The sequence below is a fragment of the Coturnix japonica genome, unplaced genomic scaffold (assembly GCF_054131305.1).
Source record: "Coturnix japonica strain WE unplaced genomic scaffold, WE-NBRP24 Scf042, whole genome shotgun sequence".
In the NCBI taxonomy this organism is placed as follows: Eukaryota; Metazoa; Chordata; class Aves; order Galliformes; family Phasianidae; genus Coturnix; species Coturnix japonica.
The window spans coordinates 3,096,224-3,165,538 of NW_028188945.1; the positions used below are offsets into that span (position 1 = coordinate 3,096,224).

Genomic DNA, 69,315 nt, shown 5'->3' on the forward strand with positions numbered 1-69,315 from the left:
TGGATTGCCATGAAGATTCTGTACAATAGTGTTACATTGAACTTGGAGAAGTTGTAACTCCATTGTGTACTGTGCTGTTATCTTGAACTTGAATGCACCGTTCTCTACAAGTTGACTAAGTGTTGCCATACAGCATTTCACAATTTTTAGGCAGATTGCTGTTGTGTGCTTTCAGGTTTGTAGTCACTGCAGCTGCATCTCTTTGGTATGTTATTATGACAGTTTCATTGTTTTTCGCATATGTTTAATGATTGATTCATTTGCGGAATAGCCTTAAATGTGCAAATCACCTTTGGGGTAACAGGGAGTATGCAGGGGAACCTTTACAGGGGCTGCAGATAATAAAGAGGGGGGAGATGTTGGGTATTGGGCAGGTGGTGCCTGCATGCACCAGCAGTGGAGTCATGGAGGTCATGGGTATCTGATAGGGGTGGTCACCTGTACCACTATATAGGGATTGCGGCGCGGCATTAAACTGGTACTTTCAGCGTTACACACTGTGTGTTCTGGTTAGCATTTGGGCTGCTGTGCTAACAGATGTGTCTGGGCTTATCTTGTTTTAAAATGGATGGGCTCGTAAGGAGCAGAGGGATGTGAGGTATTTCTAGTCCGCTTCATGCTCCCGATTCCAGAACCCTTCCAATTGTGAGGAAACAGAAGTGCTGAGCTGTGTGCGTGTTCCACGGTGCAGAGTCCAGTGACGGTGCCCGGCGTCTGTGCAGGGCAGCACCGAGGTTGTTAGAAGCATAGGAATCTGCCAGAGAGGAATCTGATGTTAAGGTACTAAAGGTAAAAGGCAGCATTTCTATCAGTACTGGAGGAGGGTAGGAAACTTTGTCCTTAAGTGCTGTTTTTGTTCCCTTTGTCATGCAGTCAATCCAGCAACTAACTTGAGAACCCGACTTCTCCTCTCTTTAGTTTAGATTTGGGGAAATTCCCTGGGAAAAAAAAAAAAAAAAAAAAAAATTCCTCGAAAATTCACTAGTGTCTGTGTGAGTAAAAGGTTCCAACCTTTATTGACTATCGGAAATGCTTAGCTCAGAAATGTGCAGCACTTTAATGAAAGAGTTCTGAATCACTTGAATTTGATCTTCTGTCTGGCCTGGTTGCAGGTTTTACTGCATTTGGTACCTTAAAAAATACAACAACAAAACAAATCTAAAATATCAAAATATTTGATTTTTACATCAGAAAAGAAAAAAAAAAATGAACCAACCCAAGCCCTTGTTGTGGCTGAGCAGAACGTGCTGCAGCTCCATGCAGTGCTGAGTTACAATATACAGGCACATGTGTGTGGATTTGTGTATTGATACGCACTGTCATGATTTGCTGTACAGGTAATAAAGACGGAGGATGGTTTTTGTGGATTCTACAAAGGTGAAGAATCCTTGAAGACCAGAAATTCCAACTTACAGAATTTGACATAGGCAAAGTGAGGAGGAAAATTCTTCCTAACCTGTTATAATTAATTAATTCACGGATTCAGTGTTGGTTCGGCCTACAGGAGAAGTGAACTGCAAAGCTTTGAAGATCACTGTATTTGCTGAGGTTGTCCAGGTGGTTGAGCTTGAAGACCTGCAGCGGTCAGACAAATGTGTTGGGGTTACTCACTGCTGTCACTCGTGGTGTTGAAGGAGGGGCTCCATTGGAGGGCTTGCAGCCGTGCAGCCCAGGGACTCCGTGCTGAGTCAGGGTGATGTTACTAGAGTTTGACCAGTGTTGAGGAGGGCAATGTTTTGAAACAACTGCTCCTGAGAGACTGATTGAATGAAGAGAACAAAGCTGGGAAGACGGGTGGGCATACCTCATCCTTTTCTGCTTTTTGGTGTTTTGCTTAGGGTTCCTTTTCAAAAGAAGATTTCACTGATCAAGACTGTAGAAGACTTTCAGTCCAAGGAAGCACGAGCCAGCTCTTTGAGAAGCACAGGAAGAGCTGCACAGAGATCCCCGAGACCAGAACTGCTTCTGTGCGCTGGTCCAGCATGTCGATTAAAGGAAATGATTGCTATTTCTACTTCTATTCCACTTGTAAAAAGGTCTGCTTGGGTTTTTTCCTTCATTTTTTCTTTCTTTCAGTTCTGAAGTTAAGAGGAATGGGTAGAATAAGTAGAAGTATTACTGGTCTTCAGCAAACTTCATAACTAATTGCATTGTACAATAGAGCAACTCGCTAAAAATGAGCTCAAAGCATGGCCAGTTCTCAGGCTGTACTATTTCATTTTCCTCTCTTGGTTTCCATTGGGTTACAGGGAGACAACTGTCCCTTCAGGCACTGTGAAGCCGCTTTGGGCAATGAAACCATCTGCACGCTGTGGAAGGAGGGCCGCTGCTTCAGGAATGTCTGCAGGTTCAGGCACATGGAGATCAGTGTGAGTGTTGGCTCCTCAGAGTTTATCACCAAACCCACTTCTCATTTCTTTAGGTGGGCTGATGTGCTTTTGCAGATTAGGTTCATTTGCTTTGAAATGATGATGGTTCCTACGGTTAAGAATAGGGGAGGAAGCAGAGGGAAGAGAGCTCAATGGCATTGGTATATCATAGCAGAATATTCTTGTAGTTGATACCAAAAGTGTTCTATCAACAGATACTAAAGAACCACATCATTCAGACAAGCATTCTGCAAGGTGTGTTAGTTTAACCCCTTCTAAACTGGTGTCCTCACCCACAGAATGCTAGGAAAGCTCAGTGAGCCTGGTGCTCCCAGCCTGCGCACTCTTCAGAGTGGTGTTTGAGTGCTGCTTTGTGGCAGTCTGCTCACTGGCACCATCTGGAGCTCAGTCTCCCTTTGCAGATCTTAGGTCCATGTTACCATCAGCTCTTCTTCCTTTCTGTCTTCAGAAAAAACGCAGCATGATTTCCTGCTACTGGGAGAACCAGCCAGGAGGCTGCCAGAAATCCAACTGTGCCTTCCATCACACCAAGGGACGTTATCTCAATGGGGTTTTCTTTCCACCAAGCCAAAGTGAGTTTGTCTTTTTTAGGGACGAAAGATTAACTCTATTACTCACAGGTGGGTATAGTGTCATAAAGAACGCCAGGTAACGTTCACTTGTGAGCTGATAGATAGGTGCACAGCTGAACTTTGTGCGCTTCTGATAGCTCAGTTTTATCTTGCATGCTCAGCTTCTCTCTGCTCCTGTGGCCTTTGCCTTGCAGGTTGTTCTCCTGCATTTAAGCTTTTACTGGGTGTCAGGGAGATGAATGTTGTGTAGGGAGGGATTTCCTTGTTCACAGAGAAGCCATTTGGATGGGCAAGTGGAGACTCAGCATTTATCTGTGTGGGTTTTCAGCCTTGCCTGCCATCTTTGTGCAGTGGATAATCTGATTGAATTCCTACCGCATAACTGAAGAGACTGATTTTTTCTTTGCTTGTACAGACCAGCTTTCTAAGGAGGGAGAAGAAACAAAAACACCTGTCCAGCAACCAGCTGAAGAAAACCATCTTGGATTGCAGATAATTTCCACTACAAAATCTGATGCTGATACAAAACAAGGTATTCCAGGATTAATCAGAAGCACTTGCCAATTAACTCCAAAGCAATTCATTGTACAAACACAACAGAACATAGGGTTGCTGAATGGAATCAGCTATTTCCATGATCTTGTTCCTACCTTGTAACTTCATGTGCCTTTCAGATTAGGAAGGTAAACTCCTTTGTTTACATCATTAGAGCAAGACGAGGCCACAGCATGGAGTTTAAGTGCCTGTATGTGCATCTTTTCAACCAGTGGTGAAAGCCACATTTGCTGATAGAGGAATCTAATGTCATATGGATGGGATAAAGTAAGGGATAAAGCCTACTTTTAATATCCAGAAGGATGAAAGGAGGGCAGCAGACAGACATCAGGTCCATGGTGCTCTTAGCTGTGGGGAGAGCTGACAGGGTTTGTTCTGCATGCTTCTGAGCAGGAGGCAGTTTGCAGAGCTGTGGTCCTCAGCGTGTGCCTCTGTCCCTCGGTCTCATTTACTGCTCTGTGTTCCCAGATGACAGTTTGAATGCTGGAATAAAAACACTTGGATCAGAAGGACCTTCAGGAGCTCCTGCTCATCGGCTCAAATCTCAGATTGTTCGTGTGCCTAAGAAGGAGAATGTGCGGACACTGGTCAGCACTGTGATGCTGCCTGCAAAGCAGGGTAATGATGAGTACCTTTGCTTCCATTTGGTGGCTCCTAAGTGGAATGGAGAAATTACAATTGGGACTTACCCTGAGTGCATTACAGTTGCAATATTATTTTGTGTCAGGGCTGTCAAAGTGGTGTCTTTTGGTTGTATTTGTTTTGGGTGGGAAATGGGCTCACAAGACAGTAATTCTGTTGGTTTCTGTCAAATAAGCACTTTGTTTTTCTTTGTTTTAGGGGAGGTGCCTGTGAGTCAACCGAATACTGCTGATAAACCTGGAAAACGGAAATCCTCTGTAGGTAAGGGCTGCTTGTGAGCTGCTGTTTGGCTGCCTCCACGTAAATGGGAGGGCACTGCTGAAGCAGGAGGGAGGAAAGTGTGTCGTGGGTCTGTGATGACTCCAAGTGGCACACAAGTGTAGCAGCTGAAAGGTGAATTTGAGAACATACACTTGGAGAAACCAAAGTTTGTGGTTGACTTGTAAAAATCTTTCTCCAAAGGAATTATCTTAGGAATGTTGTTGTTTTCTCTCTGTAGCTGATGTCAGTGGCCTTCCGCTGAAGCGCAGCCTCGTAGAAAGGCTGGGGAAGAAGATCGAGGTTGACAGAGCACCAAGGACAGGTAAATGGTCATCGGTGTTTGCTGCACAGATTCTCTAGGCTTTCTGCTTATTCTTTCTCAGGAGCGTTGTTGTTGGGAACACGTATATTCTGTAATATTATGACAAATCTGGAAACTTGAGCTCTCGTTGGAATTTCTTGTAATCCTTATGCTTCTCCTTTCTTGATGATGACAGAGAAGGGTGCCAAGCCAGCAGGGGAGATCTGGAAGAAGAGACGACTGGAAGAAGAGAGGCAAAAAGTAGAAGAGGTTCTTACTGAGAATAGATCTAAGGATAAGCGCAAGAAGAAGAGAATTTTCCCTCCACCTGAGCCTGGTAACGTGAAACTGGAAGAGCCACCGCGTAAAATCAAGCGATTGGAAGAAATGCATATTAAAAGCTTAGAAGAAATCAAGCAGGAGAAAGCCCTGCGGATGCAGCAGATCGCAAAGCCAGCAGGTAACGAAGTGTTTCACTGTCTGCTCTGCTGAAGTGCTTCCCCTGTCAAGCAAATGGAGTTTGCTTAGAATTGCCTGGGCTGTTTCTTACCAAATGCAAAGGCAACAAGTGCCAGGATGTCCATCCATGTGTTTTTCCATTGAATCCGTGGTGTCTGCCTGCTTCATTCTGGAGAATTCATTCGCTGTGAGGTTTTGTAATTCAGTTTCTCCTGTACTTTCTTTCTGCCATGTTTTTGGTGTGGCATGTTCTGTGTGTTGACACCAAGGTTATCTTCATCTTTGGCGTGTTGCTTGTTTTAATATGTAAATGTGTTTGTAAAGCATGGATTGAGTTTTTAACATGGGGGCCAACCTCTGTCAGAAAGGTCAGGGGGGTGAGTTATTCATTGGGGAGGTGAGAGAGGCTTCGTGAAGAGACAGCATGTGAAGGAGGGAAGAGCTTGGATACTGTATGGACTGCGAGATGTCTCCTCTCTCGTGTTCTTTGTTATTGAATGTGAGGAAATAAGCACATGGAGGAAACACTGGCACTCAGGTTTCTTTCTATGCTTGCTGTTGACCAAGTGATTTTCTTTTTCCTTGTTTTAAAGCACCTGGAAGAGAAGAGGAAAAGACTGTGGAATGGAGCAGGGCTGCTCCCAAAGCTGTCTCTGCACCCGCAGAGGTGAGTCCCTTCTGTAGATGGACACAGTGACACAATTTCTTCACATGTTCTTGTGTCTCACTGCTCACCATGTGCCACCATCATGAGTGCATTCCTACCTTCCTGCCTTTGGTGAAGAGCTGCAGCCATGTTTCACAATCCTGATACTTTCAATGGCTTTCCCAGACAGCTTTGCACTCCTCAAACTCAGAATTGATCTGATTGTATCTGGCAGTGAGGCAGTAACCCTGCTGGCACCAGGTACAACTTGTGAGGTTAACGTGGGAGCACTGGATACAAAAAGGTCACGATGGCTTCGTGTTCAATGAAATCAGACTGTGGGTGGATGTTGTGTAGGGGAACAGGAATGACTTTCTGTTGCTCAAATAGAATGTGGTATGTAACAGCTCTAGCACTGTGCTGATTTAAACGAGCACTGAAGAAGAGGAGCCTCCAGCTAAAAAAGCAGCTTTGGTAAGGAGGGGAAGAAGTGTCAGTGCTGTCCTCGTCAGGCTGATACTGAGATACAACTGCTGCAGAAAGTGTGGAGAACTGAAATGTTCTGCAGGTTTCCTTTCAAAGCAGTCGCTTTGTGCAGGATGCTGGATGAATGGCAGTGTGCGCACAATGCTCTGCAGCCCTGTGATTCCTTTGTGGTGTGAAGGAATTTGTCCATTAATGCTGCATTGTTAAAAAGACCTGAGGTGCTCTGCAGCCTTCACGTGGTTGTTAACATCCTTCAGGAGCCCCTTAGCCCCCGTGTTGGGTTAAGGCTCAGCAGTGCTGAAGGAGAAGCGCTGCAGAGGAAGGATCTCCTGAGCAATCATTGACTTTGTTTTCCTTCTTCCCAGACTGCTGCTCCAGCCCAACCGGAGGTCAGCCTGCTCACCAAGGCTGTAGAAGATGACACTGAAAAGTTCATCTCGGAAATCTCAGGAGGGGAAATGGAAGCAGAAATTGACTTGGACCTGGAGAAGGATGAGGATGATTTCCTTCGTGAACTTTCTGAGATGACTGACTGTTGAACTGCGTAGTAGTTATTATAGTATGTTAAAAAAAAAAACAAAAAACACAAATAAACAAACAAAAAAACAAAAAAACAACAAAACAACAACAACAACAAAAAAACCTTTAATTTAATAAAAACCTTTTCTTTTTGGTTGGATACCCCAGGGTGGTACTTTACTAAAGGAGGCTTCACAATAATGAGTCTTAAAGCACAGCTGAACTGGTAAAAGTTTGGCAGACTGCATTCCATTGTCCTGAGTTTTCCTGCTGGTCAGAGTTGAGGCCCTGTGCATCCATTCCCTGCTCCTGGTTGGCTCCTTTCAGCAGCAAGAGGACAAAGCAGTTCTGTGACAGCCCAGAAGGACGTCCATCTGTGTGCTGCAGTGCCTGGCAATTGATCTCCTGATTCAGTGACGCTCTGAAGGCTTCAACCTCAAGCTCCTTCCTTCCTCCTCCCTTGGCCATGCTCAGCGTTGGGTGCAGCTGGAAGCTTCTTCGGTGCTCCCATTTCTCGGGCAGTCCCCATGTCTAGCCTGGAGTTCTGCCAGCTCTTGAGTTTTTTTGGTGTATGCTTTTGTTTATGACTTGAATCCTTTAAGGCAACTTAATGACAATGTGGGGGTGGGAAGGAGCAGAATTATTCTTTTGTTTTGGACCAAATGTGCCACCAAGGCGGGGGGTGCTCCCTGCCTTCCAGTTATCAGCAGTGATGCAGCAGCAGTGTGAGAAGTGGGAGCTGCATACCACTGCTGCGTTATTCCCTCCTTTCCCTTTTGCTGGATTTCCAGTGCTGTTTGCTGGCAGAGCTTGATGCTGTGCTGATGATTTCTGGAAGCCAACACGTGTGTGCTTCGCTTGTATCAGTTCAGAGTGCAGCCATCCCAGCCCTGCTGTGGGCACAGTGCAGCCCTGGCCCTGCTGGAGGACGCCGTGGTGACTCTGTGCTTCAGCAGGGTATTGAGTGGTTTTCTGCTGCCTCTGGGTGGGACTGTGCCCATGTCGTGTCTGCCACTGTTACTGTAAATATTTTATCTTTTCCTTTTGTATTTGCCTTCTATTTAAGATATTGTATGAACGTAGTCAGGCTCCTCTGTTTGTGCCGGCGGCTCTCAGCTGTGTTTTTAAATAAACCTGGCACAGGACAGCAGTGCTGTACGTCTGCCTGCAGCTCTTGGAGGGAGCAGGAGGGGAGCCAGGAGTGCTGCTCCAGCAACATCCTGGTGCTGCTGCCACCAGGGTTACTGCTGTGCTGCTGTTATGAGCTCCATGGAAGAGATGAGCTCCAGCACGGCCTCCTCACACTTATTTGGCTCTGAAGCCTTCAGTTGCTATTGGCCGTGGCACATTCCATGCAGTGTGAATCTCTCTAACAGACATAACTGTATCAGTGGAATTGTGGGGGCTGGGAGGGAGGACACAGTGCTGCTGAGAGCAGGGCCAGGCAGCCCAGCATGCTCAGCACCACAGCCAGGTGAGGCTGGCAGTTCAGTTACAGGTGTGTGTGCAGCTGGTCACCACTCAGCCTCCCCCATTGCAGCTCCCCGTGTCCCACAGTTCCCCCATCCCCGTTCTCCCGCTGTCCCATTGTCACCCTGCCACACCACTGCTGTGTGCACTAAACCTTTATTGCCCCCCGAAGAGGTCCTCATTGTACACCACCTGCGCCCGCTTGTCGCGGTGTGAGCCCTTGGCACTGTTCTTTACGGCTGTTGGGGCACAGGATGGGGGCAGGGACTCAGCACTGCTGGCACCCCCACACCATCCCTGTGCCCCCCCAGTGCCCCCCAGCTCACCCAGGGATCCCCAGAGCCTGGTCAGCTGATTCCATCTTCTTGTAGGTGACAAAGGCACAGCTGTGGGGGGGTGAGGTCAGCACAGCTTCCACCCCATTCAGCACCACCCCACAACAGATGCACCCATACATCACTGACTCACCCACAGCTTTGCCCACGCCCCCTGCCCCTCTGCCCATCCTGCTCTCGCCTCCCCCGCTCCTCAGGCTCCGGCTCCTGCTCCCAGTCCAAGCGGCTGTTGCGCTCTCCCCTCTCAGGGGGGTCCCCACGTCCCCCACCAGCTTCAGGGTCCCGCAGGTGCTTGCTGGTGCAGACGAAGCTGGTTTGAAAAAATTGCGGGGGCGGAGGGGGGGTGAGCAAAATAAACACAGAGTGAGGGCACAAATATGGGGGAGAGAACAAAATAAAGGGATAGGAACCACAAATAATGAGGTGGGGGCAATAAAGAACTGGGGGGGGGGGGGGGGGATGGCACTCACCTCTCATCGGGGTACCATCCCGTTCTCTGCCATCCACGATGTTGTGGGAAGCTGTGGAGGAACTGCTCGAATGTATTCTCTCTAAGAGAGGGGAGCAGGTATCTCCTAAATGCATATCCGAGCTGGTAAAATGGGCTCATATGAATGGACACCTTCAGGAGGTGGCACTGATGTTCACTGTAGCCGAATGTCGAGAAATAGTCGACCATATGTGGGACTTTGTTATCTCCAAAAATAAGGAATACAAAATAAATACACTGAAGAATATGCAAGCCGAGCGACAGATTGCTGCTGCTGTGGTACAAGATCTATCCGGACCTAGTGCTCAGTCAAGGTCAGAACTTGACTCCCTGTTACCAGGAGTTTTGTACTCCGTTTGCTCATCAGCCTCACAAGTCAGGGCTGCCGCAGAAGCCCCGAATAATCCCCCGTCCTCGACCTCTTCAACGTCTCTGGCAGATCCGGTTTTGGCTGGTGAGGAAGGTGCGGTGGGGGGGGGGCTGAGGGGTGTGCAGAGCAGCAAGAAGCTCCTGAGAGTGAAAGCGACTCGGATAATGGTGGGAATGAGAAAGCGTTGGAGGAACATAATAAAACATTAACTGAGGAGCTGCAGGACTTAGAACTCCGTACGAAGGAGGCATCAGTCTCTTCGAGCGTTTCACCGATGTCTTTACAGCCCCTGTCTATGCGATTCCCCCCCACATGTAGCGATCCTCCACCTTTGCGTTGGTCTGGAGTCATTAGAGACATGATATTGGAGGGACCGTGTCAAGCTGTGTTTCAGCTCGCTTGCCCGCTGATAGACGATCAGCAGGGAGCTGCTCGGTGGGAAGTGCATCATTGGAAATTGTTACAGCAGGCTGGTAAGACTGTGACTGACTATGGGATACGATCTGAAGCTTCTAAGCAAATCATTCAATGGATTTTCACTGAGGATACTCATATGACACTAGACACTTCTAATCTTGTGCGGTTGTTACTAACACCACCAGAATACGTTGTTGGTCTCATCTCAAGGCAGAAAATAGCATCCAGCCTTTATAGTAACTGTGTTTGTGTGTTTCTTTCCTAGTGGAATTGCTTTGTAACTTGCGGTGTTATAAATAATATTAGTAATGGTTTGACATAGTGTGTGATTTTCTGTGTTACCAATGCAGTCTCAAGAATTAGAATTTTAGGCATTATCCATAGATCAAATGTGTGTTAAAGAAAGGATTTGATGTAATCAGTGCTGTAATCTATGGGAATAGCTCTTTTAGTATGTTAGTACTGCTCACTCATGATGTTATTAGCCTATTAATTAGCTTTTCTTAATTTGCAAAGACAAAACCTGGAAAGGAATCCCAGGCAAAGGGATGACCCTGTATTGTAGAATGGATACGTCTCTTACACCCAACTAATTGGGATTTTAAAAATATGACCATGCATCACTTGAGACAAAAGTGCATACTAATAGAACTAAATTTGATAGTTTATTCTGTTTTCCAGGCAGCTGTTCCACTTGGGCTCTGTATCACGCACTGGCCATGCAGATATGGTGTACAACTGGAAGAAATCCTTCAGACCCTGAATGCAGGAGAGAATCTGTGATGGGTGAGAGAGGAAAGGTGCACTTTGAAGCAGGGAAGGCCCTGCTGGCACCGCCTGTCGCAACCACCACCAACACGGTTTGCTGTTTCTCAAGGGTCAATAAGTAATAATGCCCCTAGTGATACTCCAGCACATTTGTCCTCTAAAACTGGTTCTATCTGACATGCAACTTCATAAAGTTCAATTATCAATTATTAGCTCAAAGGCATGGTTATGAGCATCCTAAAAGCATTTGTTGCACAATAGTTAGTGGCCATTAAAAATCAATATATCAGAGTATATGAAAGTTGAAGACTTTTCCTAACTAGTGACATGTGAACACAATGGGACCCTCATGGATTTATTTCCAGGTTGCAGAAACTTAGGTTGCCGAGCAAACGAGTTTGTTCTTTTTAGTAGGTTTAACAGTAATGTTGTTATGCTGTGTTTGACTTGTCTCTTTTTTCACTTCTAGAGGATTGTCAATCGAGGTCTTGATTGAGTTATAATGGTTATGTTATTAATATAAGTAGTGTTGTTATTCTATAGGCAGTAGCTTGCTAATTAATAAAAAAGGGGGGGTCGCCGCGCTCCGACCCCGCAGAGCTCCACTCCATGCGGTACTTTGAAATAGGGATGACGGAATCCGGCCCCGAGCAGCCCTGGTTCTTTGAAGTGGGGTACGTGGATGGCGAAATCTTCGTGCACTACAACAGCTCCGGTCGGAGGTACGTGCCCCGCACGGGGACAAGTACCAGTGCTGCGTGGAGCACGCCAGCCTGCCCCAGCCCAGCCTCTACTCATGAGGTGAGTGAGGGGATGTGGGGCTGGGGGGCTCTGGGCTGCCCCTTCCCCTGCTGACAGCCCTGCCTTCCCCCAGAGCGGTCACAGTCCAGCCTGGTGCCGAACGTGGTGGGGGTGGTTGTCGCCGTTGTGGCCATTGCCATCATGGCTGGCGTTGGATTCATCATCTACAGACGCCATGCAGGTAAAAGTGGAGGGGTGTAGGAGGACAGTGGGGGCTGTGGGGGGATTTGAGGCTCCCTCAGGCGCCCTCAGCCTGGCTGTGATGTGAACCTGTGCTGATGCATCTCTCTGTCTGCAGGGAAGAAGGAGAAAGGCTACAACACGGCGCCCAGTGAGTGATGAGGGCAGCGCTGTCCCCCACCTCTGCCCAGTGCCAGGGCAGCATTGAGGTCCCCGCTTTCTCCCAGGGTTCCCCTTCCTGGTGCTCAAAGCTGCTCCATGCCCCACAGCAAGAACAGGGCTGGGGGTCATGGCTGTGAGAGTCCTTCCTTGTTTTCTGGCTCCAAGCTTGCTTCCTGAGGTGTTTCTTGTGAGAAGACTCTCAATGATTTATTGAAGTGGCAAGTAATGGGTGCTACCGTGTGACAATCAATATCACTTTTTGGGTATTTGAATATTTGAAAGCACCTTCCTTCAGAGCTGTTTGCCTCCAGAAGAGTGCTCAGGACTGTTTATGAGCGGAAGATCTGGCCCGGGACTAAATAGCTCCAGCTTGGTGTGGGAAATCTGGGTAATGAAGCCATCGTGCCCTGTGAAAAACAGGATGCGGATGGGTATCCCTGCTCCCTCTTATCTGCTGGCAAGGCTCAGAAGATGGGAACAAAGGAATTTCTGCTAAGATCCCAGAGCCAGAAGCTTCCATTCCAAGGAGTGCTGACTCAACTACTTTGGATTCGAGCTGTCACTCCAAAGAGAGCTGACTTGACCACTTTGGACATATAAATAAGTTGGTGCTACCATTGGAAATTGTCATCGTGGTCACCATTAACAGAACAACGCCTGACGACCCACCACGACTGAAGACCAATGACTGAACTACAAACCTCGATGGATCCATGGTGGTGAATATCTCCCTCTTGCTTCCTACAGAGACTCCTTGCTTCTATTTCATATTTTTACTGCATTCCCTTCCCCATCACCCTACACCATAATAGCGTCCGTCCTCCCCTTCCCCATCTCCCTGATAAAGTCTTGTAATAAACTGGTCGGACCAATGTTTGAACCATTGTTTCTTAATCCCGCACCAGGTATACGTATATCAAAGAACCTTGCCTCCCTCCTACAAACTGGGCTGAGACAATGGCTCTTCTTACCTTACAGGCCAGGAAGGTGGAACCAGCAACTCGAGCACAGCTGCGGTGTGGGGCTGGGGGTTGGAAGGGGTCCCTGTGCTCCTTGTGCTCCTTGTGGTGCTGCACCAGGGCTGGGCCGGGACTCTGCAGGGAGCTGAGGGTTGGGATGTGAACGTGGCCCTATGGGACACCATCTCTTCTTCTTCACACAGGAAGTAACCAAACCGTCTGAGTGCTGTGCTTCAGCCTGCAAGGGGCCAACTGGCCACACGAGCATTTGGGGTCGGTGATGAACACAGCCCCATCCCCTCTACCTCTCACATCTCCCTCTGCTTCCTATGCTGTTATGCTTTTCCTGTGCTGCTTCTTGTGAAATAAAGTGTTGGGCTGTTCTGTGCTCAGCCTGCCTGCATTCTGCTCCGTGCCGTGCTCAGTGTTGGGGTGGATGAGCGGACCTCTCCTCATCCCTCCTCCTCCCACCCCACACTCTTTGCCCATTGCTCCATTTCACACTGCTGCTCTCCTCATCCCCTTTGCACTCCCTGTGCTATCTGCACCGCTTTGGCATGAATACGTGACTGGAAAGTTCATCTAGTATTTGGCTGAGCTGTGCTTCCCCCCCATAACCCACAGTGCTGCCACAGCCACATTCTGAGGGCAGACACCCAGCTTCCATAACCAACCATGCACTGAGGCTGAGCTGCCCACACCCCACATCCCAACCTGCTCCTCTACAAAACATCTCCACTTTATTCCATACAAATCCCAGAGCATCCCACTCTTCCAATCCTGCAGCGGGGAGTGGAGACAGCCACAGCTCCCCATGTCCCATCGCATCCCACTCCAGCTGCCCTGTGGTCCTCAGTGCTGCAGCAGCCGGCTGTAGGGTCCACCGCGGGTCCTCAGTTCGGTGGGTGTCCCCATCTCAGCCATGGTGTCATGCTCTGGCACCACAACATGGTCTGCCTTCTCCAGCATCCGGGGTTGATGGCTGATGAGTAGCATTGACTGGTCCCCCCTGTTGGGCATTGGGTAGGTTTGTGGTGTGGCATTAAGCTGGTACATTCTGTGTTACACACTGTGTGTGAGTCCCGTCTGATCCCATGTGCGGAGGCACGGTACTTTCACACAGCAGCCTTGATTTGTCGCCGGATCGGGAGGCGACAGCCTTCATGTCAGAAATGTGGACAAATGCTTCTGTTGTCTGAACCGTCTCTTGGCCCTCAGCACAATGATGCGCTGCCTTTCCAACCCTTCACAGCACTGCTAGGTGCCAAGTGCTGTGCTTTAAGTCTGTTGTACGATGAGTGGCAGCAGAGACTTTCCAAGTGAAATGCTTCATGCTGTAGATAAACAACAACAACAAATACAGCTGGGTTAATGTGGTCGTCTTCCTGTGGCATATTAGTTGAAGCAAAAAAGAAAATCCCCATCCCTTCTGGCTGGTGCTCTTGGCCACCCCAAGGAAGGGCTAAAAACTTCTTTCAGGTCCTTTCCCTTGAGCCTTTGCTGCAGAGGGTCCCCACAGATTCCATTCCAAGATCTCCCTAAGCCTCCCTGTTTCCTACAGCTGTAGGCACTGATCCTAAAACAGCTGGGCTCTGTTTCCAGCCTGTGGGACCCCAGGAGTTCCTCACACCATCTTCTGCAAAGCCAGAGCTGCCCACAGTCCCCCACAGCCACTCTTCCCACTACATACGTCAGGGTGCAGATGTAGCGCGCTGAGTCCTGGATGTTTCACACTTTGATGTACAACGTGGACACGGTGAACACCAACCCCGTGTGGCTGCAGTACTTGATGGAAACAACATTATTTGGGTGACCCTTGAGGGAAGCAATTTCCTGACCCGTCACCAAGTTCCACATCTTACAGCTCCGGTCTGTAGGAAGAAGAATGTGACTGAGAGAGTTGGGCTGGGGAGTTCCTCCGTAGCGTGGAGGCACCGACTCCTTCCCAAGCGCTGCCTCCCACCACCCACAGCTCCACTCCAGGGCAATGGAGCCAGCCTGCTCCAGCACCTGGACATCAGAAGGCAGGGACAGGGGAGCAGCCCAGAAGGAGCCATCCCTGCCATGCACCCCAATTCCCCACGCCATCCTGGGGAGATCTATGAGAATAGCACATAAAAAGCCAGCAGCCCCCACACCTGTTCTGTCCAACATATACCTTTTTAGGCAGTGAAAAGCAGTTCATCGGTGGCATCCAGGCAGAGCACAGGCTTGGTGTGTCCTTCTGCCACAGAGACGTACTGCAGTGGGGCTGTCCGGGCATTCTTGGTGCCACCCACTGGATTAATGATGACCCCTGCATGGGAAAGAAAGAAGGTGGGGTAGGTATGTGGAAAGGCACAGCACTGTAAGGTCCTACAGGCATGGGAAAGCACGAGCTGCCTCACCCCCAAGCACCTTCCACTTCCTGGTAGGGCAATGGGCCCCTCCATCTGAACTCAGGCATATCTGAGCAATCATCTTCATGGAAAACCTTGGCATCTCCCCACTAGCAGCCCCTGCCTAACGGCTCTGCCCAGGTGACACAGACTGTGAGACGTGATGCTCACGGCCTCTGCTCTGAGCCAGGAAACTCAGCTCATTGGACCTCAGCTCAGTTGAGGACAAACTGCACTTTCTCCATCCTGAAGCTCTGCCAGGAACGCATCATTAGACCAATTTCATGGCAGTTCCTTCAAGCTGCCAGCCAGCCTGTGGTTGGCAAAGTTTGGAAACGGAGCTGTACTCCTTTTAAAACCAAAAGGATGACAGGGGGCAGCACTGGCATTTGCACCCAGCACCCTGTCCCCGATGCTGGCTCAGAGGATCCATCCTCACCAAACCTTCTTCCAAGGGACGCCCTGCAGGCACCTCATCCCTCCGGCCACAGCATCTGCCAATCACTTCCACATCAGAGTGTTCAGAACACTGAGGTCCAGCAGCCCCACTGCTGTAGTCCTGAGCTTTGTGGACACCAGCAGCTCTTTCCTGCTGGCATTCCAAGCGCCGCCTGGGGCTCTGAGCTGTGCTAAATCTATTCCTATGAGTAGGCAAAACAAGGCAGGAGGCTGGAGAAGGGCAGGCCCAGGGCTGCATGAGATCTGCATTAGTCAGGAGGGTGAAGGTAAGCTCATTAATTCGGGTTTAGAAGTCACACGCGTGCGATCTCCTTCTCAATTAGCAGCTGTTCTCACTCATTCAGCAGCTCTCCTCTGACCCCTAGTGTTGCTACTGGTCTCGAAGTGACACCGAGACCAAAGGGAAATCCCGGCTCTCCAGGGTGAGATGCGATCAGAGCAAACAGCTCAAGGCGACAAAGCACACACGCGCCTGGAGCCGTGTATCCAGTGGTTGCTGAGAGCAGAGCACCCATCAGCACCAGAGGTGCTCCTAAAGGGCAATGAGAAGGTTGTCCTTGCACTGGGACAAACTCAGGAGCACATTCACCCCGAGGCTGAGCTCTGCACAGCAGTGACTTGGCTTCTGGGGCAAAGAGCTCTGCTCACACAGGACCCAGCACTGCAGAGATACAGCCAAGAGTGGGGAATGCCTGCACGTATTTCCCTGGAAGATGCTTGCAAGAAAAACACACTGACAGTGCCCAGTGTTGCTCACCCCAGCATTACAGTCCTGCTGGAGAGCCAGGGATGGGACAGGAAATGCTGACAAGAAATGACACAGAGTGTGTGATGAGGACCTCAATCTGCTTATTATGTGGATAATGCGGAGAGGTCTGGCTGACGGAGCTTCTCACTGTGTGAGTCGGTCAGCATTAGAGAAAGCCAGCATGGAGTTCTGTGAGCTTTTGCAGGGGACGAAGAGGCGCAGAAGCTGCTACCCACCCTTGGTGCTCTTAGAAAGTTAACTGAATTGGCCAAGGAGGAGCGGGAGTTATGGCTAACCTGTTTCCTGCAGGGGTGAACCCCAGAGGTTTGAGACCAAATGAGGTTTGGCAGATGAATGTCACAGACTTCCCAGAGTTCGGGTGTTTCCGTCACTTGCATGTCACAACTGACACATGCAGTGGTTTTCTCTGGGCTGTGGCACAATCTGGACAGACCGCCATGCATTACATAAAAGCGTTGTGCATGGCCATCACTGTCATGGGTGCACCTCATGAGTTAAAGACTGACAATGACCCAGCATATAGAAATGCATGTTTTGGAAGCTGGTGCACAGCTTGGGGCATTAAGCATATCTTCAGCATTCCCGGCAGCAGCACCTGCCAGGCTATTATGGAGTGTGCACATCAGACCTTGAAGGGGCGTCTTTGTGCACTTAAAGAGGGGGGAGGGCTGGAGGGGCCTGAGCTGTGCACACACACTCTCCTCCTGCGTAAGAGAATCGGATGGGAGACCATCAGCTGACCGAATGGACACCAATAGGTCAGGTCCTGATCAGACCCGACGGAGGGCCATGGCTCCCAGAATCTACTCCTCGTCATGGGCAGGGGATACGCCTGTGTCGGGACCCCAAGTGGGCCCCGCTGGCTGCCGGCACATTGGGTTAAGCCGGCACCAAACGACGAGCCATCCTGTGCACCGTGAGGATCCGAACATCTCAGCACCGGTTTTGGTCAACAACTCCTTGGTTAATGTCTCCAGTGCAGCCAGTGATTTGACGTCAGCACTGGGCAGCGGCTGCTGGTAACGGCACATGAGACTGCGTTGCTCCCAATGTGCCTGAAGGTCCGAACTGGGAATCCAGCCTTCATGCCGGACTGATAGTTCGTGAGCGGGGGAGACCTTGTTCCTGGATAGTCCCCCAGTGGTGGACATTCAGAATGATTCTGCACAGCCAATATGTTTTTGTCTTCTTATTTGGCTATGGAGTGTGACATTATAATGCACACTGGACAGAACTGGATTGCCATGAATATTCTGTACAATAGTGTTATATTGAACTTGGAGAAGTTGTAACTCCATTGTGTACTGTGCTGTTATCTTGAACTTGAATGCACTGTTCTCTACAAGTTGACTAAGTGTTGCCATACAGCATTTCACAATTTTTAGGCAGATTGCTGTTGTGTGCTTTCAGGTTTGTAGTCACTGCAGCTGCATCTCTTTGGTATGTTATTATGACAGTTTAATTGTTTTTCGCATATGTTTAATGATTGATTCATTTGCGGAATAGCCTTAAATGTGCAAATCACCTTTGGGGTAACAGGGAGTATGCAGGGGAACCTTTACAGGGGCTGCAGATAATAAAGAGGGGGGAGATGTTGTGTATTAGGCAGGTGGTGCCTGCATGCATCAGGGCTGGAGTCAGGGAGGTCACGGGTATCTGATAGGGGTGGTCACCTGCACCATTAAATAGGGTTTGTGGCATGGCATTAAACTGGTACTTTCAACGTTACACACTGTGTGTTCTGGTTAGCATTTGGGGTGCTGTGCTAACAGATGTGTCTGGGGTTATCTTGTTTTAAAATGGAAGGGCTCGTAAGGAGCAGAGGGATGTGAGGTATTTCTAGTCCGCTTCATGCTCCCGATTCTAGAACCCTTCCAATTGTGAGGAAACAGAAGTGCTGAGCTGTGTGCGTGTTCCACGGTGAAGAGTCCAGTGACAGTTGGTGCCCGGTGTCTGTGCTGAGCAGCATTGAGGTCTTTAGGAACGTAGGAATCTGCCAATCTGTTGTGAAGGTACTAAAGGTAAAAAGGCAGCATTTCTATCAGTATTGGAGGAGGTAAGGAAACTTTGTCCTTAACTGCTGTTTTTGTTCCCATTTTCATGCAGTCAATCCAGCAACTAACTTGAGATCCCGACTTCTCCTCTCTTTAGTTTAGATTTGGGGAAATTCCCTGCCACCCAAAAAATATTTCCTGGAAAATTCACTAGTGTTTGTATGAGTAAAAGTTTCCAACCTTTCCTTATTGACTGTCAGAAATGCTTAGCACAGAAATGTGCAGCACTTTAACGAAAGAGTTCCAAATCACTTGAATTTGATCTTCTGTCTGTCCTGGTTGTAGGTTTTACTGCATTTGATACCTTAAAAAAAAAAAAACCAACAAAACAAACCTAAAATACCAAAATATTTGATTTTTACATCAGAAAAGAAAAAAAAAAATGAACCTACCCAAACCCTTGTTGTGGCTGAGCAGAACGTGCTGCAGCTCCATGCAGTGCTGAGTTACAGTATTCAGGCACATGTGTGTGGATTTGTGTATTGATACGCACTGGCATGCTTTTGCTGTACAGGTAACAAAGACAGGGGAAGGTTTTAGTGTTTTCTTCATAGGTGAAGAAACCTTGAAGACCAGAAATTCCAACTTACAGAATTTGACATAGGCAAAGTGAGGAGGAAAATTCTTCCTACCCCGTTATTCTTAATTGACGGATTCAGTGTTGGTTCAGCCTACAGGAGAAGTGAACTGCAAGGCCTGGAAGATCGCTGTCTTTGCTGAGGTTGTCCAGGTGGGTGAGCTTGAAGACCTGCAGCGGTCAGACAAATGTGTTGGGGTTACTCACTGCTGTCACTCGTGGTGTTGAAGGAGGGGCTCCATTGGAGGGCTTGCAGCCGTGCAGCCCAGGGGCTCTGTGCTGAGTCAGGGTGATGTTACTAGAGTTTGACCAGTGTTGAGGAGGGCAATGTTTTGAAACAACTGCTCCTGAGAGACTGATTGAATGAAGAGAACAAAGCTGGGAAGACGGGTGGGCATTCCTCATTCTTTTCTGCTTTTTGGTGTTTTGCTTAGGGTTCCTTTTCAAAAGAAGATTTCACTGATCAAGACAGTAGAAGACTTTCAGTCCAAGGAAGCACGAGCCAGCTCTTTGAGAAGCACAGGAAGAGCTGCACAGAGATCCTCGAGACCAGAACTGCTTCTGTGCACTCGTCGAGCATGTCGAAGAAAGGAGACGATTGCTATTTCTACTTTTATTCCACTTGTAAAAAGGTCTGCTTGGGTTTTTTCCTTCATTTCTCCTTCTTTCAGTTCTGAAGTCAAGAGGACGGGGTGGAATACATAGAAGTATTACTGGTCTTCAGCAAACTTCATAACTAATTGCATTGTGCAAAAGAGCAACTAGCTAAAAATGAGCTCAAAGCATGGCCAGTTCTTAGGTTGCACTATTTCATTTTCCTCTCTTGGTTTCCATTGGGTTACAGGGAGACAACTGTCCCTTCAGGCACTGTGAAGCTGCTTTGGGCAATGAAACCACCTGCAGGCTGTGGAAGGAGGGCCGCTGCTTCAGGAATGACTGCAGGTTCAGGCACATGGAGATCAGTGTGAGTGTTGGCTCCTCAGAGTTTATCACCAAACCCACTTCTCATTTCTTTAGGTGGGCTGAATGTGCTTTTGCAGATTAGGTTCATTTGCTTTGAAATGATGATGGTTCCTATTGTTAAGAGGGGGCTGGGAGGAAGCAGAGGGAAGAGAGCTCAATGGCAATGGTATATCATAGCAGAATATTAATGTAGTAGATACCAACAGTGTTCTCTCAACAGTTGCTAAAGAACCACATCATTCAGACAAGCATTCTGCAAGGTGTGTTAGTTTAACCCCTTCTAAACTGGTGTCCTCACCCACAGAATGCTAGGAAAGCTCAGTGAGCCTGGTGCTCCCAGCCTGCGCACGCTTCAGAGTGGTGTTTGAGTGCTGCTTTGTGGCAGTCTGCTCACTGGCACCATCTGGAGCTCAGTCTCCCTTTGCAGATCTTAGGTCCACGTTACCATCAGCTTTTCTTCCTTTCCGTCTGCAGAAATTTCGCAGCATGATTTCCTGCTACTGGGAGAACCAGCCAGGAGGCTGCCAGAAATCCAACTGTGCCTTCCATCACACCAAGGGACGTTATCTCAATGGGGTTTTCTTTCCACCAAGCCAAAGTGAGTTTGTCTTTTTTAGGAATGAAAGATTAACTCTATTACTCACAGGTGGGTATAGTGTCATAAAGAACGCCAGATAACGTTCACTTGTGAGCTGATAGATAGGTGCACAGCTGAACTTTGTGCGCTTCTGATACTCAGTTTTTTCTTGCATGCTCAGCTTCTCTCTGCTCCTGTGGCCTTTGCCTTGCTGGTTGTGTTCCTGCAATTAAGCTTTTTCTGGTGTCAGGGAGATGAATGTTGTGTAGGGGGGGATTTCTTTGTTCACAGAGAAGCCATTTGGATGGGCAATTGGAGACTCAGCATTTATCTGTGTGGGTTTTCAGCCTTGCCTGCCATCTTTGTGCAGTGGTTGTAAGGTTAGGATCAAAGTTTTAAATTGATCCTTTTCTTCCTGTAGCTACGCTGCCAAGTCCACCAGAGTCTGCAGGTGACGATCCGAATGCAGCTCAGATAACAGTGCAGCAGAGCAAGCCTTCCGTGCAGTCCGATCCCTCTCCACAGTTGATGGAAGTGATGCAAATGGAAAACAAAGAGAGTGTCCCAAGCGCTACACATCCTCCCGTTTTAATCAAAGCTGCAGATGATGACAAAGGTGATGATGGTGAGTGTGGTTGCTTTTCCTGGTTCTTTACTAGTTACTCTATTCACTTAGGCTGCTTCTATGGGTTTACCAGGTAAGTATAGCTGTTAAAATAAGGAACCTGTCTGTAATCACTTCCATTTGTACTTAAGAATATAAACTGTGGGCTGCCAATTAACTCCAAAGCAATTTGTTGTAAAAACACAACAGAACATAGGGTTGCTGAATAGACTCAGCTATTTCCATGATCTTGTTCCTACCTCGTATCTTCATGTGCCTTTCAGATTAGGTAGGTAAACTCCTTTGTTTACTTCATTAGAGCAAGATGAGGCCACAGCATGGAGTTTAAGTGCCTGTATGTGCATCTTTTCAACCACTGGTTAAAGCCACATTGTTGATAGAGGAATCATGTGGATGGGTTAAAGTAAGGGATAAAGCCTACTTTTAATATCCAGAAGGATGAAAGGAGGGTATCAGACAGACGTCAGGTCCATGGTGCTCTTAGCTGTGGGGAGAGCCGACAGGGTTTGTTCTGCATGCTTCTGAGCAGGAGGCAGTTTGCAAAGCTGTGGTCCTCAGCGTGTGCCTCTGTCCCTCAGTCTCATTTACTGCTCTGTGTTCCCAGATGACAGTCTGAATGCTGGAATAAAAACACTTGACGAAATCAAACTGAAGAAACAAAAGGATAAAACCAAACAACAAAGTGGTGAGTTCATATGCCCTACTTTGTTCTCCTTCTGATAATACTCAGATAGCTGGCACTGTGTTGGGGAATAGAGCCGTTCACAGAAGTGAACCTTTATCTTGCACTGCTGGTTTTGGAGTAGCAGTTGCTGGTGGCTGGGTGCTCCATGAGAGATAGACTTTTTTGTGGTTAACTGTTCTAAAATCTTTCTCCAAAGGAATTATCTTAGGAATGTTGTTGTTTTCTCTCTGTAGCTGTTGTCAGTGGCCTTCCGCTGAAACGCAGCCTGGCAGAAAGGCTGGAGAAGAAGATCAAGATTGACAGAGCACCAAGGAGAGGTAAATGGTTGTCTGTGTTTGCTGCACAGATTCTCTAGGCTTTCTGCTTATTCTTTCCTGGGTGCGTTGTTGTTGGGAACACGCATATTCTGTAATATTATGTCAAATCTGAAAACCTAAGCTCTCGCTGGACTCTCTTTTAATCATTTTGCTTCTCCTTTCTTGATGATGGCAGAGAAGGGTGCCAAGCCAGCAGGGGAGATCCATGTCAAAACTCTGGAAGAGATCCGTCTTGAGAGAGCGAATCAGCGAGGAGAAACCCCAGCTGCCCCCCAGGCAGAAGGGTGCTGTAAGGTGGAGGATCCCAGCTCCAGGGTGAGGCCTTCTCCTGCAGTTCGCATCAAAACCTCGGAAGCCCTGGCTGAAAGGAAACACAAACAGCTGGAGGAAGAGAAGCAAAAAGTAGAAGAGCTTCTTACTGAGAAGAGAGCTAAGGGTAAATGCAAGAAGAAAATTTTCCCTCCACCTGAGCCTGATAAAGTGAAACTGGAAGAGCCACCGCGTAAAATCAAGCCATTGGAAGAAGTGCATATTAAAACCTTGGAAGAAATCAAGCAGGAGAAAGCCCTGCGGATGCAGCAGATGGCAAAGCCAGCAGGTAACGAGGTGCTTCACTGTCTGCTCTGCTGAAGTGCTTCCCCTGTCAAGCAAATGGAGTTTGCTTAGAATTGCCTGGGCTGTTTCTTACAACAAGCAAAGGCAACAAGTGCCAGGATGTCCATCCATGTGTTTTTCCATTGAATCCGTGGTGTCTGCCTGCTTCATTCTGGAAAATTCATTCGCTGTGAGGTTTTGTAATTCAGTTTCTCCTGTATTTTCTTTCTGCCATGTTTTTGGTGTGGCATGTTCTGTGTGTTGATGCCAAGGTTGCCTTCATCTTTGGCGTGTGTTGCTTAGTTTGATATGTAAATGTGTTTGTAAAGCATGGATTGACTCCTCAACATGGGGGCCAACCTCTGTAAAAAAGGTCAGGGGGGGTGAGTTATTCATTGGGGAGGTGAAAGGCTTTGTGAAGAGACAGCATGTGAAGGAGGGAAGAGCTTGGATACTGTATGGACTGCGAGATGTCGCCTCTCTCGTGTTCTTTGTTATTGAATGTGAGGAAATAAGCACATGGAGGAAACACTGGCACTCAGGTTTCTTTCTATGCTTGCTGTTGACCAGGTGATTTTCTTTTTCCTTGTTTTAAAGCACCTGGAAGAGAAGAGGAAAAGACTGTGGAATGGAGCAGGGCTGCTCCCAAAGCTGTCTCTGCACCCGCAGAGGTGAGTCCCTTCTGAAGATGGACACATCGACACAATTTCTTCACATGTTCTCATGTCTCACTGCTCACCATGTGCCACCATCATGAGTGCATTCCTACCTTCCTGCCTTTGGTGAAGAGCTGCAGCCATGTTTCACAATCCTGATACTTTCAATGGCTTTCCCAGACAGCTTTGCACTCCTCAAACTCAGAATTGATCTGATTGTATCTGGCAGTGAGGCAGTAACCCTGCTGGCACCAGGTACAACATGTGAGGTTAACGTGGGTGGCACTGGATACAAAAAGGCCACGACGGCTTCGTGTTCAGGGAAATCAGACTGTGGGTGGATGTTGTGTAGGGGAACAGGAATGACTTTCTGTTGCTCAAATAGAATGTGGTAGGTAACAACTCCAGTACTGCGCTGATTTAAACGAGCTTGCTTTGTTAATTGCACACGTTTGAAACAGTGTTTTCACAGCAAAGCATGGATCTTGTTATACGCAGGCATTTATGAAAGGGTCAGTGACCCAAGTGACAGGAATGTACTGTTCCAGGTGCAGCCGTTTTTGCAATATCTCCAATCTGATTTCCTTCATACACTCCCCCTGGTGTTTGTTCTGATTTTGCACTTACTTTATTTCTTTTTAGCCCTGGGATCAGAGTACACCAAATTCTAGAGCTCAAGCAAAGAGCCTTGAGGGGACAATAAAGGAGAAGCTGCAGCTGAGACAACCGGAGAAGCTGAAGAAGGAAGTGGCTGCTGTGCCGGCTGCTGCTAAAGAAACAGTCAAAGGTAAAAGTGCAGAGCTTAGCAGTCCTGAATCCACCCTTCGTGGTCAGCTTATCAGCTTGCAAAGGCCTAAGTGAAATCTCAGCACAGTGGGCACCAGCATTGCCAGGGAAACCATCAGCCCAACCTCAGGAGCAGAGAACTATGAATGAGTGTTGAGTGTGAGGTGGTCCTCGGAAGTAAAGGGACCTGAGTGCTCATGGTGGGTGCGTGCCTTTGCTTAGTGCTAGAAAAGGAAATGCTTATTTTCTTAGTTCACTTGTGTTCCTTCCAGCCAGACTTCAGCTTGAGAACGAGGGACAGACAGTGGCACTGAGCTGCAGACTTACCTGTGTGATAAACCCCTGGATGTATTTTGTGGGTCTGTTGTGGCTTGCACAGCGTCTGGTTGCACACTCTTGTCTGTAGCTCCTGCTTTTTCCTTTCTCTAGAGGGACCATGTATTGCTTTCTCCTGCTGTATGGCTGTTTCCCTTGTCTAGGTTATAATATGGTGTAGCTGTGCAGTTTCTTTGTTCCTTTGGTCGGACTGTTGGTATGCAGCACTTACTGTGGAAGATATTGCTGAGATTTGTGGAAAGAGCAATGTAATTTTGCTGGCCAGATGTATTTAACTGTGGAGAAGAGCTGTGGGAATGACAGGACAACCTGGACTCCTCTCAAGGCACAATTGTACCAGCTCTCTCTTCTTCCTGTAGCCAAGGGCAATGTGTGTGTGAAGCCCTCGGATGGGAAAGCCAGCACCCCCACGAAGCGAGCAAGGAAGCGGAAGGCTGCTGAGATCTCTCCTTCTGCTGTGGCAGCTGTGAATCCTCGGAGAAGCACTGAAGAAGAGGAGCCTCCAGCTAAAAAAGCTAAAATAGCAGCTTTGGTAAGGAGGGGAGGAAGCGTCAGTGCTGTCCTGGTCAGGCTTACTGTTAACGTCCTTCAGGAGCCCCTTGGCCCCCATGTTGGGTTAAGGCTCAGCAGTGCTGAAGGAGAAGTGCTGCAGAGGATGGATCTCCTGAGCAATCATTGACTTTGTCTTCCTTCTTTCCAGACTGCTGCTCCAGCCCTGCCGGAGGTCAGCCTGCTCACCAAGGCTTTAGAAGATGACCTTGAAAAGTTCATCTCGAAATTCTTAGAGGAAATGGAAGGACAATATGACTTGGAGCTGGAGAAGGATGTGGATGAACTCCATCTTGAACTTTCCGAGATGATTGACAGTATAACTGAGTAGTCTTATAGTGTATATATATATATATATAAATAAATATTTTAAAAGGCTTCACAATGAGACTTAAAGCACAGCTGAACTGGTAAAAGATTGGCAGACTACATTCCATTGTCCTGAGTTTTCCTGCTGGTCAGAGTTGAGGTCCTGTGCATCCATTCCCTGCTCCTGGTTGGCTCCTTTCAGCAGCAAGAGGACAAAGCAGTTCTGTGACAGCCCAGAAGGACGTCCATCTGTGTGCTGCAGTGCCTGGCAATTGATCTCCTGATTCAGTGACGCTCCGAAGGCTTCAACCTCAAGCTCCTTCCTTCCTCCTCCCTTGGCCATGCTCAGCGTTGGGTGCAGCTGGAAGCTTCTTCAATGCTCCCAGTTCTTGGGTAGTCCCTATGTCTAGCTTGGAGTTCTGCCAGCTCTTGAGTTTTGTTGGTGTATGCTTTTGTTTTTGACTTGAATCCTTTAAGGCAACTTAATGACAACGTAGGGGTGGGCGGGAGCAGAATTATTCTGGTGTTTTGGACCAAATGTGCCACCAATGATGGGGGCTGCCCCCTGCCTTCCACTTATCAGCAGTGATGCAGCAGCAGTGTGAGAATTGGGAGCTGCACGCCGCAGCTGCGTTATTCCCCCCTTTCCCTTTTTCTGGACTTCCAGTGCTGTTTGCTGGCAGAGCGCGATGCTGTGCTGATGATTTCTGGAAGCCAACACGTGTGCGCTTCGCTTGTCTCAGTTCAGTGTGAAGCCATCCCAGCCCTGCTGTGGGCACAGTGCACCCCTGGCCCTGCTGGAGGACGTCGTGGTGACTCTGAGCTTCAGCAGGGTATTGAGTGGTTTTCTGCTGCCTCTGGGTGGAACTGTGCCCATGTCGTGTCTGCCATTGTTACTGTAAATATTTTATCCTTTCCTTTTGTATTTGCCTTCTATTTAAGATATTGTATGTACGTAGTCAGGCTCCTCTGTTTATGCCGGCAGCTCTCAGCTGTGTTTTTAAATAAACCTGGCACAGGACAGCAGTGCTGTACGTCTGCCTGCAGCTCTTGGAGGGAGCAGGAGGGGAGCCAGGAGTGCTGCTCCAACAACATCCTGGTGCTGCTGCCACCAGGGTTACTGCTGTGCTGCTGTTATGAGCTCCATGGAAGAGATGAGCTCCAGCACGGCCTCCTCTCACTTATTTGGCTCTGAAGCCTTCAGTTGCTATTGGCCGTGGCACATTCCACGCAGTGTGAATCTCTCTAGCAGACATAACTGTATAGGTGGAATTATGGGGGCTGGGAGGGAGGACACAGTGCTGCTGAGAGCAGGGCCAGGCAGCCCAGCATGCTCAGCACCACAGCCAGGTGAGGCTGGCAGTTCAGTTACAGTCTTTGCACTCCCTGTGCTATCTGCACCGCTTTGGCATGAAGACATGACTGGAAAGTTCATCCAGTATTGGGCTGAGCTGTGCTTCCCCCCCATAACCCACAGTGCTGCCACAGCCACATTCTGAGGGCAGACACCCAGCTTCCATAACCAACCATGCACTGAGGCTGAGCTGCCCACACCCCACATCCCAACCTGCTCCTCTACAAAACATCTCCACTTTATTCCATACAAATCCCAGAGCATCCCACTCTTCCCATCCTGCAGCGGGGAGCGGAGACAGCCACAGCTCCCCGTGTCCCATCGCATCCCACTCCAGCTGCCCTGTGGTCCTCAGTGCTGCAGCAGCCGGCTGTAGGGTCCACCGCGGGTCCTCAGTTCGGTGGGTGTCCCCATCTCAGCCATGGTGTCATGCTCTGGCACCACAACATGGTCTGCCTTCTCCAGCATCCGGGGTTGATGGCTGATGAGCAGCATTGACTGGTCCCCCCTGTTGGGCATTGGGTAGGTTTGTGGTGTGGCATTAAGCTGGTACATTCTGTGTTACACACTGTGTGTGAGTCCCATCTGTTCCCGTGTGCGGAGGCACGGTACTTTCACACAGCAGCCTTGATTTGTCGCCGGATCGGGAGGCGACAGCCTTCATGTCAGAAATGTGGACAAATGCTTCTGTTGTCTGAACCGTCTCTTGGCCCTCAGCACAATGATGCGCTGCCTTTCCAACCCTTCACAGCACTGCTAGGTGCCAAGTGCTGTGCTTTAAGTCTGTTGTACGATGAGTGGCAGCAGAGACTTTCCAAGTGAAATGCTTCATGCTGTAGATAAACAACAACAACAAATACAGATGGGTTAATGTGGTCGTCTTCCTCTGGCATATTAGTTGAAGCAAAAAAGAGAATCCCCATCCTTTCTGGCTGGTGCTCTTGGCCACCCCCAGGAAGGGCTGAAAAGCTCTTCCAGGTCCTTTCCTTTGAGCCTTTGCTGCAGAGGGTCCCCACAGATTCCATTCCAAGATCTCCCTAAGCCTCCCTGTTTCCTACAGCTGTAGGCACTGATCCTAAAACAGCTGGGCTCTGTTTCCAGCCTGTGGGACCACAGGAGTTCCTCACACCATCTTCTGCAAAGCCAGAGCTGCCCACAGTCCCCCACAGCCACTCTTCCCACTACATACGTCATGGTCCGGATGCAGTGCGCTGAGTCCCGGATGTCCCACACTTTGATGTACAACGTGGACACGGTGAACACCAACCCCGTGTGGCTGCAGTACTTGATGGAAACGACATTATTTGGGTGACCCTTGAGGGAAGCAATTTCCTGACCCGTCACCAAGTTCCACATCTTACAGCTCCGGTCTGTAGGAAGAAGAACGTGCCTGAGAGAGTTGGGCTGGGGAGTTCCTCCGTGGCGTGGAGGCACCGACTCCTTCCCAAGCGCTGCCTCCCACCACCCACAGCTCCACTCCAGGGCAATGGAGCCAGCCTGCTCCAGCACCTGGACATCAGAAGGCAGGGACAGGGGAGCAGCCCAGAAGGAGCCATCCCTGCCATGCACCCCAATTCCCCATGCCAGCCTGGGGAGATCTATGAGAATAGCGCATAAAATGCCAGCAGCCCCCACACCTGTTCTGTCCAACATATACCTTTTTAGGCAGTGAAAAGCAGTTCATCGGTGGCATCCAGGCAGAGCACAGGCTTGGTGTGTCCTTCTGCCACACAGACGCAGTGCAGTGGGGCTGTCCGAGCATTCTTGGTAGCACCCACTGGATTAATGATGCCCCCTGCATGGGAAAGAAAGAAGGTGGGGTAGGTATGTGGAAAGGCACAGCACTGTAAGGTCCTACAGGCATGGGAAAGCACGAGCTGCCTCACCCCCAAGCATCTTCCACTTCCTGGTAGGGCAATGGGCCCCTCCATCTGAACTCAGGCATATCTGAGCAATCATCTTCATGGAAATTTTGGCATCTCCCCACTGGCAGCCCCTGCCTAACGGCTCTGCCCAGGTGACACAGACTGTGAGACGTGATGCTCACGGCCTCTGCTCTGAGCCAGGAAACTCAGCTCATTGGACCTCAGCTCAGTTGAGGACAAACTGCACTTTCTCCATCCTGAAGCTCTGCCAGGAACGTTTCATTAGACCTATTTCATGGCAGTTCCTTCAAACTGCCAGCCAGCCTGTGGTTGGCAACATTTGGAAACGGAGCTGTACTCCTTTTAAAACCAACAGGATGACAGAGGGCAGCACTGGCATTTGCACCCAGCACCCTGTGCCCGATGCTGGCTCAGAGGATCCATCCTCACCAAACGTTCTTCCAAGGGACGCCCTGCAGGCACCTCATCCCTCCGGCCACAGCATCTGCCAATCACTTCCACATCAGAGTGTTCAGAACACTGAGGTCCAGCAGCCCCACTGCTGCAGTCCTGAGCTATGTGGACACCAGCAGCTCTTTCCTGCTGGCATTCCAAGCGCCGCCTGGGGCTCTGAGCTGTGCTAAATCTTTTCCTATGAGTAGGCAAAACAAGGCAGGAGGCTGGAGAAGGGCAGGCCCAGGGCTGCATGAGGTCTGCATTAGTCAGGAGGGTGAAGGTAAGCTCATTAATTCGGGTTTCGAAGTCACACGCGTGCGACCTCCTTCTCAATTAGCAGCTGTGCTCACACATTCAGCAGCTCTCCTCTGACCCCTAGTGTTGCTACTGGTCTCGAAGTGACACCGAGACCAAAGGGAAATCCCAGCTCCCCAGGGTGAGATGCGATCAGAGCAAACAGCTCAAGGTGACAAAGCACACACGCGCCTGGAGCCATGTATCCAGTGGTTGCTGAGAGCAGAGAACCCATCAGCACCAGAGGTGCTCCTAAAGGGCAATGAGAAGGTTGTCCTTGCACTGGGACAAACTCAGGAGCACATTCAGCCCGAGGCTGAGCTCTGCACAGCAGTGACTTGGCTTCTGGGGCAGAGAGCTCTGCTCACACAGGACCCAGCACTGGAGACATATGCGGTACCCCATGCCACTGCCAGAAACACCATATTAGGCCTAGAGACACAAATCCTGTGGCAACATGGCACCCCAGAGTGGATCGAATCAGACAATGGGACTCATTTCAAAAATTCACTGATGAGCACTTGGGCCAAAGAACATGGCATCGAGTGGATCTATCACATCCCCTATCATGCACGAGCCGCTGGTAAGATCGAGCGCCACAATGGTTTGCTGAAAACCACGCTGAAAGCGATGGGTGGTGGAACATTTAAGAACTGGGAGAAACATCTAGCAGAAGCCACCTGGCTGGTAAACACCAACCGAGACGGCGCTACACAGTCCAACTCCCTGCGTACCGTGGAGGGAGACAAGGTTCCTGTGGTGCATGTAAAGAATATGCTGGGAAAAGCGGTTTGGGTCCTCCCAGCCTCTGGAAAGGGGAGGCCCCTCCGTGGAACTGTCTTTGCACAGGGACCTGGGTGCACCTGGTGGGTGTTGCAGAAGGATGGGGATGTTCAGTGTGTGCCACAGGGAAATTTGATGCTGGGGGAGTGCAGCCAGTGATTCCATGTGTGTGTATATATATATATATATGTATGTACATATGTAAAGCATGTTAACTACTGTTCTGTTTATATGTTGATAAAAGTTAGGCATGATGTGATGATGTGTAATAAGGGGTGGAATGTTATGGTTTTGCAATTTGGTTGGTGTTGGTATTCCACATCAGAACAACATGCCTCATAATGGGAGTAAAGGGGACAAGGGGTTGCTGGCCTGGCTCACTGCAAGGAGACAACGTGGTCAGAGCTTCCTGCCTTCCACAGCTCCATCGGTGAGATTGGGGACTTGGTATTCTCTTTGTTGAAACTCTCTTGTTGTTGTTTAGCATTATTGGGTTATTAAACTGCCGTTCGTTCTCAGATCACCTTTTTTCTCCCTCATTTTTTGTTAGACCTAATCGCAGTCTCCCTTCCCCTCTTCCGAAACGCACGTGGCCGGGCCGGGCCACTACCATGCCGTGAGAGAAAAAGGGGGGGGAGCTTTTGTTCCTGCTGACCCGGGTTTGTGCCCACTGTCCCGGAGTGAGCTCTAGAGAGAACTCCGTGACAAGCGATCATACGAGTGGGAATGGCTTTAAACTCCAAGAGTGGAAATGGAGGTAGATGGGTGGAGGAAATTCCTCCCCCAGAGGCAGTGAGGCCCTGGCCCAGGCTGCCCAGAGGCTGTGGGTGCCCTATGGCCCGTCTCAGGCAGGTTTTGCACGTGATGCAAAAGCTCCAGTGCTTCTGCAGGAGGTTTCCCAGACAGCAGGCACCATCCTGCTCTGACCAGCAGGCAGTCATTTGCTTTGCAATTAGAACTAAGCAAGAACTATGAGCACATTTTCTCCCTCCTCCATTTCATTTTGCTTTGTGGGCTGGACTGAGAATCCAAAAGCGAAAATCTTACCTTCATCAGCACAGTCATTCCACATAAACATTCCTGTAGTACAGATGGGCTCTATTGTAGGTAATGATAACCTCCTTACTGAACAAAGATGGCTGTAAGCCCACTGTGTATTAAGGATGCCAACTCCTGGACCTACCACTGCGCCTGTACTGAAAAGGAGGCAACGGACTGCCTGTGTCACACCTGTTGCTCGCATTTGCTGGTGATAAGGACTCTTGTATTTGCTGTATCCAACCTCCAGAGCTTCTGCAAAGGATACCAGGGCAGAAACAGGCATCTAAGAAAAGCAGCACTGAATTAAAAACACAAGACAATAACCTGTAACTGCTAGCTGGACCATTTTAGAAGAGGCCTCAGAGAGCACTTTGTACCTCACAAGTAAAGATCATCTTAAAACATCTTAAAGCAATACTTGAGAGAGTGTGAATCACATTCACTTTCTCACACTGACTTTCACCTCCCTGTCTGTACGTGGTGAAATGCTGCCTGGGAAACACATGCAGTACCAAAAGTAACAGAGAGCATGGGATAGATTAAGTAGTTCCACTTCAGACAAAAGGGTCTGTTCCCCCCCGATGGGCAAATGAAAGAGCCTTTATTTGAGAAACGGGCTCTATAGGAAAAGATATCAGAAGGAATGAACCCTGGGTGTAGTGCAAGAAAAGAGAAATTCATTTTGTCAACAGCAAAACTGCGGAAACATGGGTACCATGAACAGGCCAGGAAGCCTCTCAGGGAAGGAGGTTTCTAGTGGGACGTGGAGTTAAAGGGAAAAGAGGGGGTCACGCACTGTGGCATGGTCATGGTCAAGGACATGGACTGGGTAGCCTTCAACTCTTTTCCCTTCTCTGTCCAGAGAAGGAAAAAGCAAAGCAAACCCCAAGCAAACTCCATGCACTTGATAAGGGAAGTGCTTCACCAAGGCAGCTACAACAGCATCTTCTTACTTCTAGCCCAGGATGTGCTTCTGGAGCTGGCACACTGCCTCTGCTCTGATGTGGGCTCTGGGCCTTTGCCACACTGCGCTCCACCTTCGCGTGTTTTTTGGCAGGCCACAGCTCTGCTTTTTGCTCCTCTTCCTCCACTCCCTTGCGCTTTCTTGCAGCCACCGTCCTGCAGAAGGAGTGGTTGTCAACTGCAGGGGAAGGTCGTCCCCCTGTCCTGGGACCTGCTGTTCCAGGAAGCCCTCCAGCCTGGAGAGCAGCTTTCACATAGATCTTGCCATTTGGCTCAGCACCTCTCCCTGTTAGAACCAAGAAAGGGGAAGCTGCAAGATTTAATGAGTCCAGCACTACCTTCAGTCTGCAAACTGGCACAGAATCACAGAATTAGAGGTGTTAGAAGGAACATCCAGAGATCATCGAGACCAACCCCCCTCATCAAGACCAAAGGCCCAACTGGGCCACGATACGGAGAAATCTCATCTCCAGTGTTGACTGCAATGGATCTTAGGCTCTTGGGTGAACTGTGGGCTTGATTTTCCAATCCTGGACAGGAAAGGTCACTGTCAACCCCTCCAACTGCAAGACCTCAAGCAACATGCAATGACAGCAGTCGCAAGAAAGGACAGACAGCAAGCCTGACTAGAAAGACAGGACCCAGAACCCAGATGCCTGCTGTGTGTCTGTAGCTCTCTTCATAGCTGGGCCACACTCCACACCAGTGTCCTGCCTTCCTGCAAGGCCATGCTTCACTGCAAGCCTGTTTGCTTCAGCTTCTAGCAGAAAGGAAACAAGAAAGACGTGAAGAGCATCTCTTGGGAGGAAGATCTGAGCACAGCCAAACACAAACTTCTGCTCCTCAAGCGTACTTTCTTCCATTCATTCCCATGGTGGGAATCCAGACTCCCTGCAAGTGAAAGAAAAATGAGGCGTGGAAGGGTTATGGGCTGGCTGGAGGAAGAGCTGGAGTTGATCCAGCGTAGGGACAGAGCTTAGGAGCCCTCTCCCAATGTTCAGAGACACAAGCCAGGGCACAGGAAAGGGCACAGGGCACAGGACTCGGAGAGTTTGGGGACTGAGACTTAGGAGAGAGTGAAGAAAGCTGAGGCAAGGGAAGCACTGCTCAGCTGGGGAAGAAGGCCGAGATGGAAAGCAGAAAGCAACGATGAGGGCTTGAGCAAGAAGCCACAAAGGACAGCAGAACCACCTGCAACGCTTCCTCGGAGGTGGCACCAAAGTCAACGGTCAGTATGGTCCGGATTGCAGGCACGGCCGTGTTTCCCTTTTGTGGACAATGGAGAGGAAGGAAGGAAGCTGGAAGGGAAGGGCTTGTGCTGCATTAGAAGAGGGCTTCGCCTGTGCAGGACTTGATGTATGGCAAGAGCTGGAGACGCTGCATTCCTTCAGGGTGCTTCAGCTTGATCCCTGTTTCAACGTATTGATTATTAGCTGACCTTATAGCATGTCTTTAGTCATTGTTAGTATCTTACCTACTTAATTTTGTGTTGAAATGTATTTTAGTTGCATTTTGCATCTCTTCATTTCAAATAAAAGCCAACCAAACTTTTTAAAACTGGTGCTGTCTCTTTCAGTAGCTGCGCAAAATGTGCCTGGCTTGGGCTGGCCATCGTAGGGCGATGAAGCGGTCGGCTTCAGGTCCCTCCATGGAAATGCAGCTGCTTTTCCCCCGTTTCCCTGTTGGTGTTCTGCACCTGTGGCCTTTCAGCCCAACTGGAACTGCTAGCAACAGACTGTGAGCATCCCCTTGCTCTGCGAGGGCTGAGAGGAAAGCAAGGGAGAGGAAGCAGGGCGGGAGGAAGAAGGGTGTCCCTGCACTCAGCCTCTTGAGCTTGTCTGTCTTCCTGGCTGGCTCTTTCAGCCTTCTGATGCACCGTGTGTTGCTGTTTGCCCCGGGAAGCCCAGCTGCACGCGTGGAGGAGGACAGGGCAGCTGGAGGGCTGCAGGTGAACGCGCCTTGGGCACAGAGCTGAGCCGGGAGCCGGGAGGGCCCTGAGCCGCGCGGCGCTGCTTCAGCTCCAATGGCTTCAAGCACGCGATGGGCAGCGCTGCGTGTTTAGTGCCAGGGTGCTGCGAGGGCACGTTGCTGAGCCAGAGCCCAAAGAGGAGAGGCTGGATGCCAGGAGTGTCTGGTGGCCATTTTCAATTGGCGCCTTGGCGTCTTCCTTCTTCCACCAGCCTGCACAGTGGACTCGGTACAATGAGCTACAAGGCACTGCCTCCTGCTGCCTGCATGGCAGCAAGCAGCACTGCCGGAGGTGAAAGAGAGGATTGTTGGGCTGTGTGCAGCAAAGGACCTGGATGTGAAGGAGGGAAACCAAAGATTGATGAGTGGTCATTGCATCTCAGCTGTGGGTCTGGGCTCAGCCCGTGCAGCAGCACCTCGGGGCTGGGGCCGAGCCCGGTGCCCGGGGCTGTGCTGCCTGCAGGAGGCTGCGGGGCTGTGGGGCTGGGGCAGCCGCTGTGGGACAACAAGAGCTAGTTGTAGGTTACTGTTCATATTTTAGTGTTAGGTGTAGGTTTCTGTTCCTGTTTTAGAGTTAGGCATAGGTTACTGTTCGTACTTAGAGTTAGGTGGGGTCCTACCAGCAGATGGCAGCAAACAGCGCTCACTCGGTAAGCACACGTCTGCTTTCTCACCCAATGACATGAGTGCTGCTTCATGAGTGCAGAGGTCTGTGACATCTCAGAGGGATGGGATTTGCATCTTGTGACTTCTCTGTTGCAGATTGTCGAGGAGCAGAGCGTGAGTGGCTGTGAAATGCAATTGGGCTTCATGGAAACAGTCCGGAGCTGTGTCTGGAGCTTCCTGCGTGGCCATTGTAAGGTAGGTGTGCCTTACTGTAAGCGTGTGCTGAAGCAGTGTTGGTTAAGCACAGCTCACTCCTCTGTCTTCAACAGATCAGCTTTCTGCGCACTTTATTTCTGTGTCTGGCGTTGTAGAGCACAGCAGCAGCAAGACAGCAAACACGTCCACAACCAGGTACGTGAACATGGGAAACTTTAATTCTGTGAATAATACTGGTATTAATATTAATAAGGCAGTGGTCACGCATGTGTGATGGAGCTCAGGGATAGGTTTATTCTTGTTTGTTAAGCTCTTCCCTTATTTGACGCCCACCCGTCCTCTCTTGCTTCTCTTCCCCCCACCTGCAAGTGCAGCAGTACTGAAGGCTGAGGGCTCTTTTCCTAGGCAGGCGGGCAAAGGCAACTGAAATGCAAGTTTGCTGTCCCTCTTTGTTCTCGGGTCAGTAGGCCCTGGATATCTTCCCAGCACCTCTCTTAATCAGCCTGGAAATGTTTGCTCGCAGGAAGTAACCCCATTGCAGTGCCTGAGACTAATGATGCCTTTTTCCCCCCTTACAGCACGCAGCCTCTGTGAGAGCAGTGGAGCAGCAGCTGTCTGCGCTATGGCTGCTGAACTGCATTTCTCACCACCTGAGATCCCTGAGCCCACGATATTGGAGAACATGCTGCGCTACGGACTCTTGTTTGGAGCCCTTTTCCAGCTCCTGTGTGTGCTGGCCATCATCCTGCCAGCTTTCAAGTCCCCAAAGGCAGTAAGTAGCGCTGTGTGAGACTGATAGGAATGCTCAGGCAGTCGGCTGGGAGGGAACTGTCTGTAGCTGTTGCCTATGGCAGTGTGCCCCGGCACTGCTGAGAGTGCCGCACTTGGTTCTGTCCTTCCTTCCGCACGCCAGCAGCCTTGAGCTGCCAGCTCATCCTATCCTGCAGCTGCTGCTGCGCCCTATGAGCTGCCAGGCAGAGGGTCCACCCTCCCAGCACAGACCGCCTTGCTAGAGAGGACTTTAGGCTCTGGTTTGCATGGGATTTTTGGGAACTTGACAGATGTGGAGTTTCTAATGTGCCCTGAGGTCAGGAAGGCAATTTCCTGTGCTGGTCTCCCAAAGCTGCTCGGTCAGGTGACTTGAGCTCCCAAAGCAGCTGTCAGCCAGTTGTTAGAAAGTTCCCTGACTTTCCCAATTGCTTCTTGCAGGACTCGGAGGGTTTTGAGTCTAAGACATGGGAGATGGTGAAGAAACCCAAGGCAAGGGCTGCTCAGCTGAGAAGCAAGAAGGAAAGCAAAAAGAAACAATAAGGGCTTGAGCAGGAAGGCACAAAGGACAGCAGAATCACCTGGATTGCATCCTCAGAGGTGCACCAAAGGACACACACTGCGTGGTCTGGTTTTCAGGCCTGGCCGTGCTTTCGCTTTCATGGACTGCAGAGAGGAACTAAGGAAGCTTTGTCTTTAGTCATTACCAGTATCCCGCCTATTTGATTTCATATTGAAATGTATTTTTGATGCATTTTGCATCTCTCTATTGCAAATAAAAGTGAAACAAACATTTGAATGGTGGTGCTGCCTCTTTCATTAGCTGCTCATAATGTGCATGGCTCAGGCTGGCAATCGCAGGGTCCTGATGTGGTCGGCTTCACGTCCCTCCTGGAAATGGAGCTGCTTGTCCCACGTTTCCATGTTGGTGTTCCCAACTGGTGGCCTTTCAGCCCATCTGGAACTGCTGGCGATGAACTGTGAGCATCCCTTGTTCTCCGAGGGCTGAGAGAAACAAAAGCAGCGTGGGAGGAAGAAAGGTGTCCCTGCGCCTTGAGATTGTCTCTATTCTGTACTTCTGTAGATACTGTATATCTAGAGCTTGTTCTTTGAGAATGATGACTGCTTTGTTTGATGTGTAGTTTCTGGCCCTCATTCGTCCTATTAATGCGATAGAACTGACAAATGTGTTTGTGTTTAGGTTGTTTGTATGCTCTGTTTCTTATTTTCTCCGTATATGCACTGTCCCCACGATTTCCTGTGCATGTGATTAATTCACATGACAATAAACAGAAGAGACACTCTCCATTTCTTAGGAATGATGCTTAGGTTCACGTACAGATGAGCTTCTTAGTTTTAGAGGCTTCAGGCTTTGGAGACTACCTTGGTTCGAACAGCAGAAGGCATCAGTGTTCACTTCTCAGCAGCACCAATCTACAAACCTGAGTAATAGCTGCTTGTTGCTCTGTTTCTGCAGAGCCTCGCAGCTCCCCATGCACTGATTACAGCCTTTGGAAAGGCAGCCAACTCACTTTCCTTGGGAAGCCACACAGATGTGAACCGTAATAGCCCATTGACTTTAGAGATGATTGAACAGGACTCTTTGATTAAAGGATAATGTCAGATGCGTATCTGCCCCTCTATTATCTGGTGCTCTGTGTTGGAAGCTTGAAGCTAGCACATCTTGCTCTGCCGTTTTCTGTGTGTCCTTTTCCAGTTGGCAAGCTCTGACTGCTAGAACTCAAGATGCTAAAGCAATATTTAGACTCAAATGCATTTAATGAAAGGAGGCAATCTGTGTGTGTGCGCTTTCTCCAATGAGACTGGCACTGTTCCCTCGTGTCTTTACCAGATAACTAGACTTTATTTCCCATGGCTGAAATATGATCTGTCATCTGCCCTGAAGGAAACAAGCTTTATAGCTTAGGATTCCTTGTTAGTCCAGGTGAAGAAAGCTTTGCCTTCGGTGCCCTGCCTGGATTTTGGTCTTGGTGTAAAGGCTCTGATTGTGACATTCTGACTGCTGTTTTGAGGCTTACCTTTTGTCTCGCACGTGATAAGGATGAAAATTTAGCAGAAATACCTTTTCAGTGGTTCAATACATGCTGGTGATTCTGTGATATCTTCTCCTTTTTCTGGTGTGAGTAATTGTTGTTTAGTGTTGGCTTTTGTCCTGCTGTTAAAATGGGGGTGTTTTTTCTCTACAAAGCCTGATTTAGGCACTTAAGCTTATAACAACCTCTGTGGTAACAGGCTGTGTGTGGATTCACACTCATCCAGAAACACATGCAGAGGAAGCAGGGATGGTGCTGCTCAGGTCTTACTAAATGTAGGCTCAGCCTGATATAGATGCATTCCAGCGGAGATACCCAGCACTTACGTACTTTTGCTTTCACATAAATGCCCGAAATGAGCTGGGCATCAGCACGTTGTTAGAAAGCTCCCTGACTGTTTCCCAATTGATTCTTGTAGGACTTGGAGGGCTTTGAGTCTAAGACCTGGGAGATGGTGAAGAAACCCAAGGCAAGTGCTGCTCAGCTGAGCAAGAAAGCCAAGGAAAGCAAAAAGAAGCGATAAGGGCTTGAGCAGGAAGGCACAAAGGACAGCAGAATCGCCTGGAATGCTTCCTCAGAAGTGCACCAAAGGCAACGGACTGCGTGGTCTGTTTTTCAGGCATGGCTGTGCTTTCCCTTTCGTGGACTGCGGATTGGAACTAAGGAAGCTGGAAGAGAAGGGCTTCCAATGAATTAGCAGCAAAGAGGACTTCACCTATTTGGGACTTGATATATGGCAAGAGCTGAAGACACTGCATTCCTTTAGGCTCTGTCTCTTCAGGGCCAGGGACGGTCTAGTGTTAGCCTGAAATATGGCTAGAAGGGTCTGGAGAGAGGTGGTGTCGTAGCCACAGAGTCTCTGTAAGGCATCTGGAGCTTCCTGATGCCAGCTCACTGCTTGGTTTGTTTGATCACGAATGAGTCAACGGGAGGAGAACCTGATGTGTTAGGTGCCCCAGAGCTTACAGTGGCTTTGAAGAAAAGGGTTCTGTGGTGGGGCTGCAAGTCTGCCATCCTTTTGCATACACAGACTGCCATCCTCAATTGACAAATGCATTGTGAGCCCGGGTCCGGCAGCAGTGCTGTGCTGTGTCTGTTCTCTACCAGAAGACTAGCAGCACATTTGCTGGAACCATCAGTGTGAGAAGGACCGCGTTTGCTTCTCTCCCTTGCTGTTGGTGGATGAGTCAGGTGGGCAGCATGAGGAGAACAGAACAAAGCATGCGAGACAAAAGCACTCCGAAGTTGCTTGGAGATCTCAGGACAAAGAAACATGACAAAAATATCTGACACCAATTACATATAATCTTTGTTTCAAATTAAAACAAAAGTAACTTTTTAAAAGTCATGCTGCCTCTTTCTGTTTACTATGAAAGCTTCTTGAGCTCTGTAGAAACACAGGGACATCCATGGCCTGTTCACGAGAGTGACGCGTTTAGGGGAGGCCTTTCAGCTCCTTCGATCTGTGTGAGGCTGGTTGGCTCAAACTTTCAGGCATGTGTGAGTCTGTGCTTGACTTGGAAGCAGCAAAATGTCTGCCAGAACACCTCCACCTTCCTGGAAAGAGGAAACGGTGCAATGTCTTAATTAATTTGCCTCTCATGAGGGATGTTGGCTCCAAGAGCCCCCACGGAGGTAGCAAAATAAAGGCAGTGTTTGTTAATAGGATCGGGGGATTAGATGGGGATTCAGTCAATTGATAATGGGGATTTCTGTAGGCCCCATGGCAAGTGTAGCTGTAGCAGGGAGCTGCCTGGCAGCCACTTGGACTGCAGGAGGAGCGGTGAGCTGGGTGAGCTCTGGCTGGTGTTACTTGGTTCCCTCCCCAGAAGAGGAAAGGAAGGAAAGACTGTGCGGTAAGTCCTCAAATTCCCAGGCATCTATCTCAAGCAGTTTTTCTCTTCCATTTTTGACTGTTCAAGCAGGTCTCCCTCTCTGACCACATGCTGTCCCGCTCACAGTGCATCCTTGTGCTCATCCAGTGCAAGCTGCATGATCCCTTGAGGCAGGTTAATAAGCAGCTCGTGACCCGAGTTCCAGTTCACATAGTTCAATTAAATCCCTATTAATCCTGCTTAGACCTAATTGACTTTCATTCTCATACATGTGCTTCTCTCTGCTTTAGAGATGCTCTCTGCTGATGTTCCCCACTGGCAGCAGCGGAAGAGCCAAGGCTGTCTGTGAAGAGAACCAATACTTCCTTCTTGCTGCTCTGGAAGTTTTGAAGCCAAGATTCTTTCCCAGCCTGGTGTAAAAAACATGAAAAGAGCCCTTTGGTGCCTGGGTGCCAGGGAGTGTCAAGGCTCCGTGTGGTGATACTTAAGGAGAAAGCAATGAGGCTGTAGGAGGGGAGGAGGTGGTCGCTGCCTCTGTTCATGGAGGTAGTTCTTCCAGGAAGGTGTGCTGTTGCTCACAGCGTGTTCCTGCAGGGATCAAGATGACTGTATTGATTTTGTTTGCTTCTGAATCTCATGAAGCATTGGACTGACTGCAGCAAGGAAGTGGGATGATGAATGGAGAGTGCTGGCGTTTGGATCCTGGCTGCTTGTTTGGTGATGAGGTTGGCTGCCGGGTTTGGTGCTCTGAAAGGATCTGACCCTCCTCATCCTCAGACCAGAAGGGATGATTTGGCTGGGGCCGTCCCACAAGAGATACGGAAGCAAACCAGTGTCGGCTTTGGTGTGTCTGAAACTGCTGCTGACTGCAGGGCAAAGGTCCTGCTCTCCTCCAGAACCTGTAGCTTGTGGCTTTGAGCAGTTCTTCTAAGTTTATGGAGTGGTTTTGTGGCTTTTGTTAAGTGGATCAGAGCAGTCGCTGGTCAAAACGTCCCTTGTTTGGGCTGGCAATTACAGGGTGATGATCCTGTTGGTTTCACATCTCTTCCTTTAAATTCAGCTGCTTTTCTCATCTTTCATTCTTGGTCTCCCAACTTCACCGCCCACCCCGGTCTGTCACCACACATCAGTGCTGTGCAGTCCCCACCTCTGGTGATGTTCACTTCCTTCCCCTCAGCTTGTGGGGTTTCACTCGGAGCCTGAAGGCCCTTGTGTGGCTCTGGAGCTTTCTGTACCCTGTGTGAACAGCAGCTGGCTGCAGCCAAAGGCCCTCAGACTGCAGCTGAAGCAGAGCCCAGTTGATTCCTGCACAGCCTGGGTCCAACCCACCTGCCAAACACAGAACCATGCTGCTGTGTGAGAGCCTCCAGGCCGGAGAGAAGGATCCCAGCATTAGTCCCCCCGCTTGGCAAACCTAAACCAGTCCTAAGCTCATAACCATGGGTTCCTGATGCTGGCCATGCTAATTGCTTGCTGTCACACCCACACTCTTTGCATGTCTGCCAAGCTCAGTGATTGTAAAATGATAGAATTCCTGAGCTGGAGGGTCCCTGCGAGGACCACTGAGTCCAGCTCCTGGCTGCACGCTTCAATGGCTCCAGGTGGGGATGGCAAAAAGCTGCTTGAGTTCCTGAAAAGATCAGAGCAAAGGCTCTGCTGCATCTGTCTGCGACTCAAACACCACCATTGTGTTATTCATAATAATAATTCCTACAAATATAGTTGGAATTTGCAGCGAGCAAAGCACAGCTCACCTCAGGAAGAGAATCAAAGGCTGGCACAGTCTGGAGCACACACCTCTGCCTGTTTTGCTGTTGCCCGGGCAGATTGCAGCTTGATGACATCCAACAGCAAAGCAGTTCTCCTTCAGCAGGTATCTTCTGAACTCACAAGCACCTCTGCACTGCAGAGCAGCCCTGTGTTTAACAAGGCTGTCCATCATTCACACTGCTTTCAGATCTGACATTCCTCTCCTAGCACCCAGGACCAATGCTTAGTCACTTCCCCGTGAGGAGGAATGACTTAGCATTAGGTAGTAAATGAGTACAGGATTCTTTCCTATGTTGCTCCCTTATAAGCTCAATAACCACATGCTGCACGTGGGTAACAAGAGCCAAACAGGAGCCGTTCCATCCCAGACTACACCTACAGATGTCTCCACAAGGTCCGTCTGAAGAGTCTCACAGCTGAAGGTCCTGGGACTGCTCTTCCTCTCTCCAAACACACGGTAGCTGAGGAAAGCTCCCTATTAGCTGAAGAGACCAATTTCAGGACCTTCACTGACTGGAGGAGCCACTGTGGGACACAGGTGTCCCCTCCCACTCACCCTCTCTCCACAGCCGACCATGGTGCAGCTCTTGAAAAGATGACGGAGCTGTCTAAATAAAACCGTAGCAGTGACTACATAAACAAATACATGGACTAGCTGCATGAAGAGCAAGCAGCAGACATTGCAACAGCAGGTCAAATGCAACCTCAAAGATGTACTAATGAAGAGTCAAAATGCTACATTTCCATGGGAAGCCTAAAACGGATCAACTCAGGTGTGACAGTGGCTCCCAAGGCGGTTCTGCTCCACACATTGCTGGTGCACTTGCTAAGACACCTCATCTTTGTCTTTGGACACTGGGAAAAGGGGAAAACATTTTGCTACTGGTATGTCATTCTTGGGAATAGGAAAGAAAGTGAGTGTGGGACTTGGGTCACATCACTGCAGCCTATGGAGAGCCCCTGGGGTGTGTAGCTGCCCTGCAGCACCGCACTGCCGCTCCACTGCTCCAACAACACCTACAGCAGCTGTGCACATAAAGATGGCAGACTACAGGGAGTGCCATGCAGGTGCTGCAGGGCTTCATCCCCTAAGCCCGCAGTATCAGCAGTGCCCAGCTGGCTTTGCTGCACAGCCTTATCACCTGAGAGTCTGCAGACTTGGGGGAAAAGCTCAGCAGCTGCGCAGCTGCCGAGGTTCCATGTCATGCCCCGGCCTGCACACAGCCCGGCTCTCCCTGCTTTGCTCTCCCAGTGTTTCCCGCAGCCCCTGTGCTGTGACCAACACGAGCGGGGCTCGGGCCCAACGCCCGCTCACAGCCCCAGCAGGCAGAAATAGCACACGACAGAAACCCAGCCTACCTGCAACCCCCAGCAGCAGTTCAATCCTTCATTTCTACACTTGTGCTTCGTAACACCAAACCAATAACGACAGGACGAGCATCTCTTTGAGTCATTTTATAAAAGTATTTGACTTACAGAGATATTGTTACAGTTTCCTGAGTACTGGAAATTACAATACAAGGAAATTTCCACAATTAACTTCATACAGTATTTTACCATCCAGTGCTGCTGATCCCTGTTCATGTCCTTGTTCAATAGAGTAATACACAAACAGTGATGCTGGAAGAAAATGAAGACACCACAAGAATCAGGGGCTGGAGATACCAACAGAACCATGAGCTGAATTCACAGACAGAGCACAGCATGTCAGAATGATGCAAACAAGACAACTTTAACAGGCTTTTCTTTTTCAAGTTTTTTTTTCTTTTTCTGGAATAGAAACACATTAAAATATCAGCTCCCGCTGCTTGATCAGATGAAGACATGACGCATTTACTGTGCAGCTTCATATAGGAACACCTGAGCTACCTGGAGCAATAAGGCTTTGTTAATTCGTCCATCAGCAGCTCAGCAGCTCATTCAGTTTTTCATGTCATTTTCATAAGGCAAACAACGAAACAGAAGTTACTTTCATGTTTGAGAATTGGGATTAGTTGGCAGCTACATACGAGTACGTATTTGTTATGCAGTATGAAATCACACAGACCAGGTTGCTCAAGCAGTGCTGGGAGCAGTAAAGTCATTCATCTCAGCTGGAAGTCCAATATTACCTGGGGTAGCAGATGCTGTGGGGTTATCCACAGCATCCACGGGATGTTTCCTCCGCATCCCCATAAAGAACAGCAAAGTGCACCAATGGTTCATAGGAACAACGTTTTATTTCTACAGAACATGCTATAGAAAGACCAACAGACTTGTTGGCTTACAAAGCAAAACGTGTAAGTAAACATTATTTCAGACTTCAAGAACGTCGCCAATTGAACACACTAGCAAGTTTACTTTCCTCTTTGGCCAAATGCAGCATTTCACAGACTGCCTTACCCAGCTGACTCTTTGTTTGCGGTACATTAAAGTAAGTTCTGGTGCTTGGGATATCCAGCCCACTTTCCCCATCCAATACAGCAGGAAAGACACAAACACGCCACTTAAATTAAAGAAAGAAAACATGGAGTAAGTGGAATCCGAGACTGCAAAAATATATACAAGCATTTATCTTTTTCCTGAACTAAACATTTCAGCCATAAAAATATTCAACAGCTGTACCCTATAGAACTAGGGCTAAGGCTATTTCAATTAGAACTGCTTTGTGTTTTAAAAATATAGGGCTGAAAGCCTTTTGGGTGATACTTATACATCCACGGCATGTCTAGGTTCCCTACGTGAATCATAAATCATTATGCAGAACACAAACTAGTTGTCTTAGCTTAATCTTGCATTATCCTGTTTAATTTCATCTCTCCTGTAAATATGTTAGATAACTAGATTTCACTGTAACTATTAACATAAACAGAATATTCATAAGGCTTTTTTCTTCTCCTTCTGAGCTGTATACGGTAAAATACCCATCGAGTGCTTTGGAATAGGCAGATCTTCCTCCTAGTAAAACTGTGAAGCAAGGATAGCTTTCACCGCCAGCGAGAAGGTTTCTGAAAGTGCTCGGTAGAAATCCAGAGTTTACGTGGATAAAACCTCAGGATAACATCCATTTACTTACACGCAACTATTGTTAAATAATCCAAGTCAAGTCTACTTTACTATGAAGTGTGCAACAAGCAGAAGAAGCGAAGAACATCACGCTGAGTTCACATTCTTCAAGGTGCAAATCCCAGCTATTCCTGCCCAAAACCTTCTGTTTCTTCAGTTGCAAATAACAGCTTTTCCTTCAGCTGCTCATAATTCTTATAGGCTGGAAGGTCCAAGCGATTGAAACTGAAAACAAAGAGAAACCTTAAGTATTGAACAACAGTTTAAACCACCAAATATCCATTAGGAACACAGGCATATGAACTGTCCTGTTCAGAAGGAAAACTGCATTTGTACCCTCTAAAACACCTGTATCTTGACATGCACTTGTCTATGAAAGTGAGAGTTAAAGCACAACAAGCACCTGAGCAGTGATAACTTTCCAGAACTGGCAATGTATTTAGTAACAAGTCTCACCTAATCTCTCTTCTGTATCTGAAACTTAAAATCTGAGCATCTTCACAAAGCACCAGCGTAACTGAGAAACTGAGGAGAAGCTACATTTTCTACAGCCAAGAGGGAGCATGAGCGTGGCTATTTATTTTCATTGCCAAGATCGAGCGTGGTGATAATGAAAGATCAATCCCAAACTCTTTAAAAAAAGGACAACCTTAAGTACTAAAAGTAGCTTTACGTTTTTAGTGATGTGCAGATCCATGGCATTTACAATGGAATCAGCTCCACAACAAAACTGCTTTTCAGAAGTTCAACTATTACTCAGCAGAGCTTACTGCCATAGCCCAGTGCTTTGCTTTCACACAGTCTCAGACACTTCCATATCACACCCACTTCCTAAAATCTCAAAGTAGATTTCCATCCATAAGAACAGAACCACAGCAGAGTTTGATCCTTCGTACTTACCAGGTGTGACTTCCAGGTAACCAGTTTTCCTTCCCAACTTTCTCAATGCAAAATTTTTGGGGTCTGTTGCTCCCTGTACAAAAATCAAACAATGAATTCTTAGGTCTAACTGCCCGTGTATACCAGTAGGTAATACGTGACAACAGCGCGTGAAAACAAGACTATAACTACTTGCAGAGCACAAAGACATTTGTCTCTCACTACATCCCTCTGAAGAAATCCACGTAGTGAAATGCATAAATATGAAGCGGTTTTCAAAGAAACTCAGCCACTGAATCACATCATTGGTTTGGTACTGGAAGGAATCTCTGGAGTTTACCTAGTCCTGCCACGTCCAAACCATGGATCAAGTCACTGATGCAAGGCGTGTTCACATTCCATCCATCCCTTTTTCTATCACCGCTCTACCAATATGCAACACTCAGATTCCATATAAATTCATTAAAAAATACCCTTAAACACACAGCTTGGTCCTTATTAAGAAAAAAGGAAATAACATGAGCATAAAATGCATTAAAGAGGGCTCGTTACCCGTGAGGTCAGCAAATCCTCCCACTGGTAATCTGCACGTTCCAGTAACGAACTGTAAAAATCTCATTCTCTTCTCGTTATCTATTTATTTCCCAAACTGAAAAATAATAATTAACACTGATGTCAAGTTTAATATTGAAATGTTCACTTCCCCATCCCCCATGGGAAAGCTGGATTAGCAGTTATCATTTACATTTACAAGCTACTTATCTGTTGAGTAATTCTGACTATTGCTCACTAAGCTGTTGCTGTGTTCTTGTGTGGAAAAAAGAAGTCTACAAACCTGCCAGAACCACAATATCTGTCTGCAGGTTCTGCTATCATGCCGGTAGATGGTATTGCCTCTGCCAGTCATTCAGATCAATTTCTTGAATTCCACACAGGAGCACCTTTAGGGAAGAAAAATTTCATAAACGTGGAAACTACAAGCTACTACTTTGCTTCTACAGCAAGACTATTGTACTGAAATACTACTGTACTTCAAAGCACCCGCAATCACAGTACGCTTGGTTTTAATATTAAACTCTTAAACTTCCACAGCAAATAATAACATCCGTGGCAACAAAGAAGATACACCAGTCATGAAAACGAATGCATTTAGACTTATAAACCATACTTTCTCATTGCCTAACCATACCATTCTGTGCTAGAAATACGATGTTCTGCTGCAGAGTATAATTTGGAGAGACCAAAAGCAGCTCAAACCTGCTCCACTCTGTAATTTGACCATCCGCTGATATTTGGTTCTTATCTCCCTTGCTTTCCAGTCACTCACTCTTTAGACACACGCAAATCACATTGTCAAGGACTACAAAAATACTGTCAGCCAAAAAATTTATGCTGGCAGAATCTTAACGTTAGAAATGGGTCTAAGTTGGTTGCAAAGAAGAAAGTGAAGAACAACACAGTAACCAAATACTAACTGATACATAAGGCTTCTTTCACACATCCTGAAAGCAGAACCACCAGCCTTAATGAACTCTGCTATACAGACTCTGACTGACATTCAAGTATTACGTGTAGCAGCCTGGATCTGGCAATAGTCAAAGAATCTTTTACCTCCAGCTCCTTAGCATCAAAGGACCACAGATACTGCTGGGGCAGAATTTCATTGAAGCCTTCAAAAGAAGCTTGTGTCTGTTCCCCAGCGCCTCAGGAAAGTCTCCATTCTGCTACCAGCCTGGAACAGACACAGAAGGATCATTTAAAATGGGCTACGCTAACCCAAGTTCATCTTTGTTAGTTTGTTTTGAAATGAACCGTAAGCTGTGTTAAGAAAAATGGTGGAAAGTTCTGGGGATAGAGCACTGTGTAACCGTATTCTAATTGTGTTCCCAACCTTCACCCTGCACAAACAATTTTAAGTTAAAACCCTATGTTTCCAACCACTCAACTATGGAAAGCATTTTAGGCTCCAACAGGAGGCAGCATCTACTCACTGTTGATATTAATGAGAGCACAGGAGTCCCTTGCTACCCGGAGGAAGAAAAAAATGCAGAGCTGTATTCATCTAATATGTTCCATATTTGTTTCTGTTAATCACGAAACTTTGCTCTGTGGTAGAAACTCCACTCTCCATTAAGAAAAGGGAGAAAAGCAGGCAGGAGACCCAAAGAACCTGAACCCAGGGAGAAGCAGATATTATGCTGAATTCAAGACTAACCTGTCAGGAGAACTGGAATCGAAAGCAGAGATGAAACTCTGGGGAACGCAACACAGGACACAGAGTGTGACAAAAGAACATTGCTTAAGCTGCAATCTGAGCTCTCCCCGGCTTCCTCAAAACCAGAAGAGAATGGTCTTCTGCAGGTACTCCCTCCTCTCTATCCCAATGAGTATTTTGCACAACTGCCAATGCCAATACGTTCCTTCTGCAAATGTCGCCGTTTCTGTGAAACCTTTCCAGATGACTCGTGACTAAAGCAATTTCTACTCCCGCATCCCTCAAAACCTTCCCACAAAGAAGCCTTCACAGATCAGATGGTAAGAAAGAGGGAAATCTACGGCCACAGCAATAAAGTGCGCAAAAAAGCAACCAACACAACCACGCCAAACCGCAGCCCGGACTCGTCCCGCTCACTGCAATCCAGACCCACTCCATCCGTACAAACCTTCATCCACGCCGTTTCTTAACCAGGCCTCGGCGCCACCCGGATCTTACAGCCAGCGAGCGGCCGGCAAACGAACGGCCGTCTTCCTCTTGGTGCCGCACAGCCCAGCACGGCCGGAGCCGCACCACACGATCCGGGCCGGGGCCGGCTCAGGCTCTGCCTCCAGGCTTTTGGGGCCGGCCGGGTGACTCCGCAGCACAGCGAGACCGTGGAGCCGCCCGGGAGCCGCCTCTGGGTGCCGGCAGCGCCGCGAGCTCCTCCCCCGACAGCCCCTCCGTGCCCCCGCACCGAGGCCCGACCCCGTTCGCAGCACAGAGCCCGCTCCTCCCGGCCCCGCTCATGGCCGCCATGGCCCGGAAGTGCTCTCCGCCGCCTGCAGGAAGCACTTCCTGTCACTGGCACTGTCACTGTCACGTGGCTCAGGCCGGGCTGGGGCCTGGTGGGGGGGGGCGGCTGCCGGAAAAGGACCCAAAATTCACGTCTCGTTCCGTGTCTTTCCTCTCGCTTTCCCTCCTTTACATTCCCATTCCCTTCCTCCCTTCCTCGCCCTCGTCCCCTTCCCCACCTCCCTGTGTCCATTCCAGTGCCTGGCCACCCGTTCTGAGCAGTAATACCTCGTAGTGTTCAGCCTGAATCTCCCCCGTCGCAGCTTGAAGCCATTCCCTCTGGTCCTATCATTATTGACACGAGAGAGGAGGCCGAGCCCCAGCTCACTACAGCCTCCCTTCAGGAAGTTAGAGAGAGCAATGAGGTCTCCCCTGAGCCTCCTCTTCTCCAGGCTGAACAATCCCAGCTCCCTCAGCCGCTCCTCATACGGCCTGTGCTCCAGACCCCTCACCAGCTTTGTTGCCCTCCTCTGAACACGTTCCAGGGCCTCCATGTCTTCCTTGCGCTGAGGGGCCCAAAACTGAACACAGCACTCAAGCTGCGGCCTCATCAGTGCTGAGAACAGGGGGACAATCACCTCTCTGCTCCTGCTGGCAACACTGTTTCTGATGCAGGCCAGGATGCAGTTGGCCTTCTTATTATACAGCAAAGGAATCTCCTGAAAAGGAAACCACAATATCTGGCAACATGAAACAAAGTTCTGATTCATAAAAGACTGGCAGCAAGGCCTGAATCTCTTGTGTAATCTGCTCTTGATTTATCACATTAGCACTAGGTGGAATGCAGAAGCTTCCTGTGACATGATAATCAAAACCTAGTCCAATGCCTTAGAAAAAGCCTTTAAGAGATTACTCCTCCTTGTCTGTTTAAAATAAACTTAGGTAATACAAAAGGTTGGAAAATTTTTGGACAACTCCCCAGGGCCAGGCTTTGGAAGGCCGTATTGATGAGAGTCAATCAAGCTCCGGCTGCAGGCGTATATGTGTGTGCCAGTTCTTTAACACAGTAGAAATCACAACTTGCTGCATGATCAGAATTCTACATGTGCTACTCCTGAACCCCAATTACTTCCAACGGTGTTAAATTACCCCTTGATCTCAAAGCTGAACAAAACAACAAAATGCCACACCAATAGTGAATACATAAAAACAAACAACTCCTTGGGCCTCAAGGGGAGGCTGATGCACAGGCCACGGCTGCCAGCGTGCAGCTGGGCTTTCCAGGGCAAACAGCAACACACGGTGCATCAGAAGATGAAAGAGCCCTCAGGGAAGAGAGGCCAACTCAAGGGGCTGAGCACGGGACACCCTTCTTCCTCACGGGCTGCTTCCCCTCCTCTGGTTTCTTTCTGTCGGACCTCAGAGAGTAAGGAGATGCTCACAGCCTGTCACCAGCACTTCCGGGTTGGCTGAAAGGCCACAGGTTGGGAAGACCAACAAGGAAACGTAGGAAAACCTGCACCATGTCAAGGGAGAGACGTGAAGCCGACTGCTTCATCGCCCTGTGATTGCCAGCCCGAGCGAGGGACGTTCTGACCAGCTACTGAAAGAGGCAGCACCAGGTTTAGAAAGTTCGCTTCAATTTTATTGCGTACAAAAGGACTCGGCTTCTATTTATTACCCCGCCCACACCCCAAAATGAAACCCCAGTGCCCACGATTTCCGCTTAGCAATCAGTCACTCAGCCTCCAGTCAGACCCAAGGAGAAGCCTGACCATGGGGCTACATCACCTCCTCCCTCTCCAGTCCCAGCCAGCCCTAATTCAACCTAAGCCTACACTGGCCCTGGACCTCAAGAGACACACCCTGAAGGAACACAGCATCTCCAGCTCTTGTCATACACCAAGTCCTGCACAGGTGAAGCCCTCTTTCCTTCTAACGCAGCACAAGCCCTTCCTGTCCAGTTCACTTCCATCATCTCCACCGTCCATGACAGGGAAAGCACGGCTGTGCCGGTAAACTGGGCTGTTCAGTCAGCTGCCTTTGGTGCCACCTCCGAGGAAGAGTTGCAGGTGGTTCTGCTGTCCTTTGTAGCTTCTCGCTCAAGCCATCATCGTTGCTTTCTGCTTTCCTTCTCGGCTTTCTTCCTCAGCTGAGCAGCGCTTGCCTTGCCTCGGCTTTCTTCACTCTCTCCCAAGTCTCAGTCCCCAAACTCTCCGAGTCCTACAAGAATCAATTCAGAAACGCTCAGGGAACCTTCTCAGCTAACAACTGGTTGGCAGCTCACTTTGGGAGCTCAAGTCACCCTGCTGGGCACATTGGGCTGCCAGAACTGGGAACCGCCTTCCTGACAGTCGGGCACACAAGAATCTCCACCCCTGTCTCATTCCCCAAATCCCACACAAACCAGAGCCTAAAGCCCTTTCCTGCAATGTGGTCCCTGCACGGGCAGGTGGACCCTCTGCCTGGCAGCTCATAGTGTGCAGCAGCAGCCGCAGGATAAGACTGAGCTGGCACCTCCAGGCTGCTGGCAACAGCTACAGATGGTTCCCTCCCTGCCGGTTGCCCGTGCCTTTCTCCCAGCCCATGAGAGCACCACTTACTGCCTTTGGGGACTTGGAAACTGGCAGCATGATGGCCAGCACAGAGAAGCTGCAAAACGGCTCCATAGAAGAGTCCGTGGCGCAGCATGTTCTTCATTAGCATGGGCTCAGGGATCTCAGGTGGCCAGAAATGCAGTTCAGCAGCCATAGCACAGACAGCCTGCTGCTCTACTGCTCTCTTATGGAGGCTGCCTGCTGTGAGGGGGGAAAATAGAGGCATCATTACTCTCAGGCACTGTGATGGAGTTACTTCCTGCTAGAAACATTTCCAGGCTGACTTAGAGAAGTGCTCTGAAGCTTGGTCACCTTGGGCTACCGACCCAAGAACAAAGAGGGACATCAAACTTGCATTTCAATTGCCCTTTAGCGCCTGCCTCGGAGAAGAGCCCTCAGCCTTCAGTATTGCTGCACTTACAGGTGAGGGGAAGAGAAGCAAGAGAGGACGGGTGGGTGTCAAAGAAGGGAAAATTTACCAGGCAAGAAAAAACCTATCCCTGAGCTCCATCACACACATGTGAATACTGCCTTACTAATATGAACAATAACATCATTCACACAGCTAAATTTACTCACATTCACGTACCTGGCTGTGGACATGTTCGAGGCCTCGCTGCTGCTGTGCTGTTCAACGCCGGCCACAGCAATAAAGCGCGCAGAAAGCCCATCTGTTGCAGACAGAGGAGTGAGCCGTGCTTAACCAACACTGCTTCAGCGCACGCTTACAGTAAGGCACACCTACCTTGTGCTGGCCATGCAGGAAGCTCGTGACGCAGCTCCAGACGGCTCTCCTGAGGCCCAGCTTCATTTCACGGCCACTCATGCTCTGCTGCTGGACATTCTGCAACGGAAAAGCCAGCGGATGCAAATCCCATCCCTCACAGATGGCATCAGACCTCTGCTCTCATGGCAGTCGCACTCACGGCTCCGGGGGAGAAAGCAGACGTGCTTACCGAGCGAGCGCTGTTTGCTGCCAGCTGCTGGTAGGAACCCACGCCTAACCCTACAGTACCAACAGTAACCTATGCCTAACTCTACTATGGGAACAGCAATCTACTCCTAACACTACAGCAAGAACAGGAACCTACTCCGAACAGGAAAACAACAACTCCTAACACTAAACCTACTCCTAAGCCTACTCCTAACAGTAAAACATGAACAAAAACCTATGCCTAACTCGAAAATATGAACAACAACTTACACCTAACTCTAAAGCTAAACTTAACCAAAAAAACAACAAGAAAAACTGGGTAAAGATGGGACTGGGGGCCCACAGGACGTGGCTGCAGAAGAAGCCCGAAGGAGGAGCAGATGTTACAAAAATGCCACCCAGCTAATGCCGGGGGCGGGGGGCCGAGCAGCGGGTAAGGAGCTCAGCGCCTGGACCAGCCACGGTGGAGCTGCAATGGTGCCAACGCGGGGCCTGGCACGGTGGTGTGGTGCCAGGCCAGCTATGCTGCGGGCGGATCCACCTCCATGGGCTCCTCTGGAGGTGGTTCCACCTCCATGGGCTCCTCTGCAGGTGGATCCACCTCCATGGGCTCCTCTGGAGGTGGATCCACCTCCATGGGCTCCTCTGGAGGTGGATCCACCTCCATGGGCTCCACATGGTTGCTCGTCACCAGGTTGGTGCAGGCGCGATGGAACTGGGCTCTCTTACCCATCCTCTGCCTGGTGGTCATGGCAGGCCCCCTCCTCCTTCTCAGTCCTAAGGCCCCCAGCTCCATCCTCCCGCATGAAACTGGGGAAAATTCCACCCTCGCCCTCTTAGCTGCCGACATGGCTGTTAACTGCCACAACTGTCAGAGGCGACTGTGTTGTGCGCAGCAGTGGTGACCAAGGTGACGTGGTGAGGGTTCTAAAATGGCGGCCGCACTGCTGGCACTGGCGTTCCACATGGGATGAGGAGGGGGCTGGAGGGCAGGGCACGACATGGGAGCTCCAAGGCGCTCCCTGTGCCCAGCAGGCAGCCCTTCTCTCCGGCCAGCAAGAGGTCACAGAGGAGTCGGCACCGAGTAAAGGGCCCTCAGCCTCCATCACCCTCCTTCACCCTCCCCCTTCTTCCACAAGGGAATCTTTTTGGGCTGCCATACTCTCATGGTTTTGTATTTTTTTCTATTGGTATTCCACATCATAACATCATCTGGAGATCATAGATTGATCTATCCATCATAGATTGATCTAGATAAGTCTGGGACACAGACGCAGCACACAGCACCACGCTGATGGGGCTCCTGAGCTCAGCGCCAAGAACGGCAGGCTCCAAAGGGGACCTGACTACACCTGCCTGCTGGGACACACAAGCTCTGCTTTCCATAGTTGCACCCAGCGCCTCTCCTTGCGCAGCACCTCGGCGGATTCAACCCTTACCTACAATTAAGACCTCTGACTGAACTGGGATACCAGTCACTCTGATTACACCCCAAATCCCTGCTGCAGGCCCTCCCACACGCCCACACACTGCACCCAGCCACACCAGCTGCCCCAGCCCCGCAGCCCTCCTGCAGGCGGCGCAGCCCCACGCCCTGGACTCGGCCCCAACACCAAGGAGCTGTTACACGGGACTCAGCCCCCACTGGATCCAGACCCAACCTAAGATGCAAAGGACCTGGACAGGAACAACGACAGGAACAACAACGACACGGCGCAGGGCAAGGACAGCGATGGGACCACAGCACCCAGGTAACAACCCCATTGATCCCTAGTGCCCCCCATTCCATCCCAGTATTTCCCATTCCACTCCAGTGTCCCTCTGGGCCCCCCCAGTGCCCTCCATTACCCCCATGTGACCTTCAGGACCCCCCAATGCCCCCCATACCCCCATGTGGCCTTCAGGACCCCCCAGTGCCCCCCATTACCCCCATGTGGCCTTCAGGACCCCCCATTGTCTCCCATTACCCCATGTGGCCTTCAGGACCCCCCAGTGCCCCCCATTACCCCCATGTGGCCTTCAGGACCCCCCATTGTCTCCCATTACCCCCCAGGATTCCTCTTTGTCCCCCATTATCCCCTAGTGTCTCTCTCTGGCCCCCCATGTCCCCCATTAACCCCCACTGTCTTTCAGTGCCCCCCAGTGTCCTTCTGTGTCCCTCTGGGCCCCCCCATTGCCTCCCATTCCATCCCAGGTACCCACCCCTTACCCATACCTGCCTCTATGGGACACCCCATTGCATCCTATTACCCCTCAGTGTCCTTCTGTGTCCCTCTGGCCCCCCCATTGCCCCCCATTGCCTCCCATTCCATCCCAGGTACCCCCCCTTACCCACACCTGCCTCTATGAGCCCCCCCCACAACCCCCAGTTCCCCCCATAGCCCCTTTTATCCCCCCATAGACCCCCATTTTCTCCTTCTGTTCCCCCATAGACCCCCATTTTCCCCCCTATTCCCTTCTAACCCCCCATAGCCTCCCATTTTCCCCCTCTATCCCCCCAGTTCCCCCAGTTTCCCCCCCATTCCGCTGTCGCCCCATAGACCCCCAGTTTCCCCCCTTATCCCACTCTAACCCCCATAGACCCACATTTTCCCCCTCTATCCCCCCATAGACCCCCATTTTCCCCTTCTACCTTTTCTACCTCCACACAGCCCCCCAGTTCCCCCTTTAACCCCCTCTATCTCCCCATAGACCCCCATTTTCCCCCACCATCCCACTGTACTCCCCCAAAGCCCCCCAGTTTCCCCCCATTCCCCTCTATCCCCCCATAGACCCCTATTTTCCCCCTCCATCCCCCTGTACACCCCACAGCCCCCCAGTTTCCCCCCATTCCCCTCTATCCCCCCATAGACCCCCATTTTCCCCCTCTAACCCCCCATAGCCCCCCAGTTTCCCCCCAATTCCTCTCTATCCCCCCATAGACCCGCATTTTCCCCCACTAACCCTCCATAGCCCCCCAGTTTCCCCCAATTCCCCTCTAACCCCCCATAGCCTCCCATTTTCCCCCTCTGTCCCCCCATAGACCCTCGTTTTCCCCCTCTATCCCCCCATAGACCCCTGTTTTCGCCCTCTAACCCCCCATAGGTGGTGAGGGGGGGGTTGTTTTAAGGGGGTGGGGGGGTGGTTATTTTAAGGGGGTGGGTGTTTTAAGGGGGGAGTTTAAGGGGGTGGGGGGTTGTTTTAAGGGGGGGAGGGTTAGGGGGTGGGGGGAGATTCATCCTGGACACTACGAAGTATTACTGGTCAGAAAGGGTGGCCAGACGCTGGAATGGACACAGGGAGGTGGTGAAGGGAAGGGGACGAGGTGTGTTTTATGTGTATTGCTCTATTGAACAAGGACATGAACAGGGATCAGCAGCACTGGATGGTAAAATACTGTATGAAGTTAATTGTGGAAATTTCCTTGTATTGTAATTTCCAGTACTCAGGAAACTGTAACAATATCTCTGTAAGTCAAATAGTTTTATAAAATGACTCAAAGAGATGCTCGTCCTGTCGTTATTGGTTTGGTGTTACGAAGCACAAGTGTAGAAATGAAGGATTGAACTGCTGCTGGGGGCTGCAGGTAGGAAATGTAGCATTTTGACTCTTCGTTAGTAAATCTTTGAGGATGCATTTGACCTGCTGTTGCAATGTCTGCTGCTTGCTCTTCATGCAGCTAGTCCATGTATTTGTTTATGTAGTCAGTGCTAGGGTTTGATTTAGACAGCTCCGTCATCTTTTCAAGAGCTGCACCATGGTCGGCTGTGGAGAGAGGGTGAGTGGGAGGGGACACCTGTGTCCCACAGTGGCTCCTCCAGTCAGTGAAGGTCCTGAAATTGGTCTCTTCAGCTAATAGGGAGCTTTCCTCAGCTACCGTGTGTTTGGAGAGAGGAAGAGCAGTCCCAGGACCTTCAGCTGTGAGACTCTTCAGACGGACCTTGTGGAGACATCTGTAGGTGTAGTCTGGGATGGAACGGCTCCTGTTTGGCTCTTGTTACCCACGTGCAGCATGTGGTTATTGAGCTTATAAGGGAGCAACATAGGAAAGAATCCTGTACTCATTTACTACCTAATGCTAAGTCATTCCTACTCACAGGGAAGTGACTAAGCATTGGTCCTGGGTGCTAGGAGAGGAATGTCAGATCTGAAACCAGTGTGAATGATGGACATCCTTGTTAAACACAGGGCTGCTCTGCAGTGCAGAGGTGCTTGTGAGTTCAGAAGATACCTGCTGAAGGAGAACTGCTTTGCTGTTGGATGTCATCAAGCTGCAATCTGCCCGGGAAACAGCAAAACAGGCAGAGGTGTGTGCTCGAGACTGTGCCAGCCTTTGATTCAGTTCCTGAGGTGAGCTGCGCTTTGCTCGCTGCAAATTCCAACTATATTTGTAGGAATTATTATTATGAATAACACAGTGGTGGTGTTTGAGTCGCAGACAGATGCAGCAGAGCCTTTGCTCTTTTCAGGAACTCAAGCAGCTTTTTGCCATCCCCACCTGGAGCCATTGAAGCGTGCAGCCAGGAGCTGGACTCAGTGGTCCTCGCAGGGACCCTCCAGCTCAGGAATTCTATCATTTTACAATCACTGAGCTTAGCAGACATGCAAAGAGTGTGGGTGTGACAGCAAGCAATTAGCATGGCCAGCATCAGGAACCCATGGTTATGAGCTTAGGACTGGTTTAGGTTTGCCAAGCGGGGGGACTAATGCTGGGATCCTTCTCTCCGGCCTGGAGGCTCTCACACAGCAGCATGGTTCTGTGTTTGGCAGGTGGGTTGGACCCAGGCTGTGCAGGAATCAACTGGGCTCTGCTTCAGCTGCAGTCTGAGGGCCTTTGGCTGCAGCCAGCTGCTGTTCACACAGGGTACAGAAAGCTCCAGAGCCACACAAGGGCCTTCAGGCTCCGAGTGAAACCCCACAAGCTGAGGGGAAGGAAGTGAACATCACCAGAGGTGGGGACTGCACAGCACTGATGTGTGGTGACAGATTGGGGTGGGCGGTGAAGTTGGGAGACCAAGAATGAAAGATGGGAAAAGCAGCTGAATTTAAAGGAAGAGATGTGAAACCAACAGGATCATCACCCTGTAATTGCCAGCCCAAACAAGGGACGTTTTGACCAGCGACTGCTCTGATCCACTTAACAAAAGCCACAAAACCACTCCATAAACTTAGAAGAACTGCTCAAAGCCACAAGCTACAGGTTCTGGAGGAGAGCAGGACCTTTGCCCTGCAGTCAGCAGCAGTTTCAGACACACCAAAGCCGACACTGGTTTGCTTCCGTATCTCTTGTGGGACGGCCCCAGCCAAATCATCCCTTCTGGTCTGAAGATGAGGAGGGTCAGATCCTTTCAGAGCACCAAACCCGGCAGCCAACCTCATCACCAAACAAGCAGCCAGGATCCAAACGCCAGCACTCTCCATTCATCATCCCACTTCCTCGCTGCAGTCAGTCCAATGCTTCATGAGATTCAGAAGCAAACAAAATCAATACAGTCATCTTGATCCCTGCAGGAACACGCTGTGAGCAACAGCACACCTTCCTGGAAGAACTACCTCCATGAACAGAGGCAGCGACCACCTCCTCCCCTCCTACAGCCTCATTGCTTTCTCCTTAAGTATCACCACACGGAGCCTTGACACTCCCTGGCACCCAGGCACCAAAGGGCTCTTTTCATGTTTTTTACACCAGGCTGGGAAAGAATCTTGGCTTCAAAACTTCCAGAGCAGCAAGAAGGAAGTATTGGTTCTCTTCACAGACAGCCTTGGCTCTTCCGCTGCTGCCAGTGGGGAACATCAGCAGAGAGCATCTCTAAAGCAGAGAGAAGCACATGTATGAGAATGAAAGTCAATTAGGTCTGAGCAGGATTAATAGGGATTTAATTGAACGATGTGAACTGGAACTCGGGTCACGAGCTGCTTATTAACCTGCCTCAAGGGATCATGCAGCTTGCACTGGAAGAGCACAAGGATGCACTGTGAGCGGGACAGCATGTGGTCAGAGAGGGAGACCTGCTTGAACAGTCAAAAATGGAAGAGAAAAACTGCTTGAGATAGATGCCTGGGAATTTGAGGACTTACCGCACAGTCTTTCCTTCCTTTCCTCTTCTGGGGAGGGAACCAAGTAAAACCAGCCAGAGCTCACCCAGCTCACCGCTCCTCCTGCAGTCCAAGTGGCTGCCAGGCAGCTCCCTGCTACAGCTACACTTGCCATGGGGCCTACAGAAATCCCCATTATCAATTGACTGAATCCCCATCTAATCCCCCGATCCTATTAACAAACACTGCCTTTATTTTGCTACCTGCATGGGGGCTCTTGGAGCCAACATCCCTCATGAGAGGCAAATTAATTAAGACATTGCACCGTCTCCTCTTTCCAGGAAGGTGGAGGTGTTCTGGCAGACATTTTGCTGCTTCCAAGTCAAGCACAGACTCACGCATGCCTGAAAGTTTGAGCCAACCACCCTCACACAGATCAAAGGAGCTGAAAGGCCTCCCCTAAACGCGTCACTCTCGTGAACAGGCCATGGATGTCCCTGTGTTTCTACAGAGCTCAAGAAGCTTTCATAGTAAACAGAAAGAGGCAGCATGACTTTTAAAAAGTTACTTTTGATTTAATTTGAAACAAAGATTATATGTAATTGGTGTCAGATATTTTTGTCATGTTTCTTTGTCCTGAGATCTCCAAGCAACTTCGGAGTGCTTTTGTCTCGCATGCTTTGTTCTGTTCTCCTCATGCTGCCCACCTGACTCATCCACCAACAGCAAGGGAGAGAAGCAAACGCGGTCCTTCTCACACTGATGGTTCCAGCAAATGTGCTGCTAGTCTTCTGGTAGAGAACAGACACAGCACAGCACTGCTGCTGGACCTGGGCTCACAATGCATTTGTCAATTGAGGATGGCAGTCTGTGTATGCAAAAGGATGGCAGACTTGCAGCCCCACCACAGAACCCTTTTCTTCAAAGCCACTGTAAGCTCTGGGGCACCTAACACATCAGGTTCTCCTCCCATTGACTCATTTGTGATCAAACAAACCAAGCAGTGAGCTGGCATCAGGAAGCTCCAGATGCCTTACAGAGACTCTGTGGCTACGACACCACCTCTCTCCAGACCCTTCTAGCCATATTTCAGGCTAACACTAGACCGTCCCTGGCCCTGAAGAGACAGAGCCTAAAGGAATGCAGTGTCTTCAGCTCTTGCCATATATCAAGTCCCAAATAGGTGAAGTCCTCTTTGCTGCTAATTCATTGGAAGCCCTTCTCTTCCAGCTTCCTTAGTTCCAATCCGCAGTCCACGAAAGGGAAAGCACAGCCATGCCTGAAAAACAGACCACGCAGTCCGTTGCCTTTGGTGCACTTCTGAGGAAGCATTCCAGGCGATTCTGCTGTCCTTTGTGCCTTCCTGCTCAAGCCCTTATCGCTTCTTTTTGCTTTCCTTGGCTTTCTTGCTCAGCTGAGCAGCACTTGCCTTGGGTTTCTTCACCATCTCCCAGGTCTTAGACTCAAAGCCCTCCAAGTCCTACAAGAATCAATTGGGAAACAGTCAGGGAGCTTTCTAACAACGTGCTGATGCCCAGCTCATTTCGGGCATTTATGTGAAAGCAAAAGTACGTAAGTGCTGGGTATCTCCGCTGGAATGCATCTATATCAGGCTGAGCCTACATTTAGTAAGACTTGAGCAGCACAATCCCTGCTTCCTCTGCATGTGTTTCTGGATGAGTGTGAATCCACACACAGCCTGTTACCACAGAGGTTGTTATAAGCTTAAGTGCCTAAATCAGGCTTTGTAGAGAAAAAACACCCCCATTTTAACAGCAGGACAAAAACCAACACTAAACAACAATTACTCACACCAGAAAAAGATATCACAGAATCACCAGCATGTATTGAACCACTGAAAAGGTATTTCTGCTAAATTTTCATCCTTATCACGTGCGAGACAAAAGGTAAGCCTCAAAACAGCAGTCAGAATGTCACAATCAGAGCCTTTACACCAAGACCAAAATCCAGGCAGGGCACCGAAGGCAAAGCTTTCTTCACCTGGACTAACAAGGAATCCTAAGCTATAAAGCTTGTTTCCTTCAGGGCAGATGACAGATCATATTTCAGCCATGGGAAATAAAGTCTAGTTATCTGGTAAAGACACGAGGGAACAGTGCCAGTCTCATTGGAGAAAGCGCACACACACAGATTGCCTCCTTTCATTAAATGCATTTGAGTCTAAATATTGCTTTAGCATCTTGGGTTCTAGCAGTCAGAGCTTGCCAACTGGAAAAGGACACACAGAAAACAGCAGAGCAAGATGTGCTAGCTTCAAGCTTCCAACACAGAGCACCAGATAATAGAGGGGCAGACATGCACCTGACAGTATCCTTTAATCAAAGAGTCCTGTTCAATCATCTCTAAAGTCAATGGGCTATTACGGTTCACATCTGTGTGGCTTCCCAAGGAAAGTGAGTTGGCTGCCTTTCCAAAGGCTGTAATCAGTGCATGGGGAGCTGCGAGGCTCTGCAGAAACAGCAAAAAGCAGCTATTACTCAGGTTTGTAGATTGGTGCTGCTGAGAAGTGAACACTGATGCCTTCTGCTGTTCGAACCAAGGTAGTCTCCAAAGCCTGAAGCCTCTAAAACGAAGCTCATCTGTACCTGAACCTAATCATAATTCCTAAGAAATGGAGAGTGTCTCTTCTGTTTATTGTCATGTGAATTAATCACATGCACAGGAAATCGTCGGGACAGTGCATATACGGAGAAAATAAGAAATAGAGCATACAAACAACCTAAACACAAACAAGTTTGTCAGTTCTATCGCATTAATAGGACGAATGAGGGCCAGAAACTACACATCAAACAAAGCAGTTATCATTCTCAAAAAACAAGCTCTAGATATACAGAAGTACAGAATAGAGACAAGCTCAAGGCGCAGGGACACCTTTCTTCCTCCCACGCTGCTTTTGTTTCTCTCAGCCCTCAGAGAACAAGGGATGCTCACAGTTCATCGCCAGCAGTTCCAGATGGGCTGAAAGGCCACCAGTTGGGAACACCAACATGGAAACGTGGGACAAGCAGCTCCATTTCCAGGAGGGACGTGAAGCCGACCACATCAGGACCCTGCGATTGCCAGCCTGAGCCAGGCACATTTTGAGCAGCTAATGAAAGAGGCAGCACCACCATTCAAATGTTTGTTTCACTTTTATTTGCAATAGAGAGATGCAAAATGCATCAAAAATACATTTCAATATGAAATCAAATAGGCGGGATACTGGTAATGACTAAAGACAAAGCTTCCTTAGTTCCTCTCCGCAGTCCATGAAAGGGAAAGCACGGCCAGGCCTGAAAACCAGACCATGCAGTGTGTGTCCTTTGGTGCACCTCTGAGGAAGCATTCCAGGTGATTCTGCTGTCCTTTGTGCCTTCCTGCTCAAGCCCTTATTGTTTCTTTTTGCTTTCCTTTTTGCTTCTCAGCTGAGCAGCACTTGCCTTGGGTTTCTTCACCATCTCCCATGTCTTAGACTCAAAACCCTCTGAGTCCTGCAAGAAGCAATTGGGAAAGTCAGGGAACTTTCTAACAACTGGCTGACAGCTGCTTTGGGAGCTCAAGTCACCTGACCGAGCAGCTTTGGGAGACCAGCACAGGAAATTGCCTTCCTGACCTCAGGGCACATTAGAAACTCCACATCTGTCAAGTTCCCAAAAATCCCATGCAAACCAGAGCCTAAAGTCCTCTCTAGCAAGGCGGTCCATGCTGGGAGGGTGGACCCTCTGCCTGGCAGCTCATAGGGCGCAGCAGCAGCTGCAGGATAGGATGAGCTGGCAGCTCAAGGCTGCTGGCGTGCGGAAGGAAGGACAGAACCAAGTGCGGCACTCTCAGCAGTGCCGGGGCACACTGCCGTAGGCAACAGCTACAGACAGTTCCCTCCCAGCCGACTGCCTGAGCATTCCTATCAGTCTCACACAGCGCTACTTACTGCCTTTGGGGACTTGAAAGCTGGCAGGATGATGGCCAGCACACACAGGAGCTGGAAAAGGGCTCCAAACAAGAGTCCGTAGCGCAGCATGTTCTCCAGTATCGTGGGCTCAGGGATCTCAGGTGGTGAGAAATGCAGTTCAGCAGCCATAGCGCAGACAGCTGCTGCTCCACTGCTCTCACAGAGGCTGCGTGCTGTAAGGGGGGAAAAAGGCATCATTAGTTTCAGGCACTGCAATGGGGTTACTTCCTGCGAGCAAACATTTCCAGGCTGACTTAGAGAGGTGCTGGGAAGATATCCAGGGCCTACTGACCCGAGAACAAAGAGGGACAGCAAACTTGCATTTCAGTTGCCTTTGCCCGCCTGCCTAGGAAAAGAGCCCTCAGCCTTCAGTACTGCTGCACTTGCAGGTGGGGGGAAGAGAAGCAAGAGAGGACGGGTGGACGTCAAATAAGGGAAGAGCTTAACAAACAAGAATAAACCTATCCCTGAGCTCCATCACACATGCGTGACCACTGCCTTATTAATATTAATACCAGTATTATTCACAGAATTAAAGTTTCCCATGTTCACGTACCTGGTTGTGGACGTGTTTGCTGTCTTGCTGCTGCTGTGCTCTACAACGCCAGACACAGAAATAAAGTGCGCAGAAAGCTGATCTGTTGAAGACAGAGGAGTGAGCTGTGCTTAACCAACACTGCTTCAGCACACGCTTACAGTAAGGCACACCTACCTTACAATGGCCACGCAGGAAGCTCCAGACACAGCTCCGGACTGTTTCCATGAAGCCCAATTGCATTTCACAGCCACTCACGCTCTGCTCCTCGACAATCTGCAACAGAGAAGTCACAAGATGCAAATCCCATCCCTCTGAGATGTCACAGACCTCTGCACTCATGAAGCAGCACTCATGTCATTGGGTGAGAAAGCAGACGTGTGCTTACCGAGTGAGCGCTGTTTGCTGCCATCTGCTGGTAGGACCCCACCTAACTCTAAGTACGAACAGTAACCTATGCCTAACTCTAAAACAGGAACAGAAACCTACACCTAACACTAAAACATGAACAGCAACCTACAACTAGCTCTAAAACAGGAACAATCATCTACTAACACTAAAACGTGAACAATAACCTACTCCTAACTAAAAAACGCAAACAATAACCTACTCCTAAAACTACAACTAAACTTAACACTAAAATCCACAATAGAAATAGGGTTAAGATGGAACCGGGGGCCCGCAGAGGTCTCAAAGGAGGAGCTGATGTTAAATGAAGCCACCCGGCTAATGCCGGGGGCGGGGGCCGCGCAGACGGTAAGAAGCCCAGCGCCTGGACCAGTGATGGCGGAGCTGAGATGGTAAGGATGTGGGGCCTGGCACGGTGGTGTGGTGCCAGGCCTGCTGAGCCACGGGCGGATCCACCTCCATGGGCTCATCTGGAGGTGGATCCACCTCCATGGGTTCATCTGGAGGTGGATCCACCTCCATGGGCTCCACGGAGGTGGTCATGCAGCTGGTCCAGGTGCGATGGGAACGGGCTCGCTTGCCTGTCTGCCACCTGATGGTCATGGTGGGCCCCCTCCTCCTCCTCTTCGACCCTGCAGTCCCTGGCTCCATCTTCCCACCTAAATCGTGGGAATCCTCCAGCCTTGCTCTCTTGGCTTCCGACATGGCTGTCAACGTCCAGAGCTCTCAGAGGCGAGTGCGTTGCGTGGGGCAACGGTGACCAAGGTGACCAAGGTGACATGGCCGGGGTTCTAACATGGCGGCCGCACTGCTGGCACTGCTGGCACTGGCGTTCCACATGGTATGAGGAGGGGGCTGGAGGACAGGGCACGGCACGGGAGCCAGAAGGCACTGCCTGTGCCCAGCGGGCAGCCCTTCTCTCCGGCCAGCAAGAGGCCACAGAGGAGCTGGCCCTGAGCAAAGGGCCCTCAGCCTCCTTCATCCTCCCCCTCCTCCCACAAGGGAATCTCTTGGCGCTGCCATACGCAGCACGCAGCACCACGTTGATCTGATGGGGCTCCTGAGCTCAGCGCCAACAACAGCAGGCTCCAAAGGGCACCTGACTACGCCTGCCTGCTGGGACACACCAGCTCTGCTCTCCATGTTCCAATCCAGAGCCTCTCCTTGTAACACCTCTGACTCCATTTGCATCCACTCACTCTGATTACATCCCACGTCCACACACGGGGCCACGCTGCCTCACCGACCCTCAGTGGGGACCCACAGCCGTACAGCACCATCAGCACAGCAGAACCGGGCCGTGCTCCTGATGCTGCCGCTTGTCCAACCTCCCTCTTGCTGCCCCCATTCTGCTCAGGCAGCCGGTCCCAGCAACAAACACCAGCACAGAACTGCAGCCCCGACTCGTCCCGCTCACTGACAGCCAGAGCAAGGACATGTTACACACCTTCCTTCAGCTCCGATCACCTTCCCGGCGCCACCATGCCGCCATGGCCCGGAACTGCTCCCGCCGGCACCAAGCGCTTCCTGCCCCTCCATCCCCCGCTCCTCCTTTCCCTTCACTTTCCATCCGCACTCAGGACGCAGATCTCAATGGAGGTGGCTGCAGAACATCATCAGTGCAGGCAATCAATGGCTCGTGCTGCGCTTCACTGCCTTGTGCTCCTCACTGACTGCTCTGCTGTGCCCTTTCCTAACCCCACAGGATCATTTGCTTCTCTCTTTAGTGAAATGGCTCTCCCTCAGGAATCCCAGACCCTGGAGGTTGATGAGAGAGTCCGGGGAATGGGAGATTTCCCTTTAGTCAGGGAGGAGGTGGTCCATGAGTGCCTAGGAAACATTAAAATCGATAAATCCATGGGACCTGATGGGGTGCATCTGCGGGTGCTGAGAGAGCTGGCAGAGGTCTTTGCTGAGCTGCTCTCTGTAATCTATCAGAGATCTTGGAGAACTGGGGAGGTGCCTGAAGACTGGAGGATGGCCAATGTCACTCCAGTCTTCAAAAAGGGCAAGAAGGAAGACCCGGGTAATTATAGGCACGTCAGCCTCACCTCTGTCCCAGGGAAGGTGATGGAACAGCTTGTGTTGGATGCCATCTCCAGACAACTGGGTGATATGGAGGCTATCAGGAGTACTCAGCATGAGTTCACCAAGGGGAGGTCGTGCTCGACCAACCTGGTCGCCTTTTATGAAGATGTCACTAGCTGGGTGGACAGGGGGAGGGCGGTAGATGTAGTCTACCTTGATTTCAGTAAGGCTTTTGATACTGTCCCCCATGACATCCTTATAAAGCTGAGGAAGTATGGGATAGATGAGTGGACAGTGAAGTGGGTTGAGAATTGGCTGACTGGCAGAGTGCAGAGGGTTGTCATTGCCGGTGTGGTGTCTGGATGGAGGCGTGTAACTAGCAGTGTCCCCCTGGGGTCTGTACTGGGTCTGGTCTTGTTAAACATCATCAGCGACCTTGATGAGGGGATAGTGACCACCCTCAGCAAGTCTGCTGATGACATGAAGTTGGGAGGATTGGCTGACATGCCTGAAGGCTGTGCTGCCATTCAGCGAGACCTGGACAGGCTGGAGAGCTGGGCAGTAAGAAACCGGATGAGGTTTAGCAAAAGCAAGTGTAGAGTCTTGCACCTAGGGAGGAATAATTACATGCACCGGTACAGGCTGGCGGAAGACCTGCTGGAGAGGAGCTCTGCAGAGAGGGACCTGGGCGTCCTGGTGGACAACAGATTGGCCATGAGCCAGCAGTGTGCCCTTGTAGCCAAGAAGGCCAATGACATCCTGGGGTGCATTAAAAAGAGCGTGTCCAGCAGGTCGAAGGAGGTGATCCTCCCCCTCTACTCTGCCCTATTAGTGCCTCATCTGGAATATTGTGTCCAGTTCTGGGCTCCCCAGTACAAAAAAGACAGGGATCTCTTGGAGAGAGTCCAGCGGAGGGCCACGAAGATGGTGAAGGGCCTGGAGCATCTCCCCTATTAAGAAAGGAAATGCCTTGTCCAGAAGCAAGCAGTGGGCTGGAGAGGGCACCAAAACCAAACCCTGCTTGCACCTTTCCCTCTCCTCATTCCACATGCTGACATTTATTTTAAGAGCAAAAACAAGACTACAGTGAAGAAAGCTCCAGAACAACTCAGCTACTTTATTCACCCCCTTCTCTTTCCACTACAGAAGATTCTCAGAAAACCTCCAAGAGCCACGTTACTGCTCTGCTGACCCTTCTCTGGGATGCATCAGTGCGCTCAGAAATGACTGAGAGCAACACATGCACACAGACACACAGCAGATCCCTACACAACCACTTCTCCACTAGGAAACAGCATCAAAAAGCAGCTGGTGGGAAGAGTAGAAGTGGAAAGCGGGCATGGTGAGAGAAGTGCTTTGGGCAGCAAGGAAAGGCCATCTGAAGCTCCTGGGTTAAGTCCCTTCTGCAGAGGGTGTCGGTGATGCTGTCTCCTTTGCAAACTCTTCCTGCATGGAGAGAAGCATTGGTCTCCCTCATCCCCGGGCTCTCCAGCATTTTGAGGGTTTCTCCTGCTGGGGGTTTTCCCATGAGAAATGAGGCACCAGCCCTGAGAGAAACTCTTCCTGCAGGAGATGCACTCCTAGTAGCTACCTGTCCTGTGGACTGCAATGTTTAATGAGGACTGAGCTTTGCATGAAGTTCTTCTGGGAGTGTGAGGAGCTCTCTGCTAGGCACAAAGCCCTTCTCACACTCAAGGCTTCCTGCCATTTCAGCTCACTGGTGCAGACATTCTGGTAACACAGCAGATGGGATTCTCTGAGGGAGAGAAAAGACAAGTTCCCAGGCATCTCCTTGCATGCAGGCCTGGCCAAAATGTTCTAAAATGTCCGACAGAAGCTATGGTCTCTCTCCTGTGTGCATATGCTGGTGCAGCTTCAATTCAGAACTCCCTTTGAAGCTCTTACCACACTCAGGACACTCACAGGGTCTCTTTTTCCTGATGGATGCTCTGATGCAGCGTCAGCTCAGAACGCCTTTTAAAGCTCATCCCACACTCAGGACACTTATAGGGTCGCTCTCCTGTGTGCAGGCACTGGTGCATCTTCAATTCAGAACGCCTTTTGAAGCTCTTCTCACACTCAGAGCACTTATATGGTCTCTCTCCTGTATGGATGCGCTGGTGGTGCTTCAAATCAGAACTGCTTATGAAGCTCTTCTCACACTCAGAGCACTTATATGGTCTCTCTCCTGTATGGATGCGCTGGTGGTGCTTCAAATCAGAACTGCTTATGAAGCTCTTCTCACACTCAGAGCACTTATATGGTCTCTCTCCTGTATGGACACGCTGGTGCACCTTCAGTTCAGAGCTGCTTATGAAGCTCTTCCCACAATCAGAGCACTTGCAGGGTCTCTCACCTGTGTGGATGCTCTGGTGGCGCTTCAAATTAGAACTGCTTATGAAGCTCTTCCCACACTCAGGACACTTATATGGTCTCTCTCCTGTATGGATGCGCTGGTGGTGCTTCAAATCAGAACTGCTTATGAAGCTCTTCTCACACTCAGAGCACTTATATGGTCTCTCTCCTGTGTGGACACGCTGGTGCACCTTCAGTTCAGAGCTGCTTATGAAGCTCTTCCCACACTCAGGACACTGAAAGGGTTTCTCTCCTGTATGGATGCGCTGGTGGAGCTTCAAATCAGAACTGCTTATGAAGCTCTTCTCACACTCAGAGCACTTATATGGTCTCTCTCCTGTGTGGACACGCTGGTGCATCTTCAGTTCAGAGCTGCTTTTGAAGCTCTTCCCACACTCAGGACACTTATAGGGTTTCTCTCCTGTGTGCATGCACTGGTGCATCTTCAATTCAGAACGCCTTTTGAAGCTCTTCTCACACTCAGAGCACTTATATGGTCTCTCTCCTGTGTGGACACGCTGGTGCATCTTAAGTTCAGAGCTGCTTTTGAAGCTCTTCCCACATTCAGGACACTTATAGGGTTTCTCTCCTGTATGGATGCGCTGGTGGAGCTTCAAATCAGAACTGCTTATGAAGCTCTTCTCACACTCAGAGCACTTATATGGTCTCTCTCCTGTGTGGACACGCTGGTGCATCTTCAGTTCAGAGCTGCTTTTGAAGCTCTTCCCACACTCAGGACATTTATATGGTCTCTCTCCTGTGTGGATGCTCTGGTGGCGCTTCAAATTAGAACTGCTTATGAAGCTCTTCCCACACTCAGAGCACTTGCAGGGTCTCTCTCCTGTGTGGATGCGCTGGTGGCGCTTCAAATCAGAACTGCTTATGAAGCTCTTCTCACACTCAGAGCACTTATATGGTCTCTCTCCTGTGTGGACACGCTGGTGGATGGTGAGGTGGGTTCTCTCTTTGAAGCTCTTCCCACACTCAAGGCACTTATACGGTCGCTCTCCTGTGTGGACACGTTGGTGTATTTTGAGGTTAGAACTATCCTTAAAGCTCTTCCCACACACAAGGCACTTATACGGTCGCTCTCCTGTGTGGACACGTTGGTGTATTTTGAGTTTAGAAATACCTTTCAAGCTCTTCCCACACTCAAGGCACTTGTACAGTCTCTCTCTTCTGTGGATACACTGGTGGGAAGTGAGGCTCCCACTGTCCGTATAAGTCTTTCCACAGTCAGAGCACTCAAAGGCTCTCTCTCCTGTGTACATGCACTGCTGGCCAGTGGGGTGGAGTCTCCATTTCATGCTCTCTGCAGAATAACAGATCTCATAATGCCTCTTTGCTGAGTGTGTGCACTGGTGGCTAGTGATGCTGGAATCCAGTTTAAAGCTTTTCTCACACTCAGTGCATGGATTCTGCTTTTTCATCTGGCACACATCCTTGCTCCTGGTTTCCTCAGGCTGCTTTGGACCTATGTTGGAGTCCACTGGGTTCCTCAGTGTCATTCCCAGACGCTTTCCCAGGGGCTTCTTGATGTGCTCACCCTGACCTTGCTGCAGGACTTCCTGGACATCCCTTCTGATTTCTTCCACAGAGATGTGATTCCGCTGCATTTCTGCTACACAATTTCTCTGCGGAACCTCCTTTGTATTTTTGATCCCATCAGCTGCTGGATGACAGAGGAAATGCAGCAATAGCACACGGTGCCCAAAATAAAACACAGGCAGAGAAGGCTCTTACAGCCCCAACATTCCCCTTCCCTCCACCACCTCACCTGGGCTGAGGTCTCCTGGCATGGCCTCAGGGCTACGCACATCTGGGATCCAGGGGTCTTCCCCTCGTTCAAGCAGGGAGATCACCATGGGCTTGGGGGCTGGAAGTGGAGCTTCAGGGAGAGAAACAGGGAACAAGAGAGCATTTCCCTCATGCTGGCACAGTGCCTGTTCAACAGCTCCACTCTGTGCCCCTCCCCAAGGAGAAACCACCATTTATGTCTAAATGACACTGTGCCTACAGCTTCCCTTGGAGCAAAGAATGTTTTGACATCTCTGAACATTGTGAAGGGATATTTTTTCTTTCAAATTAACTTTACAACAGCTTATTTGTTTTCTTACAGTCTACCAGAGGTCAAGGCATCAAAATGTTGATGGCAATTGCATGGAAAATCCTCAATTCCATAGCAGTAACC

General features: G+C 49.7%; 2 protein-coding genes, 2 long non-coding RNA genes and 2 pseudogenes across 13 annotated transcripts; 2 read left to right on the forward strand and 4 right to left on the reverse strand.

Moving 5' to 3' along the window:
- Positions 1-1,812: 1,812 nt before the first annotated feature.
- LOC146752730 (zinc finger CCCH domain-containing protein 11A-like) lies at positions 1,813-25,501 on the forward strand (annotated as a pseudogene). Its single transcript, XR_014940425.1, has 12 exons — positions 1,813-2,036; positions 2,250-2,369; positions 2,839-3,038; positions 3,268-3,494; positions 3,986-4,135; positions 4,358-4,420; positions 4,659-4,742; positions 22,363-22,818; positions 23,379-23,452; positions 24,080-24,224; positions 24,919-25,082; positions 25,260-25,501. The product of XR_014940425.1 is annotated as a zinc finger CCCH domain-containing protein 11A-like (transcript).
- A 9,181-nt stretch (positions 25,502-34,682) lies between these two features.
- LOC146752731 (uncharacterized) lies at positions 34,683-35,753 on the forward strand. The gene is made up of 4 exons (XM_085531373.1): positions 34,683-34,791; positions 34,904-35,002; positions 35,119-35,158; positions 35,542-35,753. The coding sequence occupies exons 1-4, from the start codon at positions 34,768-34,770 to the stop codon at positions 35,751-35,753; spliced, it is 375 nt and encodes a 124-aa protein (XP_085387499.1). The 5' UTR covers positions 34,683-34,767.
- A 7,077-nt stretch (positions 35,754-42,830) lies between these two features.
- Positions 42,831-48,919, reverse strand: LOC146752732 (uncharacterized). Of its 6 annotated transcripts, none has more exons than XR_014940448.1 (7): positions 47,978-48,919; positions 46,926-47,046; positions 46,150-46,255; positions 45,867-45,963; positions 45,336-45,408; positions 44,446-44,660; positions 42,831-43,875 (listed from the first exon to the last, which is right to left on the reverse strand). It is a non-coding gene; the product is annotated as an uncharacterized LOC146752732 (long non-coding RNA). The 6 variants fall into 6 exon arrangements; XR_014940449.1 differs by lacking the exon at positions 47,978-48,919 and adding an exon at positions 47,530-47,889; XR_014940444.1 differs by having other exon boundaries at positions 42,831-44,660.
- Positions 48,920-49,961: 1,042 nt separating this feature from the next.
- LOC146752733 (uncharacterized) lies at positions 49,962-51,809 on the reverse strand. The gene is made up of 3 exons (XR_014940433.1): positions 51,490-51,809; positions 50,907-51,101; positions 49,962-50,526 (listed from the first exon to the last, which is right to left on the reverse strand). It is a non-coding gene; the product is annotated as an uncharacterized LOC146752733 (long non-coding RNA).
- Positions 51,810-60,982: 9,173 nt separating this feature from the next.
- On the reverse strand, positions 60,983-64,466 carry LOC146752734 (protein MANBAL-like). 4 transcript variants are annotated; one of them, XM_085531451.1, is made up of 5 exons: positions 64,189-64,466; positions 62,511-62,609; positions 62,355-62,394; positions 61,778-61,971; positions 60,983-61,340 (listed from the first exon to the last, which is right to left on the reverse strand). In XM_085531451.1, exons 2-5 carry the CDS (start codon positions 62,574-62,576, stop codon positions 61,239-61,241), a joined length of 402 nt encoding a protein of 133 aa, XP_085387577.1. In that variant the 5' UTR covers positions 62,577-62,609; positions 64,189-64,466; the 3' UTR covers positions 60,983-61,238. The 4 variants fall into 4 exon arrangements, with proteins under 4 accessions (XP_085387577.1, XP_085387578.1, XP_085387576.1 ...); XM_085531452.1 differs by having other exon boundaries at positions 62,355-62,436; positions 64,189-64,453; XM_085531450.1 differs by lacking the exon at positions 64,189-64,466 and adding an exon at positions 62,722-63,104.
- Positions 64,467-66,606: 2,140 nt separating this feature from the next.
- The window catches only part of LOC146752735 (uncharacterized), a 4,755-nt pseudogene continuing 2,046 nt past the window's right edge, over positions 66,607-69,315 (reverse strand).

What these genes read in the sequence shown, in the direction of transcription:
- LOC146752731 (XM_085531373.1), top strand. Translation starts at nt 34,768, where the DNA reads ATGGCAGCAAACAGCGCTCACTCG. An exon ending in CAGCAAACAGCGCTCACTCG is followed by an intron (nt 34,792 to 34,903) that starts GTAAGCACACGT and finishes TCTCTGTTGCAG; the next exon opens with ATTGTCGAGGAGCAGAGCGT. An exon ending in TCCTGCGTGGCCATTGTAAG is followed by an intron (nt 35,003 to 35,118) that starts GTAGGTGTGCCT and finishes CTGGCGTTGTAG; the next exon opens with AGCACAGCAGCAGCAAGACA.
- LOC146752734 (XM_085531450.1), bottom strand. Translation starts at nt 62,745, where the DNA reads ATGGCAGCAAACAGCGCTCACTCG. An exon ending in CAGCAAACAGCGCTCACTCG is followed by an intron (nt 62,610 to 62,721) that starts GTAAGCACACGT and finishes TCTCTGTTGCAG; the next exon opens with ATTGTCGAGGAGCAGAGCGT. An exon ending in GCAAACACGTCCACAACCAG is followed by an intron (nt 61,972 to 62,354) that starts GTACGTGAACAT and finishes CCCCCCTTACAG; the next exon opens with CACGCAGCCTCTGTGAGAGC.